Raw genomic sequence first — 53,336 nt, 5'->3', positions numbered from 1 at the left:
TTACCAGTCATAGCATATTGAACAATGTGTTGACAATAAGAAATTGTCAATAATCCATTCCTGAGAATCATGGCAAGAAAGACCAGTTGTTTACTGATAATATTTCTTTCCTGTCCACTCTGCTTCATTCAGAGTCAAGAGAGAGAGGGAGAGGATGAGGATGCTGATAGGTCAGGGAGAGCAGGTGACTTAGAGGTGAGTGAGATCAAGTAATGACAGTAAGGAGAAGGTAATAATAATAATAATAATAATAATAATAATAATAATAATAATAATTTGATGGAAATTACATATAAATAATCAAGAAAAGCCCTAATTTGAAAAAAATAAAATAAAAAATTTAGACTAATAAAGTAGTGCCCCAGCTTGAGGGGGTGGCAGTTAAAAACAACTAAATGCATAATTTAAAAAATGAGAGGAGAATAGATGGCTGGAGGGGAGAAGAGAAATTAGTACCAGAGGAGAGGAAGAAAGACATGGAGAGAAGAGAAGAGATGATTGAACAGAGAAGAGGAGGAGAGAAGAGCTAAGGAACAGAAAGAAGAGATGACTGGAAGGCAGGGGAGAGCAAAGACAAGATCTGATTGGAAAGGGGAATAGAATATAGGACCAGAGGAGAGGAGGAGAGGGGGAGAGGAGGAGAGGGGGAGAGGAGGAGAGGGAGAGAGGGGGAGAGGGAGAGAGGGGGAGAGGGAGAGAGGAGGAGAGGGGGAGAGGGGAAGAGGAGGAGAGGGGAAGAGGAGGAGAGGAGTAGAGGGAGAGAGGGGGAGAGGGAGAGAGGGGGAGAGGGGGAGAGGAGGAGAGGGGGAGAGGGGGAGAGGGGGAGAGGGGAAGAGGAGGAGAGGGGAAGAGGAGGAGAGGAGCAGAGGGAGAGAGGGGGAGAAGGGGAGAGGAGGAGAGGGCGAGAAGGGGAGAGGGGGAGAGGAGGAGAGGAGGAGAGGGGGAGAGGAGGAGAGGGGGAGAGGAGCAGAGGGGGAGAGGGGGAGAGGAGGAGAGGGGGAGAGGAGCAGAGGGAGAGAGGGGGAGAGGGAGAGAGGGGGAGAGGAGGAGAGGGGGAGAAGGGGAGAGGAGGAGAGGGAGAGAGGGGGAGAGGAGGAGAGTGGGAGAGGAGGAGAGGGAGAGAAGGGGAGAGGGGGAGAGGAGGAGAGGGGGAGAGGGGAAGAGGAGGAGAGGGGAAGAGGAGGAGAGGAGCAGAGGGAGAGAGGGGGAGAAGGGGAGAGGAGGAGAGGGCGAGAAGGGGAGAGGGGGAGAGGAGGAGAGGAGGAGAGGGGGAGAGGAGGAGAGGGGGAGAGGAGCAGAGGGAGAGAGGAGGAGAGGGGGAGAAGGGGAGAGGAGGAGAGGGAGAGGGGGGAGAGGAGGAGAGTGGGAGAGGAGGAGAGGGAGAGAAGGGGAGAGGAGGAGAGGAGGAGAGGGGGAGAAGGGGAGAGGAGGAGAGGAGGAGAGGGGAAGAGGAGGAGAGGAGCAGAGGGGGAGAGGAGGAGAGGAGGAGAGGGGGAGAGGAGGAGAGGGAGAGAAGGGGAGAGGGGGAGAGGGGGCTGGAAAGGAGATGATAATCTAGAGGTGAAAAAGAGAAGAGCAGAGCACATGTCTCCGATGCCCACCCAGGTGTACTTGTAAGTAAATAAAAACAAAGACATCTCTAATAAAATGGCCATTGAATGTACGCACGCGCACACAAACATACATGGATACACATGTTTAGTCAAAGTAAAACAAAGCACTGTGAAATATTTGCACTCAGAAAATGCTTTTAGGGGTAAACATTTGGTGACAGCTGCCACCAAGTGCCCACTGTCCTCAAGAAAACAGCATGGGTGACGTAACTGTTTTTTGCTTTGATGCGCACACTGGATAAGGGAAATCAGTTAAATGACTCTACCCAGCAGTGATCACTGCTGAACGTCTCTGACCCCATAAGTTAAGGCAGCTGTCAACATGTCCTTCCTAAAATAACTGCACTACATCCCTTTTCTCTGACTGTATGTTTCCTTTCGTTCAAGGCAAAATGGCAAAATTAGGGTATCAGAATGGTATCACAATTTGTCTTCACACACACACACACACACACACACACACACACACACACACACACACACACACACACACACACACACACAGTCACACAGCTGGGGTGCCATATTGTATGCTGAGGTATATAGGTTATAAACATTATATACCATTTGTTCTGTGAATAAATAGTAATGGCGCCACCAGGAGCATACTAAGACAGTGGTACAATAGTGTGTTAGTTTGCTTTTTTTAACCTTCTTTTCTTTATATTCAGCAGCTCCCCATCTATTCTCCAATAAGCACCTCTCAACACCCTTGTGTAACACACAACCAACTCTGAGCTCACCTTTAGCAGACTAACGCACCCTCTTGTTATACATGATTTAAAGTCACTACAAAAGTGTGTCAGTGATATTGAGCAAATAGAAGAAAAGAGTGTGTGGGGGAGAAGACACCTGATTAAACGTGGCATGAACATGTAAGTATGTAGATGTGGGTTAGGGTGTGTGTGTGTGTGTGTGTTTCGGGGAGGGCTGCCGTTCACATGTGCAGGCACACAGCTGTGTTTGTGTAGACAAAGAGAGTTTCCGCTGCCGATGTTTGTGTGCCGCACTCAGCTCTCTGAAGACATCATCGCCCCCACCCACCCCTCCATCACACACTGGAGCAGCAGGTACTGCAACACAAACAGTCTAAATTAAAGACATAGCACCTTGTACAGGGACGCATGCATACATGCACAAAGAGATCCAAAGACGGACACATGTGTAAGCATACACTCACACAAGTAAACAAGTATATACAAGGAAAAACACTCCCACACACACATACTTTGATGTGGAAGCTCTTACAGCATGTATGATGTGTAGAGCTTCATAGCTCAGCAGCAACACAAAGAAAGGGGCCCATCGTCTTCATAATCAGAAATGATGCACATCTCTGATAAATCCTATTATAGTGATCCAGCTGTGAGTCCTGTCATCTGAACACAGACACAGTCACATTCACAGGCATTCACACACACACACACATACTCATACCCCTCTCACATCCAGTTAGTTCTCATTAACACACCTAGATCGCTGAGTTATTTTTTCCTACACCAATGGCCCATTTTTTTAAAAAGTAGGATTACTGAATTAGAACAAGACAGTGTCACACACCACATTTCGAAATGTTAACAGCCGAGACGTCTGCAGCAGCATGGTATATTTCAGCAAATGCGTGCTATTTCACATCCCCCATGTCAATATTTATTTGTCAAAGCCTGCTGTCAACAGCTTGACCATTGACGTGACTGAGCTTTTAAAATCACTACTGCAGTCCAATCAGATCACTTTTTCCTCCCCATCAGCAGCAGTACAAGTTTGTTCTTATTACTGGTGACCTTTCACCTCTGAATACCCCACATACTGGACACTAAGCCAGGATAAAGAAGCAGCATGCAGAATGGCTCACCCAGATGCACTGATTCTACTCTGCGTGTGTGTGTGTGTGTGTGTGTGTGTGTGTGTGTGTGTGTGTGTGTGTGTCCTTGGTTCATAACCTCAAATCATATGAGAGCCAAGTGAATGAGGATCAGTCAACTGAGCCTTGGACAAGATTACCCAGCATCCTCTACAGCAATCAAATTTCCCAAATTTTGAATTACCCTCTGCCAAATCCTTCTCATTAATAATCCAACATCAGTCATCCCTGATGCTATAACAGCTCAACCCAAGTGACTCTTTCAAAGGCCCACTCAGTTCTCCTGCATGACTGACCTAGCCATGGTATCCCATGGCCAACGGCTTTGCTCTTCAGCCTTTTAAACAGAAACACTGTCTTCTTCCATGTCCATGTTCCAGAGTCAACAGCAAACCATTTAACCTGTAGTTGGTTGCTTCCAAGTAATATTTAATCAGTTAATAACTATGCCTACCTCAAACCTACTATATAGCTAATGTTATCTCATAAGCCAGTCTGCAAGAAGACTAGAGGCTTATATCAAGGCTACTGCCAAATATTTATGCCATATAAACCTGAGGGAACCGAATGCTTTGAGATAAATGTCACCACCCTCCTCTCTACGAGTCTCAAGAAGATTATAATGGTTTGGAAACTTCCCCTATTATAATGTCACAACTTTTTTTTCCACATGCCAAATCTGAGTCAAGAGGCCTTACTGATCATCTTCAAAAGATTGAACTGTTCCACCACAGCGAAAGGTGGTGGGGGGGCTACTGAAAAACTTTATTTGTTCTTTGAACTTTTTCCACCAATTCATCACCATGATGACAGGGGTTTAGATTGGATTGGTGTGGGCCTGTTGTTGATGAGTTTAATGGTGGTGTGAAGGTCCCTCACTGGGGACGTTCGGCGAAGCACACCCAGACAAAACTGCCGCAGAGACTCTGATAGAGACTGCCACTGCTCTGGCAGGCCTGAAGCTTAGATACCCAGGACAGGATTATCTTAAGTGCTTGGTCCTGTTCAGCTGTGTGCGTGTGTGTGTGTGTGTGTGTGTGTGTGTGTGTGTGTGTGTGTGTGTGTGTTATTTATGTCTTACTGTGCACACACTAACAACTCTGTGCAAATGTAATACATATGTAATAAAGACGTAATTAAAAACGTATGTGTCACCATGGTGGAAATATAATTTCTAATTATACCAAAGGATAGAGATGGCGTTGCTGGTGGCTCCCTTGCTCTTGGTGGCATCGCTCAGAGCACAGCATGGCTACATGTATCCCGGAGCTGCAGGAAAGGCCCAGGGAGGCAGGTCTCGAAGCACTACACTTAAAAAGGAACAACCTGACCCAGTACAGCTCTGTTTATAGACCTCCCCTGTGCACCCCACGTCAATGGGTGGGACGGTTTCACCACACACAAAAGTCATTCTCTCTCTCTCTCTCTCTCTCTCTCAACAATGAGCATGTGCTAGCTGAACCAGAGCCTGCCATGTTTAAGAGGGGATTTGACATTTATGACATCAGCATTTATGTCAAGGCAGGAAATAAAAAACTGGCACAAATGGAGAAAAGAGGAAAGAAAGTGTGCAAGGTGGAGAAAATGTGTTAAACAACGAGCTCAGGCAGGGAGTCGGGGAGGGTGGGTCTCTGAGCAATGTTGCTGACCTCTTGTCAGCAGGGAACCTGCCAGATTGACCCAACCCCCAAAGCGGAGCAATTTCAGCAGAACCATTCCGTCACGGCCGAGAAAGCTAGCGCCAGGTCTGTCTCAGCGCACTGAGAGATCCAGTCAGACACAGGAGTGATAGACAGAGCACTGCAGGGGTAGATGAGGCCGAAACAAACCCCATCCTGATTAATACCTTTGCAGAAACAGCAGAACAGTTGTCGAGAGCAAAAAAAAAAAAAAAAAGACTCAAGGACACAGGCACCAAACAGCAGTAATGCCAAAAATCCAAAGAGTCCGGACAGGAACCAATCTCAGGTAATTTCACCAAATGAGAATTGGGTGGGGTCAGCCTGTCAGACATGTGGAGCAGGAGAGATGCAGGATTTAAAAAAGGTAAATGAGGATCGTCTGCCCTTTCAGGTGGCAAATCACAACATTTTTTTTCTGCACTGAGAAAAACAGACAAATAGAGATGGATTCTGAGAAAGGCAAGAACGATAACAAGGGAGAAGAGCCAGCATGAGGCTCCATTAAAGCACAGGCTGGAAACTTTATTTATTTTCAAGCCTCAGCCAATCAGCATATAACCATTTGCTGAAATGTGCCCATGCAGGTATGAATATGTAGCAACTCAAAACAGGGAAATATATTTTTTGTAAGGTTATGTAAATTAAAAACATTTTTTTTAAAAACAGATTTGAATGTAAAAAAAATAATTCACCTAGCTAGATTAACCTACACTAGGTGAGCCCATTTTAATGATCATAATCAAGAATATAATTCAACAAGGATGTAATCGCTATAAGCATCCAAAATCTGTTTCAAAAACCAAAACAGGGAGGCATTCACAGCTTGTGAGGTTGCCATGCCATCATAAGGTGGCGTTAAGATGTTAAATAAGGTGCTTTCTGGCTGTGGCCGGCGATCTAATCCATGAACAGGAAATGAATGTCAGACACAAGACTGGTGAGATCACGCTAGCTAAGCATGAACATTTCAAATAAGACACTCTACATACACATAGTAAAAGAGTAAAGAGCTCTTTCAAGCCCATCACACTACACTTACACGTGCTGTCTTTCCAACTTAAACTTTATAACTACACCTCATATGCCTTGTATACACACACAAGCCAGCCAGCAAAGAAGAAGGAAGAACGAAAAGAGAAACCTGAAGAAGGGAAACAAAAATAAGCACTGAGTCGTCTCTCCATCATGTTGTTAAGCATGAGTAATCCATAGAGGACTTCCCTTGCAGTGGGCAATTATTTTCAGTGGCATCTGGGTGAAATCCCCCCAGCACGCAATCAGTCTTTCCTCAGCCAAGCTGCTCAGTGCCAACAAGGCCTGGCTCTCTGCTGTTTCAGCACCAAGCTAAACCGGATTCCTCCCCAATACCAGCCCACTGAACAGGACTACATGCGAGCTAAGACAAGAAGAGCCTAAAGGAAACATCTTGAAGCAGGTGAGTCTTCTCAGATTATCCCGTAGGACAGTCGGCATGGGACTCGCACTTAGGGACGGTTAATATCATTATTGATCTTTATAGTGCAGTTTCAGTGGGCAGCAGACTTGCTGACTACTAATACCCACTGAGTATCCCAACTCTCTCAGCTCTTTTCCTAGTCCCTCAGGGTCCCAACATCTGGAGGGGCAGGCGGCTCTTCTCTGGTAATGAGGAATTTGAGCTCTAATTAGGATCCTGGAGGAAGGTGACAGTGGCGACCGAAAGAGCTGAAATAATGGTTGTTTTGAACCCTACACATGTTCGGGTTCTTACTGGGGACACGGGCACAGATGATGATGCTCAGGTCCGTCCATCACAACAGAGTCCTTGAAAGACTTCGCAAGAGCCTTCGCACTCCGCTGCTTTCTCCTGCTACAGTTTGAATATTTCTGCCTCTCACCCTGCCTTCTTCTTTCACTGTCTGTGGCCTAAACAAGCTCTGCCCCATAATCCCTGGGGAGGGTCTCAAGAGGGGAATTCCCTGCGCTTGGCCAAAAATAGCTGACAGACAGGCTGTGCCAGGGTCAATAGTGCTGGTCGCAAGGCAACGGTGGAGGAACATGCCGAAAGTCCTCCTGGGTTCCTTCCAGATGCCGCAGAAGATGCTCATTTAGACGAACATTCGATTTTCAGACCTCATCAACACAGAGTCGTATATCCTTAGTCTTTGTCCTATATCTTGCCTAGGCGCATTCAAAGCCAAGAAGCAGTGATCAAAGACAGTTCAATGGCTCGGATAGAGCGTTGTACATGAGCTCGAGTTAAGCATTTTATCAGGAAATTGGTGGGACGGTTCACAATTCCTGTGTATTTACAGCCCATCGCAGCACTGTGCTTTACAGCCTCTGTAATACAGTCATACTGATTCATGAATGCACACCCCAAAAGAGGTGTATTGCCCAATTACAGCCACTGGCTTCTCATTTATCTTCTCTATCTTCCAGTGGGGGAGCAGAGAAAAGTATCTGGCCTTGTATTTCCAATGAAGGAAGTGAGTGACACCTCACACATTTATCTTAGGACCCAAAGAGGGCTCATGCCAGTTTACCGGTCAACTGGTTACTGTGGGCCTATGGCAGAGCAGGCGAATCTCTACTAACCCAGGGATTCACAATGGGATATGATCATATCAAGATGCCAGATTATGAAACCGATATTGATATTCAATTGATAATATCATAATATACAAGCAAGGAAAAATTAATGTTGGATGCAGGAACATATCCTTTGATTGCATTACAATAATCCAACCAAAAGGTAATCTTATTTGGTCTCCCTGCCAAATGGCTCAATAGGTTACGATATGTTGAAAACCCATCTGCTTTGATTCTTACCCAAATAAGAAATCAGACTATATGAATTCTATTCTGACACATTGGTTTCCTATTTCATATCAGCTTACCTCTTCATTTTTAATGCTCTGAACGGTTCTTATTCCATGATACAGTCCTGAGTTCATCAAATGGTCTGAGATCCTTCAATCATATCTTCAGGCATGCAAGCTAATGTCAGCAAGAGAAGGCTCATGAACTATGCGTTTCTAGATTGGCCTCTGTGGGTTGCACATCTTTCATATCACATCTCATAAACTTTGGAATTCACTCAGTTATTCAAAGCTTGTCTTGTCATTCAGATCATTACTCATAAGGTACCTTTTCATACATTGCATCACTTTTCCAGTAGTGCCAAAGTTTTGTTTTAATTTAGGCTGTTGACAGTCTGTATCTATATATCTGTGTCTGCATTCGTGTGTTTTTCTATACCTGTCCTAAGCTTAATATTGCTCTTGTCGTGGCCTCTACAGGAACCTTGACACAGAGCGCCACAGAAATTAAACTGTTGGTGATAATGAATATTACCTATATAAAATCAGTGCACCAATAATAAATTTGTACTTTTAAAAACTAATTTCAGTGTTCTTTGTGGTATATTTTGAGAACCTCTTAAGTACCCTTTTTAAAATCCAGTTTAAAGCTACATCGATATTTAAATTAATATAATATGTATAGTGTTGGGAATGATCACAAAAACTTTTTTAAATGATATCAGTTTATGATGCAGGGAGCGTCTAGAGAGAAGTAAAGGACACAGATGCGAGTCGAGGAACAGAGACGTTTAACGAAAACAAAACACAAATGAGGACAGCAAGCCCGAGGCGCTATAGCGGCACAGCACGAATAGCCTAGACCAAAGCCAGAACAATGACCGACACACTTGAGCACACATGGCGGTTTAAATACATACATTAATGAGGAGGGTAACGAGGGGCAGGTGAAACACTGGGGCATGGCAGCACCTGGATTGCACACAAACATGACACATAACACATCGCAGGCCATTCCACGTGTTCTAGGGGATAGGGACGTGTGCTCTTACAGTTTTACAGAGTTTAGGACAATTTCAGGAAGCTAAACAGACCTAAATCCAGCATAGGTTGCTTGTAGAAAACCTTTGTAATTACTGTATTAAATACAAAAAAGTTATTTATAGCAAAAACACAGGTTCTCTATACTTCTTTATAATTAAAATCATGAAATATGAAATATTATATATATATATATATATATATATATATATATATATATATATATATATATATATATATATATATATATATATATATATATATATATACTTGCATTGGTCTTTTTATGAGAATGGGCCTAGACAGTGCCATGGACAAATGTTATTCATCTGGGGTTAATAGTTCAGAGTTAAACGGTATATGTATTAGGAATCATTATATTATACCACACAACTACCATATTATGACCCTTGCACCACCATGGTCCTCTGTGCAAGTGCCACAGGTGGTTTAACATTTTGTGCAATGTATTTAATATAAGATCAATGTTTTCAAAAAATAAAACCAAAGAATGTTGTTCAGTCCAAAAAATAACTTTGTGGAGTGTGTAAATGGAATGTTCTTATATGTAGTCTGAAAGGAACAAGAGTACATGGATTGTCACACAAAATGTATTTAGAAAGTGAGAAAGGGGATACGTGTGCTTTTAACATCAGCTGCATCCACACAGATCTAATCTGAGTGATTTCTCCTGCCATTAGAGAAATCAACGCCCTGCTTAGAACTTTGTTACGAACAGAATAGGCTATGACAGTATCTGACCAACCTTGGGCAACTCTCTTATACTCGGACAAATCGAAGAGGAAGGCTAGTATATGCTCTGTAGAGTGGCCAAGCAGATTTTGTGTCACACAGCATGAAGCACGCCAGAACGCACACAGCAATTCTCTATGGTTCGGCCCCTACGAAAGGTAAGAAAGGTAGAATGGAATTTGAAGACAGTTGCAAAAGTGCTGACCTCAAGGGAAGATGCTGTTTACTGCATTGTGTCAAAGCGGCAGTATTGGAGTTTGGATATGAGGGAAACAGCACAACAGCCCCTGTCACCAAGGGCATCTTTATACTTCACAACGCATGGCAAACAAATCATTGACAATAACCCAGACATGAAAGTGAAGCAGCTGACAGGTTCATGCAGTTTGAGAGATGTATGAATAAGGGAGGATTCTAATATGACAGCTAAACAAATATACTTCACATGTAGGCCACTCCAGCGGTTCACATCCTGTCACTCTTCAACACGTCACTAGATGTGTGCGAAAAACCCCCATTAATATGTTGTTTCCTCGTATACCACATCATTCACAATTACTTTCTATCTTTCTCTCACTCTCTCTGAGATTGGGTCCGAGAAAACTGTCAGTGTTAATACCTTAATCTCCCTCATTGTGCAGAACATGGAGAATGAAATTGGCATATCTGAGTCTCAACACTTACAAGTCAGTTAAATAGACACTAATCCATTTACTTCCATCCTACTTGAGAAAGGTCAATCAGTGGCCATGGGGGGGGGTGCAATTTAGGAGTTCTGTCACACAGAGGGAGGCAGAACAGCATACCTTTCAGACTGTTTGATTAAGAGACGCTTACTTTGATAAATAATGCCCTCCCAGTTTCTCACTCCAGGGGGATCTTCAGGGCCCAATTCATATGAGCCCGTCACCTCCACCCCACCGCACCCCACCCCAGCCCTCCGTCCACCTGTCCCCTTTACGTGTCACATAATCCTTCGTATCTTTCCAACCTCATCAGTGCCATTGCATCTGATTCCACAGCCATGACTTATTACACACTTAAAATTAAACAGAGTTTTACGGTGTCTTGATTGAGGAAAGCCACAGTAGAAGAGCAAAAGCTAAAGGTGGTTGAAGGGATATAAAGAATAGGCAAGCACTGCCCTCTTACCAAAGTACATAAAAGCTGAGGCAAAAAAAAAAAGGTCCATAAAAGAGCCCAGCCACACTGGCTCTCATCTGCGGGAGTTAATTATCCAAAGAGTAATAACATTATCAGGAGTGTGTGAGAGCTACCTGTCACATTGATTTATACAGCTTACCTTTCTTACTTTTACTCTCACACCCAGTTTATCCAACTTCTCAAAATCTACACACACACACACACACACATATATGTACTTTCACTGAGTACCTCTATGCCCTCCTGGACACACAAATTCATCAAATGGCAGAAATAGGCCTTTTTCCTATAAATGTAAGTTGTTAATGTTCTGAACATTGCAAGTTACTCTGATGTACTGGGATGTGACACTGGACAATGCATCGCATGAGAACTTCATTCTCTACGCTAATGTATATTACATTCCAAGAGTGCCCGTGTGATTTAGACGTGAAACAGTATATGCACATGGTCAGACCAATATATGCTTAAATATATGTAAAATACCTTATACTTATTGTGATCTTGTGATATAAATACAATTTTTTATTATTGTTGTTATTATTATTGTTGTTGTTGTTTAGAAAATGGACACATGGTTGTTTTTTTAAACACATGCATGATTATCACTCAACTCTTCAGACCCTGTGCATTTCTTCATCTTTGTGACTGTCTCCTCTTGTAATGGTTATGTGATTTTCCCATGGCATAGCTGTGCTCTGTCTGACGGTAAATATGTCCAGCTGTGACTGAGGGACAGTGCCTGGGAGAGAAAATTGCTCATTCTGTGGGTCTGCTCAGAGTTTGGTAATGTATTACAAATAAAGAGCTATCTGAAATTTTAATAAATATTTACAGAAGACTAAAATGATAATGGAGTTATAATATTACAAGGAAAAGGTACATTCCTTCTAAATTCTACTGAAGGCATGTTCCCCTATTGTTTCTGTGAATTTACTTTTGCATAACTAAAATGCTGAATGGAGGATTTATTTAAGATGAAACAATTTTTTCCAAGCAAACAACAATCTTTCCAACATTAACTGATAAGCCCATATATGTGGTCCATGTCACAACTGAAAGAATCAATCTGATTCAGACTTTAAAGAAACTGAGGGATGAATTAGAGTGAGAGGAAAAAAAAGGGGAGAGGTGTTTAATCTGAACCTCTGGGAATATAAAACTAAAACTCAGCACAAATATGAATGCTTTGGGACCTAAACAGAGAAAATTGACTCTCCTTTATCAGAGTTAGCCAGAAAAGTCAAGCAATTAAAAAGGATGTCTGATAAAGGAGAATGTGTTGGTGAAGATGATGAAGATGAGATTTGAGGTTAGTATTCATTTGATGAGCAAGGCATATTGCAGATATTGCAACAAATATGGAGTATCAAGCTGTCACTTGAGAGAAAGTATGATAGAGTCCCTACATTTACACACCTAGCAACTCTGTTCCAACAATATTGATATCTTCTGTCATCATTGACACTCACTATCAGTGTCAAAAAATATAAAACAGTCATGACAGTATTGCCAAAGGTGGGTAATAACACGCTACATATACTCCATTACATTTACTTAAGTAACTTTTTGAGCAAATTGTACTTTAAGAATTTTAAAAGAGGGTACTTTATACTCTTACTCAAGTACATTTGCGAGGTGAAAAATATACTTTTACTCTGTTATATTTGTCAACATTCCTTCTGTTGTATTTTTAAATATTTACATATGTACTTGAGAAGTACAAGCTGTCCATATGGCCTCAGAAATAGCCAAGCAAAGATTAACATCTCTGGCTGCCCACCTGAAGAGGTACACAAGAGAAGTAGAAGCCAGGAGAAAAAACAGGATGTTCTCACATGAGCCATCCAAAGTATACTCTCAGTGGCAAAGTAATAGCATAAGAACTGACCCACCAAAGCTGGAAATTGAAAAATACTGGAAAGGCATATGGGAGGAAGAGGCAAAGCACAACAACAATGCTCAGTGGTTAGAGAACCTGAGAGCGGACCACAGCAACCTCCCTGTACAGGATCCAGTAACCATTCACATTAGCAGATGTCCAAGAAAGGGTCTCAATTATGAAGAGCCCTAACATCATCCATTGCACGAGCACCTGGCCGTATAAATGCACTAATGGACGGAACCCATCCTGAATGGTTAAATGAAGGTCAGACAGTCCTGATCCTGAAGGACCCCCCAGAAAGGGGGGTGCACCCAACTACCAGCTGATAACATGCCTCTGCACATCATGGAGTCTCCTGCCAGGCATCATTGCAGGTAAGAAGAGTAGGGACATGGCTCAATAGACGAGCAGAGCCAAGAACACTGGAGGAGCCAAACACCAGCTCCTGGTGGATAAAACAGTCACTCTAGACTATAAAACCAGACAGACAAACCTGTGTGATGCCTGGATTGACTACAAGAAAGCCTATGAATCGGTGCCCCACACATGGATCCTGGAATGCTTGAGGCTGTATAACATCAGCAGGACTCCAAGATACTTCATCAAGAACTCAATGGGGCTGTGAAAGACAACCCTAGAGGCCAATGCAAGCCAACAGCACTTGTCACCATCAAGTGAGGTATTTACCGTGGAGATGCCCTGTCCCCACTGCTGTTTTGCATAGGGCTGAACTCCCTCAGTGAGATTATCACAAAGAGTGTTTACTGATACTGGCTACAGAATGCAGAAACCATTAGCCACCTCCTCTACATGGATGACATCATGCTGTATGCCAAAAGTGAATGAGACATCGACTCTCTAACCCATCTCAACATCAGTTTGTTATTTGGACTGGCTAAGTGTGGTCAGATGGTTACAAGCAGAGGGAAGATAGCTAGAACAGAAGGGATCATACTACCATCAGATAAAATAACAGATGTTGAGGGTAGCTACAAGTACCTTGGAATCCCACAGGCAAATGGGAATCAAAAATGAGGCAAATCCTTAGAACTGAATGGGAAGAACATGATCCAAGCAAGCAACACCTATGCTCTACCAGTCATCAGATACGTCGCTGGCATAATGCATTGAGGATTTCATCTCAAATCCAGCACTCTGAGACCATACACTAAGCAGAGGGAGGCAGGCCAGCTACTACTGAGTGTAAGAGCCATAATCCAGGATGAAACAACCAAGATCCAGGAGTACACCAAGATGATGGCCCTAAGTGATGGAGTGCTTTGTGATACCTCAGACAGAAGAAACCCAAGGAGGATGGGAATGAGGAGGAACAGGAACTACCATGAGAGGATAAACCAGCTACATGGTATTACCACTAGCAAATAGTGGAAGAGGCTGATATGGAGAAATCATACTAATGGCTCGAAAAGGATTGAAAGACAGCACAGATGCACTAATCATAGCAGCACAGGAACAAGATCCTCCAAGTTATTAAATGAGTTCCAGTGAAGTAACTTGCAAATGGATTTGTATTTTTAACAGATGCTTTTTTACTTTCACTTAATAATAATTTGAATGACTACTTTTACTTCTACTTGAATAATTATTATTGTAAAGCAACAGTACTTTTACTTGAGTACAGTTTTTGGCTACTCTACCCACCTCTGTCCTTTGGATAGAACTGGATTAATTCACATTGAGATAAAGAGAAGAGCGAGTAGGAGAAACGGTGGCAGTAATAGAGAGTGAATTAGCCTTTATGCATTAGGTTCCTCATCTTTACTGCCCCTCCACCTCAGTAATTGATCATTATTCTTAAACTGAATTGCCCAGCAGAGCAAAGACATTATCAGCTAATTATTGAAAAAAAAAAGGCTAAATTAATTGCTGGTGTAGCTGATGGCTTCAATTACATGGTCACATCTCTATTAAAAAAATTCTTCATTACAAGAACCTTTGCCAGTGCCTGGCACAGTTCTGTTGTACCTGCCACAGTGACGTGATGCCGTATCAAATAATCGGGCAGGCCAAGTTTGGACTCGTCTGGGTCTAAATGAGAGTGAGAGAGCAATCTCTGTGTGTCAGCTCTTTAGCAGGAATGCTAGCACTGCTGCCCCCAGCCCATCTCCCCATACCTTGGCCCAGGTGTGTCGATACGCTCGCCTTCATTACACCGAGATTGGCCAGGTGTATGTGTGCGTGGCAGATTTCATTAGCGTGAGATTGCTTTCTCATTCGCACGTCACGGGCTCATGGCCACATGCACACACACACAAATACACGCATATGAGCCAGCAGGAGCGGCGAGAGAAGAGGGGAGCTCACAGCTGGCACTGTCGCTGCGATTCGGCATGGCTCTCCATCTCCATTTTCATCGTGAAAGAGGTTTAGGAAAAAACCATTGAGGTGGGTTATCTGCATAAAACATCAGTGCAAGAGAGAGGAGACAGGCACAGGCAGACAGCTGAGGAATTTCAGTGACACTCGCATCATTTAAAATGCCTGATGAAAGAACTGAGAATCAACGCTTGCAGTCCAGAACTGTGTATCTGCTTCTTTTTTCTATCTTATTTTCTTATCATACTTTATTTACAATGCTTGTGATCACAGCTATGGAAGAGACTTTGGTCTCTGGGGATTATCCATGTTTCAAAAAAAGCAAAGGTGCAGCTAAGCCCAGAATGACTCACACTGGAGCCAGATAGACCCTGTTGACCATATTTCTGTGTCTGTTCCAGCTTGGTTATGGTGGTCTGGCAAGCCAAGGAAGGTAATGACTTTTGGAATTAAAGGGGAAAAGTTGCAAGAGCTCTAAAGACTCTGGCAGTCAGCTATTGATTCTGGTTTGAGGACCACTTAAGTCCTATGTACATTTTAACATGATTTACAGTTTCTCAGTAGTTGTCTGACTGTGAAGAAAAAAAAAAAACTATCCATCTCAAGCAGATTTTTATCATCTGTAATCAGAGGCAAATATAAAAATTAAAAAGAAATTAAAATGCCACACAGTTAATATTTTATTAATCTGGTTAAATAAATAGCAATTAATGATTTATCACTGAGGCATAATCCATCAGTATTCCTGCTAATCAGAAGCCTCTCCAGTGAGTTGGGTGGTGTCTAATGGAGATTTCCTTGTGCAGCTGTGCTAGAGGTAATTTTTACTTCTAGAGGTTGGCAACTGCTGCTAATATGTAAACAGAAAGAAACTGTGCACTCTCGAGCTTCTCTAGAAGAAGCTTGAGGACATTTTCACACCACAACCACATCTTAAAACAAGTACATTTTAGACACTGATGTTTTATTCTGTTTAATTTAATGTCTGGCACATTTTAATCAATCCAGTGCATTTTGCATAATATACCTCTCCCCGTCTGCATACGTAAACACACAATGGAATTAAGTAAGTATGAAGGAACTAGCACAGATTGACCATTTCTTATATAACCTTTCAGCTGTTTGAATACATGTGCAGAACAACTATGGCTGTGCAGAACATATCAAGTGACTATCATCTAATCTACAGGAAAAGCAAACAAGATTGAACAAAAAGCAAGACTGTGATGAGGAATAAAAATGTCTTATAATATTGGTTTTCCTTGTTTAGAAGAATAGCTTCATTATATATTAAGACAATTAAGACAATTATTCAAAGTGTGTACCTTCCTCAATAGCAATCATCAGAATTTGACGGGCCCTGATAAGGAATGCTCAGGATTCAATATAGACAATGTAGTAAAAGCAGTGACAATAACACACTCCCAGTAGGATTAAAACCCTCCAAGTGAGTGACAGCAACAGAGTGCAGTCAGTCCTCAGCCCAGAGAGGGGAAAAGACACTGCAGTACAGTTCTCTCATCCTCTCTGACAGCAGCGTTGGCTCTGCAAGACTATTGAAATGAAGTGAAGAGACGAAATGAGACAGTAAGGCAAACAACGAAGGGCAGCGTGGGCAGCTGGGCCAGGGCAGACAGGTGAGCTGTGACTAAAACAAACTTACCTTCCATCGTAATGATCACACGTCTGATGGATGACCACAAATGCAAAGCTACTGGGACAGAGCTGCCATCAAACTGCTGGGTTAGATCATAAGCATCATCCTTCACTTTATAACTGCAGACTCCAGACTAGCTGCAACTCCAGGGGGAAAGCCCTGGCCTTAGAGCACAAAGTGTTTAAGTGCCAAAATGAGATTTCTGACCGCTCTAATCTTCTTCAGGGAGCGTGCTTAACCGATACTTACAATCCATCCTCAACGATCAGTTGCAACAATTTAAAAATATATTCCCTGGAACAACTGAGTCATTTTGAACAATGGAGGATATTTCAGAATATAATATTTTGCATTATATTCCAGTACATGACCTATACTGTTACAATGTTTCTTTGATGAGAGAAAAAAAACGAATAGCAGACCAGATAAGCAAATACAACACAATGTACTAATGAGAAGTTCCTAAAAGCAACTTGCCATTTATAAGAATAATAATGATTTTCTAAAATTGTGAAATCTTTTCAAATTAGAAAGAGGAAGTAAGCAATCATATGAGGTGATCTCTCTGTTCTGACTTATTTTACTGACTGTTCTTTATAACCATCTCTTGTACAATGACTGTACCTATTTTAATGATGAAATTCTTAAACTGGGCCTGCAGATATGCAATCACTGGGTGTCATCGGTGTGGCCAAGTAGGTTAGTCTACCACAGGCTGCAAATCAGGAGTCAACAAGAGGTCAGATTGAATTCATCAGATTTAAGGAAAAATCCCATTTGCGGGTCTTACTGTGGATTATGAAAATCAGTGCAGAAAAAGTTCCTTCTCATACACTCTGCAGTTACCTGCAGTGGTGTCTGTGTGTGGTACCAGCCTACACGTTCACTTTATAGACAAAAATAGACTAATGCGAAGGATGTGTGAAGTTCTATCTATCATACAGCACAACGTGCGGTGCGAGACTGCACAACGTAGCTGCAGACATCAAAATATGTGTTTTTAATTTATAATTCACAGGTGCAAAAAGTCTCGTCGTGCATTGGTCGGACATTAATAATGTCAGCTACTTTAAAATCCCTTTTGTCAAATTCTAAACAGCACAATCAAAAATAACAATGAAAAAATGCTGGAAGAAAAAAAAAAAAAATGTTCTGGAATTAACAGTTAGCTGGTGAAAGATCACGAGATCAGGGTCTGCTCACCTTGACGACGGAAGTTAGCCTATTAAAACATTTTTATTTACTAAACCACTGCTATCCCAGTCCATTCTTACTTTACTAACCCGCTGAAAACATCTTTATTCTTTGCCCGGAGGCGAAATGTTACGCTTGCTCTGTTACAAGCCGACATCAATAATGGACTTTATTTGCTTCCCTGCCGACGGCAATGAACCAAAAAGCATGGACTCGGATGTCGTACCTGTATGAGATTAGGTCACGGTACTCCAACTTCTAGCATTCATCCGTTTTTAGATAGGCTAAATAAATTTAGAAGCATAAATAAAACATAAGGGAGAAACTGGTTTACTGCTGCAAGGCACACATATCCAACTTATTTTTGTTAAGTGGCCCACCAGCAGGCTAAGTGCCAGTGGACGTAAAAACCGCAACCCCAACAACTCATTAAAACTGGAGAAATCGATTCTGGGACAAAATCTAGTTCCTCTAATCCCATTCGCAGTTGTCTCCCAACCTAGGTGTAAGGATAAAATCGACTTTATGAAATGGGCCATTTCTTAATAAGCAGTTTACAATTTGTGAAGTCTAAACACTTTGAAACGGAATATAACAACATTTTGTTTAGAAAATGTTTATCAAAGTACCTGGCTGTCTTGGGGGGACTGTTCCATTGTTTTAAAAGTCCAATTTTGAATCTATTCTCTTTCTGACGAAGCCAGTGAGTGCAATGTGCCTTTAAGTCACTACACGTGCGATAGGAAGTTGTTCAGATGTAACCGGAAGAATATTTTGCGGAAGTGTCATTCACGGTGTGTTGCGTGTTCGATGGAGTTTGTTGTGCCTTTACATTAACAGCTATTCTACTGAGACAATGTCAAGAGTCTATCTAGAGAGGCTTGCAAATCTTTATGAACGGTACCAGGAATATATCACCAGAAACCCGTCCGCTGCCTCGCAGCTGGAAGCTGCGGTGCGGACTCTGTCATATCTAATAGCAGGTCAGACGTTCCAAAGCTACCTGACAAGTACAAGTAAAAATGCTTTGCTAAACTTGTAAGCAAATCCAGCATGTTTTATTATTATTGTTATTAATAATAATAATAATAATAATAATAATAATAATAATAATAAAAACACCGCAGAGCCTAGGAATAATTTAGATAGCTCACTCCCCGTAGATTGGTCACATAAACAGCGATGTATTTAATCTAATGGTAGTAGCTAGCTAGTGTTGCCTATCTTAGCGGTGCACTGCCGCATATAACTCGATTACGAAGTGGTTGATTTCTGTCATAGGTAAGTGAGATGGTGGTTTCATTAATTGTAGGGGGGCAAAACCGATTGTGACTACTATGATTTTGCTATTGCAGGTCGCTTCGCAGACTCTCATGAACTTTCAGAGCTGGGTAAGAGTGGCTTACTTGAACCATGAAAATAGCTAGAAAAGAAGGAGAAACAGATCTTTTACCGTAACTTACCAACACCCCAGCTCACCTGATGGCTGCTTCCTTGTACATTTTGTAATATTCGCAGTATAATGGTTAAAAAGTGCAGACTTTTCACGTGTAAATATATTTGTTTTTGTGCAAGAATTGAAGTCTGGTACGAACTCTATTTGGATTTATGAATTATAAAAATTTTACTTCACATACTGCCCATATTTTTGCACATAAATCCTACTGGAGACTGTGGGCACTGCAAATAAAATAAACGTTTATTGGGGGTTATTTTTGCAAGCATCAGAATCCAGTATAGCACCAGTTTAACACTGGTAGTAAAAAGGCTACGATTAGTAATTCTGAAGTAATTCTTGCTGCATATTCAGAATCTATCAATGTCCAGTGGTTCTTAAACCATGTTCCAGTTTTCCCTGCTCCTACACATCCAACTCTACTTGTACTGATTAATGATTAGCTGATCAGTTGAATTAAGTATTACTGCAATAAAGAGCATGCAGTCCCCTGGACAGGAATTGAGAACCACTGAATAACTGCAATCATATTTTGCCCTGAACTTACTGTACATTTTGTTTCACAGTGTATTCAGCATCCAACTTATTAGTACTACTGAACGATGGCATTCTAAGGAAGGGTCTCTCCAGGACTCTGCCAGTGGTAATTTCCATGTTTACTACAGGACTGAATCAGTCCCATGGTCTTGAAACAACTCTACTGTTTAGTTGGCTAACCACTTCTTTTTAGTTCTGACTTTTTCCCATATCAGTGGCAGACAGTCCACTTATTGCACTTATATAAGCCACTGATGGAAAGCACTGGGTCCGTGTGGTGTTGGCATGGTAACGTACATAAAGTTGTTGAGAGCTGAGTGTATTTAAAGGAACAGTGTGTTCTTGGCTCTTGAGGACACTATGTCTATTCTATAGACTATGTCTATTGTCTATTCTATACAACAGCCTTCAATTGTGAAGCCATTGTATTTTAAAACGTGGCTTGGATTTGTATCAAACCTTTCAGAATAGAACTCTTTGATATGTGGCAACTCTGATATGTGGCTAGCTATACTGGATGTCCGGTGTCCCACCCACATCTGACACATTTGAGACCCCCTTATGCCTTTCTTAAAATGAGCAGCCAGGGCATGGCAAAAACAAGATGGGATTCATGATTCCTTTCACATGGGCCTTAATTGAGCTCTACTGAGAACACTTGAGACTGTATTGAGTTTATGGCACTATTTGACCCACTAAAAACTGTCTCACAGTGGTATGTGGGTGTGTTTTTGTGTGTGTGTGTGTGTGTGTGTGTGTGTGTGTGTGTGTGTGTGTGTGTGTGTGTGTGTGTGTGTGTGTGTCCTGCAATAGTCTCTCTCTCAGCAGAGGCTGCTGACCTGGTTGTCTGTGCTGGAGTATGTGGAGGTCTTCACTGAGATGGGGGCCAATAAGCTTTGGGGGGAGGCAGGCCGCTGGCTGGTCATTGGCCTCATTCAGATAGCAAAGTAAGAACCTTGAATACTGGCCAGTCAGAGGCATCTCATTAATAGTCAGATTTTGGCATGTTCTAGGGTGATGATATCTAAACGTACTTTTTGGAGCATATTTTGTGTATTGTCAGTACTCAGAGAACACTGATCATCTGCAGTTTTCATAACAAAAAATGGTTTAAGACAATTATAGCAAGTCTATAAACCACTAGTGTCACACTATCAAATTAAGACTGCATATTGACAAGCAGCCTGGTATTTAACTGTTAGGTCATTATATTATTTATTTTTGTAACAACTGTTTGGCTTTTGGCTTTTTCTGCAGTAAATAATAATAAAGTTTACCTATAGAAAACCCCAAATCTTGTGATTTGAATCTACCATGAAAATGTGTTTAAGTACTGCTGTATTATATTATTGCCATATCATCCACACTCAGCCAAGTCCTTAGTACCTACATCTATTCACACAGAGCCATCTTGCGCATCTTTCTGCTATTCTGGTACAAGTCAGGCATCCAGACTTCACCTCCCATAACTCCCTTGGACAGAGACTCTCAATTGTACAAGAGAGGTAAGGGTGCTTCTATGTATAGACATTACATATTCCAAACAATCCCGGAGATTATTAAAAGTTTATTTTGTTTGTATTAGTGGTTTTTTTTGGGGGGGGGGGGGCAGGGCCAGGGCCAGGGCCAGGCAGCATTAATATTCTTCTCTCCAATCAGACCAAGATGGACAAGTGGTGGAGGAAGACCTTACTTTCATTGGACAGCGCTCAGGGAGAGTGATGCGACCCTTGGGAAGTAGTAAGGAGTAACTTGTACTATCTCCCATGAATACTACTGTCTTCTTGTATGTCTTCATAATTGACCCCCAGTTTGTGAAACTGACAAAGGAATCTCCACTTTCTCCCTTTAGCGTCTTTGCTGCATACTCGCCTATGGGGCATTCCTCAAAGAGAGAGGCAAAGGAAGCCCCAGGAGGAGGAGCTACACTCAAGTCCCACCCCTCTTGGACTGCAGGAGACTATTGCGGAATCTCTGTATATTTGTCGACCACTAGTGCACTGTATCCTGCCTCTACCTCATACGGTCACTGATGGCCATGTCAGTATTCTCCATGCTTCAACACACGCAACTGTTGTTTTTACGTTGTCTGTTATAGTGTGACAATTTATGCCAAGGGAATGCAGTATATTTAATTATAGCTTAACAGTCACAAATGTGATTTGAGAAGAGTTTAAGCTTCAGTGTCTCATTATCTTGCTAAGAGGGAAATCTATAGGTTCATGAGGGTTCCTTTTAAAATTCTGTCTGTCTGTGTGAGAGTCAGTATTCTGCTTAATGACGCACGCTGACAGTAGCCAGTCTGGGCCAGTTCGGCAGACGCTCCTGGAAGCCATGGCTCATCTCTGGCCTCCTGGAGGTAACCAGGTAGAAAAAGATCTCCCCTCTGTGTTCTCCATCTCCTTCTCTCTCTCCAAGAGCACCTGTACATGTTTTTAAATACTGGAACTGTGTGTTCAGTTACAGCCTGCTGAATGACTCCATGAAGGGGCTAAACCGGCGAGAGAGAGCAGAGATGAGGAGACGAGCCTTTCTACTGCTGTACTACCTGCTCCGTTCACCCTTCTATGACACGTATTCCGAGTAAGCTACCGTGTTTCCTTCATCTTAGTAGTCTATTTATATAGCATGGACAAAATGGTCACTGTTTTGTTGTTGATTTTCTTTTGGATTGGGGGGGTGGTGGCAGTTGTCACAGATTACATTTTTAGTGCTCACACACTGACTGTTTTATCCTGAGTACCAATGCAATTTTTCATTTGACTTTTTCACAACCACAGAGCAAAGATTCTCTTCCTTCTCCGGTTCCTGGCAGATTATATTCCTGGACTGGGCTTGATTGCACGTAAGCATAATATATTACATTCTCTCCTTAGCACACCCACCGCTCCGAAATGACACTCCCTGGTGGCTTAGTTATGTCCACTCGCTCCCTTCTCAGGTCCACTGATGGAATACCTACCCATCTGGCAAAAGATATACTTTTACAACTGGGGCTGATGTTGAAGCTGAGGGTCATGAAGACCAGCCTGCATACAGGATGGGTGTGGGAGCCCTTAGCTCAGTGCTGGGGGGGCCCCTTGAGGACTCAGACCCACCTGCAACACAAGGACCACTGCAATAATGTCACTGCAAGTGGGAGGCGAGTCGGAGGGAGGGATTGTGCTCCACTCTTACTGGACAAGCAGTGATTTTGCTTTGTTTAGCTAGCATGATTGAGTGGTGACTTGCTATAACTCTGATACTGATAGTGATCAGTTTATAAATGTTTCCCTTGTGTTTTTTTTGTTTTAATGTTCATGCATCTGAGCCTTTTTTTTTATTATTATTTCTTTGTTGTAACAGGAGTTAATTTAAATGCTGTCCTTCAAGAGACAATACACTGACACTAAACAAATACAAACTAATTAACTGAGCTTAAAATCAATATTTTTGTTCATATTTGTTCTTTGGACTGATTTACCACCGTCAGGGAGAGGCAAAAAATGTGGCAGTAGGAAATAAAAAGGAACTGTGTCTTAAAAGTAGCATGCCCTTTTCAAATGGTATCCTATCTGTCTAAAGAACCTCAATAGGACTCCTACAAACAAACCAGCCTTATAGGAATTTCTGAATATTGGCTATTTTTTCACTGTGTGAAATGAAAGGTCATCTTGGTAATTCAATAAATCTGATAGACTGGATAATACAGCATGGGAAAGTAAGTATGTGGACTGTTAGTGATTTTAATCAGCATGCCTCGAGTGGAAAAAATAAAGATTGTACTGAAATCCATTGTGAGAAATGAATGATAGATTTTGTACACAACATGCATTTAATAAATGAGCTAGTAATAAAGTGATTTACTCCTTGAACTTTTTCTGTTAAACCTTCTGATCTCCATCTCAAAGTGCACACTTAATGATCCATATTTTGAAATATACTTTAAGATTGGTGTATTTGCACTAAAAATAAATGATAATGTTGCTCTCGCTGTTCTTTTAACCACATTTTAAACAGTATTTATTTGAATCGTATAATGGGGACTTGAAATAGACCGCAGGACTTCAAAAGAGTTCCTCCGTGAAGATAGGAAGCAGCGCCGATCCTTTGTTGCTTTGATCAGAGAGCGAGCCAGGATTGGTTCATGTTTATGAGACGCAACGTCATTAATTGCGCGGGCTTTTTTTTTTTTTTTACATTCACAAAATAAGTTATTTAAAATAAAGTGCATGCCTGTATAAGAATACTTTATATGGTCTCCTTGTCAAACCAACAACTGAAATAATGGCAGATATTACTGAGACTTGTTTTATCAAAAGTTTATCGAGTTTTGTTTGCTGAGAGTTTTATTTATTTGTTAGCTCATTTATCACCTATTGGCACTATGCCTGAAATTTGAAAAATTGCATATTTTCAGACTAATGATTCTGTGCTAGGCTAATGATCTTGCTGTGATGAATAATTCCATGGTGAAATATTTCTGTACAAGCCTCCATCTCTACACGGCGGGGAAACAAGCCAAGATTAAATTAAACTGTCCTCCTGCCTGAGCTATTAACTAATGTTTTTAGGATTGTTTTTGACTTGGCTAAATTTCTATTGTGCAGGGCAAAGCACAAGCATGATATTGTTTTTTGTTGTTGTTTGGTTTTGGGTTTTTGTGTGTGTGTGTGTGTGTGTGTGTGTGTGTGTGTCCAAAAACATTGTCTTGCACTCCAGTAACCTTCCATGAACACGCTGCTGTTTGCAATTTGGCTAGATTTGCTAAACACCAGCCATCTTTCCGAAGAGGGGCGCGGACATTCGATTAAGAAACTTAACGAAAATAGTTCGCTAATGAGTATACATTGATAGGGTAAGTTTTGGATATATGTTTTTGCAAGACTGTGCTAAGACGCACTAAAATGTAGAGCTATTTCATACTTAATAGTGTGACGTCCATAAATGGGCATTCAGCTAAAGTGATTTGGGAGGAAGCTCTTTTAGAAGTGTTCTTTCTAATGCGTATATAGCTAGCTAGGTTAACTTTCACCATTTACTGGTCCATGTCGCACTTTAGTATTAGAAGTGTGTCTACATAGGTTAAGTTGGAAATGGAAGAACTACTTTGTGTTCAGATTGTATCCAGTGTGTATCCAGTCTGTCATTTCCGCTTATTCGGCTCATTTTGCCCTTGGAATCTTCTTCATTTGCTTTATTATTGACCTCTATGTAGCAGTCATGTTTTAAATTACACAAATGAAAACCATACGTGTAATGTTGCATTTCTTTATTATTTGTCGTAGGTGCTTTTAAGATCAGAATACGTCTCAAACGCAAGAATGCACACGTTGCGCTTGAAAAACAAAACAAAACAAAAAAACCTTGCACGACATGTATGTGCGCGTATGCAGCAGTTTGCTTCTGGCCTACTTGATCCTGAACTAATATCCGCTATTAAGATGAAGGATGAGAAGTTAGGATGTTTTTTTGTTCCTTTAATAGATTTTTGTAGCGTGCTTCCTCCTCACTCAAGGTTAATATATGTGCTTCCACACTCCTGTTTTGTTTCCAATAGTTTTGTTGTTGTATTTTTTTTTCTCCGAATTTACGGTGGCTTACGGTAGACTTGGTGGCAATGGTTCGATTAAAACAAGCGCTGCGGTTCGTTAGCGCAGGGACGCTTCGTACGCCGGTGCAAACTGAATAAGCGGACCGAGACCCCTTGAGCTGGTAGGTCTCGGTTCGCTTCTAAATGCTGGCGTGGTTCTGTTCAACTAGAACACTACAGACCAACGGCACCACGTGCACCAAACATATCACAAGACGAGACCCTAAACTCCGCCTAAGAAAACAGAGTGGCAGTAGTTAAAATAAGCAGAAGGAAAACATGGAACAACGAGGAAGTGAATGCCTAATTAGCATTTGCTCCAGTGAGCTTATCTGTGATATACGGGGGAAAACGAACAAAAAAGTATTCAGCCAAGTATGCGAAATATGCTTCTTGCAACGGAGAAAGATCTCGCGCTGTTTTTGCCGGTTCATGCACTTTGCCCGCTGTTCCTAAAAAAAAAAATACACCCCACATCCCCACAAGTGCATTTAGCACAGGGTAGAGCATTGACTGACATCATTGTAGTTTTGTCGCTAAATAAACGTAATAACGGCTGTTCAGTCAGAATGTGACCGTATGCATATGGCTTTTGTTTACATCGTTTGATTCCATGGTAAATATGTCAGTGGGAATGTTCAGCGAGCCAAGACTTTCTGGTTTTTGACCTAAGGTAGCGAACTACAAATATAAACGCGACCTCCGATGACTTTATGTCCCGGCCCATAACATAGAAACCTGTTAGGTACGAGTCAGACAGATGCGTATATGCCATTTCTCTCTTTCTCTCCCTATTTGACTCAGATTGGAGATGAATGAGGACGCGTTTGAGGTACCTGAAAGGAATGAATACCGGTACCTGGTGCAGGAGGAAGAGGAGGATGAGGTCCAGTATGTTCGGCGTCACTATGTCAGCCCCTTCCTGGTGCTGTCTCGCAGGTGTATATTCTTCATAACCTGCGGCGTGCTTGCTCTGATCGCGCTTGCTGGATATCTGGCTTATGTGGCCCAGACTCCGCCCCCAGGGTTTGTTGAGGTGTTCGTGGACTGTGGTTGGCTGCGAGGGCGCTGGGAAAGCGGAGCGTACTCCTTCAAGGGTATCCCATATGCCATTCCACCTGTTGGCCAGCACCGTTGGCAACCTCCAGTGGACCTGCGGGATGCTGGGGAGTGCTGGCACAGTGTTTACGATGCCACACGTTTCCGTAGCATCTGCGCACAGGTGCAGCCTCTAGGGAAAGATGGCCGTGTGCTTGGACAGGAGGACTGCCTGCACCTGAGTGTGTGGACGCCAAGCCTGCAACCAGCTGAACCGCTGCCCGTTATGGTGTGGATCCATGGAGGGTACTTGCACATGTTGAGTGGGCAGGAGAAAGGCTACTCCCCTACCGAGGAGCTAGCAAGTCAAGCACAGACTGTATTCGTCAGCCTCAACTATAGGCTCAATGCATTTGGCTTCATGGCCTTGGAGATCCTGAGAGAAGGTTCTCCCACCAATACCTCAGGTCAGTTCCTTACTACCCCACTGTATGAGTAGTTCTATATCTGTCCTAACATTTCAGGAAAGCTGTCCATCTTGGATGATGAAATTGACTGCCTACTTAGCACGCTCTACTGTACTTACAGAGTCACTTCCTTTCCATCTAGGATTAGTCAGTCAGTCAGTCAGTCTGATCTGTGATCTGTCTATCTTATTTATCGACTACAGCAGTAGTCGGTGGCAGATTTTCAGCCAAAACTCCAATCTTTTTCTCATGATTAGATTATGGGAACAAGGGTGAAATTGCTGAAATGGTTCATTTTGAACACAGGGAACTATGGCTTCATGGACCAGATTCAAGTTCTTAAGTGGATTCAAAGAAACATCCATGTGTTTGGTGGAGACCCAGGAAAAGTCACCTTATTTGGTCAAAGCTCAGGTGAAGTTCTTGTATTTTGATGCTCTATGCTGCTTTTTTCTGTAATTGGACTAGTAATTTGTTGTTGATGTTTTTTGACTCTGAACAGCAGTTGATTGGATTTGAAATGAAAATCGTTGTTTAAAGTGCACACTTTCAATTTAATGTATGTCCATGTCAGGTGAATCATTTGGAAACTACAACACATTTTGCATGTAAAAAAGACTACCATAAATAAAAGAACACAGTTCTTTTAATAAATAAAAGAACACAGTTCTTTATCGGTTTTATCTAACCCTCTTATGCAAGATGCAAACCTCTGGTAAGATCAAGAAAAGAAAATCAGTTTGCTGAGTGTATAACATGTTTTATGAACAGATGAGAGGACCTAAGAATCGTAACATAAGATTGTAATGTAAGAAACCTCTAGATAACTCAGAAGAAAAAAATCCTTTTTTACTGAGGGCTTAATTGTAAAGTTTAGTGATCCTAGTGCACAATCAGGTGAAACCTATGAAGTGAACTTATGAACACATTATCTCAAAAAGTACTTCCATTTGTGAATAGAACAAATTATACAGATTTACAGCTTCATTTTTAAATACCTATTGATTACATTTAGAAATACCATTAAGAAAATATGTCTTCCTTAATTGTTTGTTGGCTGTCCAAACAATTGCCCGGACTTCCATTATAAACGTGAGTCAATGAGTGTTCCATTCTCTTCTAATCCAAAGAAACATGTCTGTGTCAATCAACCACACAGACATTAGGATGAAAAACATGAGTATTCCTTTGTGATGGAGTGAGGAACATGTGGAGGGTAAAAGGGGAATCTTCTCCTGATCCAAAGCATTGTGCCACAACTGTAAAAATAAATAAATAATGGCAGCAGGATCAGTTCAGAAGCGCAGAGAAGCGCCTTACCTGCTCAGATCTAATCAAATGCCTCAAAATGTATTGGATGGCCTATCACCTTGCAGCAGGGCAATGAGATAAAATACAGAAGTAACTATTTTTTAAGGGCCAAAAATGGACTGCTCTCAGCTGCACAAATGAATCATCTGATCTGAACTCTAGTGAACAAGAATTTCATTAACTGAAGTGTAAAAAAAAACAAACAAAAAAAAACAACTGAATCAGGCCTGGCATAAACATCGCCAGGGAAGATGGCCAAGGTTTGTTTCTACAAAGTTTGTAGATTGCAGACTTCTGGCAGTTGTCAAACATTACAGGTTTTTTTTTTTACCATTATACTAAGAACTTGTGGTCCCTTGAAATGTGGTTATATATATATATATATATATATATATATATATATATATATATATATATATATATATATATATATAATATATAAGGGATGTGATTTATATCTGGTTTATCTTGTATAGATGCCATTACTCTTCAGTTAAAGCTGACTTTTCACTTTAACCTCAAAGTAAGGAAATTGTTTCATTTCAAATCCAGTTTGCAAGTTTGGAGACAAAAAATGCCATTGTCTGTTTGCAGACTGCACAGTATACACATACAGTTTAGTATTGTGCCATGTGTACTATTCATAATATGCCTTATGACATTACAGCATATTGCAATAACTGGTAAGTTGATCCTTATAATAACTTCTATATTACATTTTAAAATACTTACAAGGAGGAACATCAGTGTGGACTTTGATGATGTCACCACTAGCGAAGGGCCTGTTCCATCGTGCCATTGACATGAGTGGCTCGTATGTATATAATGCCTCTTTGGAATCTGCTGAGAGAGCCAACCTTGTGTTTCTGAGGAAAACGGGCTGCAAGGATGCCGCTTGCCTTCGAAAGCTAAACATAGAACAGATCCTACAGGTGAGATGTGTGCAGCTGATCTATGCACTTGCCCACTTAGTCTCCAGAAACAAGGCTGAAGTACTATTGAAGCCAGTTTCCAGTGTACACACTACCAGCTGAGCCAATCAGTATATTGTATTTTGGAAACAGCCATCACAATCAGCATTGTTTGTGTTCTACTTGTAATAGTAGTTGGGGTTTCTGGAGCTTATTGAACTGAGTTTAGTTACTGGTGACATAGATCCTCATTGAGTCCACATTGCTTTTCTGTTCAGTTTGCAAAATATTCTAGACAGTTAGCCAAGGTCACGAGACAGTCAGAACTAAAACACTTGGGGGTCCTGAAGAAGTGATTTCAAGACATCTATATAAGGAGTTGACTGACATTTTAACCTTGACCTTTTCCCTCACTTCCCAGGCTATTCCATGGGATGAATATCCATCATGGGCAGGATCTGGTATGATGGACATCCCAGTTAAAGAACATTTTTGTGGCCCTGTAGCAGTTGTGGATGGTCATGTTCTCTCTGCTCCTCCATTTGACACCTGGGAGAAACATGGATTTTATAATGATGTTCCATTCATAGTTGGGACAACAGAGCAAGAAAGTGACTACAGGTAAATGCTACTCAGTACACAGCTTACACCTTTCATTTTCCTAACCCTTACATCCATATGGTACTAAATGAATGCTTTTGTCTCATCGCAAGTCCCCCACTGCAGAACATCTCCACATGGACTTGGGGAGACTACCAATGGTTTGTAACAGGTATGCTGGTATTATGACTCCTTTAAGACATATTCTAAGAAGCCTCAGTTTTATTTATTTTAAGCACCCCCTTCATTACCACAAATAGAGAAACTGAGGCCTTTTGGAGATGTCGTGCTGTCCCAGGCCCTGAGGTTGTACAACAGCACGGCTCCCTGCCCAACCAATGACCGCTGTCCTGAATGGCTCTACACTACTTTGGTGTCTGATATGAGGGTCGGGTGCCCTAACAATGACCTGGCAAGGCGAGCCGCAGGTGACAATACAAATATATGCCTTAAGATCCTAAAAAGACTATCCATATAGTGTTTCTCTTTATAGTCTGTGTGTTTAAGACATTATGAAGACATTAAAAATATGACAGACAAAGACTACTAAAGACAATAGTGCATTTGAGACCTATTGTAAACTCAGCAGGTGAAGTCTGCTGTTATCTGTGGAACAGATGGTCGGCCATGCTCTCTCAGCTATTTAAAGGTGTCCTTTTTGTTTTCCAGAGGCTTTGAAGAGTCCCGTGTACCGTTACGTGGTGGCCTACACCCCATCCCGAGCAGTGAACTCCTCCAGCCTGTTCCCCTACCCCAGTCGCTTCTCTGTACACGTGCTGGACAGCCTGGCCTTCTTCAGAGGCTTTGAAGAGGCGCTAGGGGCACCGTCCAAAGAAGACAGAGCTTTCCAGGAGGTGCTCACCACTTACTTCATTCACTTTGCAAAAGAAGGTAAGCTTATTTTGTCGGCCAAGCCACATTTCTGGAATAAAATCACAAATAAGATTCTGATAGCTGCTAGAACACTAAACGTTCTGTCTTTTTCATGTCATAGGAAAGATGCCTGTGGATTGGCCGGAGTTTCCCTCCTACACAGCCGTGTTGGACCAGAAGCTTTCTGTGGCACAAAACCTTACAGCAGAGAGGTGTGCCCTGTGGGAACAGAATGGATTTTATCCATATGCCTGGATCAACTGAGTGTTTCCCTAAATGTCTGCAATTAGTACAAAAAAAAAAGAAAACAAATCACCTTGTATTATAACTTACTGAATCTCTTCAGTAAGTTTGCCGTTTTAAAAGAAAAAACAGAATGGCAGGAAACATGGAGTGTGAGGAGTCGTTTGCACTGAGCCAAATAAATTTAGTTGTATATTATAATAGTAGTTAAATGGTGTTCGGTATGGATAAATAGCTTATTGCATCATTTAGAGCCTTACTAGTGGTGACTTTCACATGGGGAAAATGCAAGCATATAGTCCTTCATAAATCTTTTCAGTTCACATACTGGTAAGTGCAATGCAAATGTTTCCAAAGGCATTCTCAAAGTCATAGACCTACTGTTTGTATTCACATGAACATTTCTCCACCGTCATGAATGGTAACTTGTGTTCATTCTATCTGTGATCAAAGGGTCTCTGGTACCTCCAGAGGAAGCACCATGATTAAGGGAAGAGGTTTAATCACAGGCTATAGGCCTGGACTGATTATTCACCACTCCTTATTCCATCTTTGAGGTTAAATTAACAGTGGATCAGTTGAGCTGCGTAACGTGGATGAAAGGCCTCCATTGAAAAACAGCACATGAAAGCACTGACTTGTACAGAGCCCTATCAAAGCACAGGTTGTGTTGTGTTGTTGACCAATACCATGGGGTCTGTGTGTGAGATTGAGATTGCCTATTGCACTAGTTTTCTGTAACCTTTGTTTGCACCTTTTATTGAAAGCATACATTTTATGCAATGAATTTATTTTGAATGAGGGAGAAAAATAGGGGGGGGGGGGTCACTTCAGTCTTTATTTGCATAAAGCTTTGTTCTCTTTTTTTACTACAATAAATAACTTTTCCAAATGAGGTTGGATTATCCTTTATTTTTCAGATTTTGCACTAGGGAACAAAGTGACAGGCAGATCATTCTGAGGGAACATGATTTTGCTGAAAAGCCTAAATGTATCCCTGTAACTGTTGCAAAAAGTTGGAAAAAAAACCAAAACACACCAAACAAACCACCACATACCTTGTTGAACTGGGGGGGGGGGTGGTTTAGAATGGCAGAAACTGGGACGTGAGACTCAGATTTGCTGGAGCATCACAAGCTCAGGCCCATATCGTCACGCTTGGATAAAGAGTGCCCATTACTAAAGTGGTTTCTGTAAGCCGTGAGGAACGACCCGCTGCTGGGAACGCCCAGTGTCCACCCACATACCGTCATGCTCATTCAAACATGCGGGGGCCGTATTGCACATACGCTTGTTAATTATCACTTGAAACAAAATCTTGAATTGTTGGATGCCACAGATCTACTTCGCCCATTCAGAAAAGGGCAACGTCCCTGTCCCCTGTCAATCAAACTCGGCCCGTGTCAACACCGAGTGAAATGCTTCATTATGTCATTTGAAACTTAAATATTACAGGCTTCGATTCCCTCTGTGAGGTGGATGCACTACTCTTTACGCCAGTCCATATAGAGAATGATTTTAAATACAAAAAAAGAAAGCCATGACAACATGGTAGAGCTAAGCGTAAGGTTGGTTATGCATTTTAGAACGAACTTTTTTTTTTTCCCCTTTTTTTTCTTTTTTTTTTTTTTTTTTTTTAAATCAACCATTTGAAATCTTAGACCAGTAAATGGCATAGAAAACAGGACTGTTAGTTTCAACAGAAAGCACCATGGTTCTGAAAAACAAATTCTACACCTTTCAGTGCTTTTGTCTTTTATCTGAAAATAAAACACATTTTGGGAGGGGAGGAAAAAAAAAATTAAAATGAAAATACTGTCATCCAGGGTGGTCAGTGAAAATCTACAAAGATCTGGGGGACAGACTGAAGAGAAGACAGGCAGATCTCTTGCCCTTTCTTTGGCTCTCTCCATTTTCTCTTTCCTTCATGTAAAGACATGAGAGGAAAAACAAGCCCCCATACAGTAAGCAGTGTGTCAAGTCCTGTGTGATGTCATTTCCTTTCCGAATCATGCAGTCTTTTCAGTAGGAACCGTAGCGATCCTATAGTGGGGGGGAGGAAAAAAAATTAAATGAGCAAGCTCAACATGTCTGCCAAAAGAAGAGCGGAACAGGAGCTTTTCACACGGGGGATGAAATAAACCAGCTGCTTTAATTAGCAAGAAGTGAATGTCTGCATACATATGAAACCTTTACCGCAGCCAGAAAAGCATTTTGTTAGGATTTCCTAACTTCTGTTCTGTTGGAGTATCCACAATTCGCTCACAATGGGTTTGATACGTAGTGGACAGTACTGTGCACTGTTAGCTCAGTAATTCCACAGACTGTCTGTGTGAGATGACGCTAGGTCACAGCGTTAGTTTTTGGTGGTGGGGCAATGTGTGGACCACTTACCTGAATGGTGTTCATAACTCCGTTAGCCAATACGGCCATCTTCCCAGCCACTGTTTTCACACCCTGCTTAAACTGGGCAATGTCCGGCCCAGAGGGAAGCACGCTCTCGAACCCTGATGCTCCTACAGCATGCACACAGATCCACATTTAATCAACTGGCCTTCAATTATACACAAATTTTTCATACATCAGTAAGAAGTATAAAGGTGTAAACATGTTCACCTGAGCGACTGCTACCATCTCCAAACAGGTCAGCAGAACTAATGGAGGTATTACCAGACATACTCTCCAGACGAACTTTTGCTTCATACTGGGAGGACATACATACACACGTTCAGGAAAAGCACAAAGCAGGAGTTTATTTTTATTTAGCCTGCTTGTTTCTCACCCGTCATCAGCGGCATTAAACATAGTTAAGGCAAGTGAGCCCACTGTTCTCCGTACCTCAGCGTTGCTTTCCCGGCCAAAAAACATGTCAGAAGAGATGGCTTTAGCATTAGCGAACTTCTGCCGTGCCTCGCTAGACTCTGCGACGGGGGCAGAAATGTCCGGCTTCCGCCTGTTAGGCAACCTGACACGTCCCACAATTCAGTTGGTCATCTGTCAACCTCATATTCCAGTCCATTCCATATTCCAGTACAATTTAGTTTTACCAGGAAGACTTTCATGATGTGGGAAAGAATAGCATAATTATATAAATCAAGCAACCATGGAGAGAATGACTAACCTTTCTCCGATTGGCTGGATGCTCGAGATGGTCACTTCGGTTTCTTTAGGCTCCTCCTTCTCCAAAACCCAGGAGGAAGAGAAAGAGGCGGAGCCTGAATCCGTATCCCACCGTGAGCCAAAGCTGTCTCCGGTTGTGAAAGGGTTGTCCTTGTACCTGGCAGAACACAGTAGGCACAGATTACACACATGCACACGTCTCCAGTATATTTCACATATTCGGTCCATACACATCTATACATTAAATCCTTACAAAAGTAGAAAAATGGCTGAAAAAGCTATGCTGAATTTCCAAAATGACAGTCAAGATGACAATAACACGAACTACACACTTTAAAATCAAGCCACACCGGTCATAGCTGTTTGTAGGAGGGATCATTTGTAACCGACAATTAAAGCCTGTAGGTTGTTAAACCTTTGGGTTCATCCAAGCAGGCACAGACTTGGATGAACCCAAGAAACATCCCATCTCATGATCTGTTATGATAATGAATCTTACCAGGCTTCTAAGACAAGAGGATAAACCATAGACATGGAAATTACTCTCTCACACACACACACACACCTGCAGACACTTGCTACGGACTGGTAGAGACTTACTTTGGTGGTCCAGAGGTAAACCCCGGCTCATCAAACATGTCCAGTTTGGAGCGAGAGGAAGACTTTGACCCCACTGGGGTCTCCTGCTCAATTACTTGCATCTCTGACATCACAGAGTGAGAGACGACACTGCAGAAACGGCCAAAAAAAGACGATCATCTGCCGTGCTACTGACTGGCCACTCACTAACGTCTATATCTTGTGTCTATATCAGCATTTCCCAAACCTTGCACACCACACATTTCACTGCTCCCCCGCCACAAAGCAGCTAACTCTGAACTAATTAACAACAGGTGCTTCGAAGCAGGGGACAGACCGACGGGCCCAGTGCAGGGACACACCAGGAGTGGGTTGGAGGCAGGTGGTGGCATGACGGAGGAGGGTGGAGCGCACTCACCTCCTGGTGCCCAGGCCCATGCCCAGCCGCTCAGCCTGCTCCCGTTTCTTCCCTTGCAGGTTCTGCAGCCGCTTCTCCTCCATCTTCCTGTCAATCTCCAGCTCTTTGTAGGCCAGACGCATGGATGCCACACTGCCCGAAACGGAACCGGAAAGAAGGGCGGAGGAGTAAACAGACAAAACAAAAAACGGGCCATCTACGGTTACGATGCAGATGCCGAAACCGTACACTTCACGTAAAACACAAAATAACGACACTATTAAAGTTTCAAGCAGACAGCCCAAACGCAGAACTACGTTTGGAGAACGTCTTACTAGAGCATAGATTGTCTAGATGTCCCACCTGGACCAAGGCCATGTTAGACCTCCCGCACATATTGAAGTGTAAGGAGTGTCAGCGACTCACATGGACTCCTCAGCCTGTTTCTTGGCCTCGGCCACCTGCTCCTCCCTCATCTTCTCTGCCACGTGCGCTTGCTTCTCCACCTCACTGAAGCTCTGACTGCTCACCTTCTGGGCCCCCAAGCCCTTCTTGGCACCAAGCTGAAAACATACCAGTACATCCGTCAGGGCAAGACCCGACACCAAGCGACAAGCAATTCAAGGCAATCGCTTTTCTTAATCCCCACATGGACTTTGAAGAAAAAGAAAAACCTGCGTAACTAGGATTCAGATCAGACTTCTTTTTTTTTAAACCCATAAACAGAAAGCTGCTGTTGTAGACGAAGCAGGCAAGCTATTCTGCAATAATACTGATAACCCTTGTTTCTTTAGGGGCTTTAGGGACTGTCAAAAGTTGGATAATGCATGATGTTTGCACGACACCTGCTGGTTAATTCAGGAACTGCTGCGTCACAAGCTTAGAGACATTCAAAAGAATCTTGGGTGGACAAAGACTTCCAGAATTGCAGAATGGATAAACCTACCCCTTTTTTTGCAGTGGTTGGTTTCTTCTTCCCAATAATGCATGGTCTCACTTCTAAAAACAAGGAGAGAAATATCTTTCAGGAAGCCTGACTATCAGATGAGAGGTCTAAGCCTCTCCAACACTGAAGTTCTATTTTGGAAGACAGCACCATCTCCAGAGGCCAGACTGCAGATCATTAGTACAAGGTACCAATAAATAAATGAATGAATGAATGAATAAAGCAAAATCATGTCAGCAAAATGAGCTGCATTTTTCCTCAGGATAAAAACTCCAATTTCTCCACGCTATACCAGAACACAGACTGAGATATCCCAACTAAACTGAAATGAAACATGTCAGGTACTTTGACGATACTGCACCAAATTAATAATGAAGGCACTAATGATGCCCATATCTCAGTCTGGCCAACTGCATGTGAACCCTGTAAAATGGACTGAACTAAGTGGGGAAAGAAAAATGAGAAGTTAGGCCTGATTAACCACACAGGCACTCTGTATACAGACAGAGAAAGGAAGCACCACTAATCTCATTATTCCAGTGCATTAATCGCCACTGGTCCTCTGCGCGTCAGACCTGTTCTGAAGCACTTGGAACTAACGCCCTTAGAGAACACTGGCCTTGCTGCTCAAGTGATTTCCACAAGGGCAGTCACCAATCGTTTCACTGGTAGGACTAATGCGTGGGAAGTAGTGCACTTTTAAGCTTTTCTGCACTGTTTGGATCCAAGTGGGGGGGGGGGAAATATCCAGCTAGAGCAAAGATGACAGGCGGTTACAGTGGAGAAAAGAAGTTACTGTTGAAGGCCACAAGGTGGCCGTGACATTAGAATAAAAGTTTGTACCTTTTTCCACTTCATCAAATTTTGGCACAAAACGTCTGCAAGTTGAAAAGCGATAGCGTGTTGGTTTCTTAGTGCAGCTTCCGAGTTTTCCTCCTTGCAAAATGATTATGTAGAACATTACAAGTCACCTGATTAACTTCAAGCTTTTGGGCTCCAGCAACTAGAAAGATGCAGGGTGTTGAGTGGGTGGTGATTTAGTACTAAAGGAGGGGGTGGGCCAAAGCAGGCGTGCCACACTGCACCCAAACATGAATCAAGCAAGAGACCATGCTGCTGATAGGCAACCAGCCAATTTGAAATTACTCAAGTCACCTGAAAGAGGCTCCGGCTCACCAGACGTCAACCTCATCGAGTCGTCTAGATTAACAAAGCACAGGATTAACAGAGGGGTCTTTTTTCTGAGGTGAATTACACAAGCCTGCTATGGGCCTCAACTGTCTCCTCAGTGGACAACTGATTGCAGTTCCTATCCTGCGTGCCATATCAAAGCTCTGGCATATTCTTACTCAACCATGCTGTGCACACAGCTCCACAGGTCACTAAGCGGGTTAAGAGTTCTCATGAGACTTGTACAATGCAGCAGTCGTATGGACACAAGGACTCTTTAGGAGGTTTTTATTTCCCCTCCATATTTCCTCCTGATGAATTTGATCGAAACATTTATGGCACAAGGTGTGATTGCAGAGATGTTACTAATAGTCATCCAATACCCATAAAAGGGTTTACAGGCAGTGCCACTCCATCATCCAATATAACTAACTGATCGTATGCACACCAATAAACACACCGCCCCCCCCAAACACACACACACACACACACACACACACACACACACACCCTCCCCCCCGCAAACTCACCTATAGTGGTCTTTGCATCTGAGCTTAACCCTTCAGTGCTGGGGCCATCCTCTAGCTCTGGGAGACAAAGAGCAGATATTTAAGTCACGTCTGCATTAAAGGAGAAACTCTTAGGTATAGAATATCAAGACAAGCGCAGCACGTCTACATTTTTCAAAACTCAAGATTGTTTTTGCTTGTGTGCACGTGTGGATAACTAAAAGTACACTCACGGGCAGCAATCATTTCGGGCACACCACTGTCCTGCTCGGGCTGAAGCGCACCAGTAACCGCGCCGTTCTGCTCTGACAGAGGAGGGGAGGACATGTTCCACCTGTTGGCAGGCTTCAGAACAGAAGCTGGTATGAACACAAGGGATTTTTTTTCCTTGTTCTGAAGACAAAGGCAAATGGTCTTAAGCACTGTGCCCTGATGTTTCTGCACATATGAAACTCAGAACACGAGTCTGTGAAGCCTACCTGAGTGTGCTCGTCAAAGAAATCCGTCTCTTTTTTCTCTGGTGCTGGAGTATGAGCACTTCCTGAAGTATCGATCCAAAGCTGCAGGGTAAAAATGAGACATTACCAGCAGCGCATACATAACACGTCAGAACGTTGTGACTGAGCAAAACATGCTGAGCAAATATCTGGGCTGTGTGTGAATACACAAGATGTAACAGGTTAAACTTATTAACAGTGATATAAAGTGAAGTTTGGACCACTGACACACAGGGTCAAAGGTGAGCTGAGAGCTTGTGTTGTGACTGCAAGTGAACAGCAGTGAGACTTGGGGTTCATTTAAAAATATGTGCATTTTCAAAAGGTCAGGAGAATGGATGCACACTATCGTTCCTATTTATGTTAAAAATCTGATAATGCAACATAACTAGGGTGAAATATACAAATTACATAGTACCTTCTACATGATGAAATGAACATATAATACGGAACAGAGTGATTTAACCATCTATTTGCTCTTAGAGTACTATTTACAACTGTTTGTTATCTGTGCTACTTGTTTGTCGTCAGGTGAAAAAGAATCATGTGACCTTTAGCCCGTCATTCCTGAAAACCCCTGATCAATCTTTATCGCATTTGCTTCCATCAGTATTCAAATCGTTCCACATCATCCAATTCAGATTTTAAATGCACTTTCAAATATTTAATATTATATTAGTATTATATATTGATATAATGCTATCATTAGTATTATATATTGATGTAATGCTAATATAGTATTAAACATAATATAAATTTGCACATTAAACGTGGATTAAAATTAAGACAGTGGTGCCATGGTAGTGGGTGTTGTGTAGGTAGCACATATCCACATTCCTGCTGGATCGATAATGCCCTTGCCACCCAAAAATAACCAACCAACAGCAGTTTTCTGTAGTCAAAAACTAATCTCTGATAAAGAGCTGGAAGATGCCTAACAAACAGATGACAGTTTCTTACAACTCAAAGTATTTATAATAAATGAATGACTTATCAAATGGCATATGAATAACCTTTTCACACAGGTAAGAACGCATGTACTAGATGCAGTTCCCATCAGCAGTGTAGGCCTGTACTTAGCTGCTACACCAGTCTTTCCTGCTGCTTACATTAGTGCCATATTTGGAGAGGGCGGCCTGGCCTAGCTGCCGGATCTTCTCCCGGTACATCTGCGCTGCGCGGCTGTTGTACTTCGCATTGGTGTCGTTGGTGGTGCAGCCATGCTGGCGGAAGAAGGCGGTCTTCAGCCGGAGGGCCAGAGGAACAGAGGTCAGCGTTTCGCTCACTGCCATCCTTATGATATGTAATTTTGGACATGTGGGTGTGAGAGAATCAGTCTGTATGGGGACTTACCGCATTGGCATTCCCGCCGACCTGCATACATCTCAGCTGAAACCAATTCCAGTTAGAGTCGAGCTCTGTGGATCTGAAACATGGGATATAAAGAGTTCATTTGACGAGTAACAAAACTACAACTTCCCATTTATTGAGTGTTCTGAGTGTCAAAATTTGTTGGATCGTTGGCCGAACTATACAAAAACTCTGAACGGTGAACAGAGGGATGCCCATACCAACCTGATAAAGCTTAGGTGCACACCAAGTGAACGGTGGATCCCTGAGCAGTCAATGCAAAGGAAAACTCCATAAGGAATACTAGCCCAGCTTGGATTCTTAGCAGCACAGTCAAAGCAGGCCTGATGGGAAAGTCCAGTTTAACATTTGAGTTCACTCCCAAATAATATATGCATTTTCATTCAGGCACAATTGAACGCGAGCTTCTCAAACTGAAAGCATCTGAGCTGTGTTCTGATCAAGATGAAACCTGATTCTCATCACCACGGTATGCTCACACCCATTCCACTCAAACACCCATTTCTTTTAGCGCACTCTTCCTTGTTCAGTTAAGTCTTCTATTACAGCTGTTCCTTCATGTCCAAGAGCCACAAAAGCTCAATATTAAGTAAAATGTGACACAATAGCTTAACTTCTAATGACATTAGCTAGCTATCCTTACACGGGGTAAAGCAGATAGTTTACATAATCAACTAGATAAAGGTGTACGCATATTACCAGCTTTGACGATTTGACAATCACACGTTTTCCGTGTTACAACCAATCGTCAACGTGAACAAAGCGGAAAGTCCAACCATCAAACAAAATGTGGAATAACTAGCTAGCCAGCCAAAAACACCTGTATAAAACGTGTAGCTATATGCTTTCACAACGACTTGGTTCTAGAGTAATAATTACGTTACAACATGACGTAAAGCCCACGGCTCTTGTTGCGAATTAGCTAGAGATAGCCTGGCTATAGCGTTATCTAGCTATTAGCGTTAGCTACCTGCTCGACATCTGGCTACTCATTCAGGGGTAAATAGTCTCCTTAACAACTGTCTCAGTAGCACACAACGTCAATAACATCATGGGATTTCAAATAGTCGTGGATGAGTTGTCTGGTTATGCGTATTAACAATAAGAATTTCATTTAGTTATTGTCAGCCATGAGCATCTGGCCGTATAGACAACAGAGGAAACAGCTATCCCGCTAGCTACGCTAACTACATCTTGTAGACATCAGCCGGCTAAATGAAGAGGGAAACGTAAGAATCTTAACGTTAGCAATCAAGCTGACTTGCCAAGTAAATCCAATGGTATAACATTTCTAATGTTGAATGGAAGATGAGGCGGATCACCTCAGCTGTGTTTGGGCTATCCTCTATTACCAAACTGTGTCTAATCAATTTCAATAACGTTAATTCCTTGTGTTTTATGTATACGTGGCTCACATACCTGGAATACTGGCTAGCTATTGACTTAGCAAATTCATGCTATCTATATAGCAATCTGTGACTAAACCCTAACTGCCCAGCTGATAGCAAGGCTAGCTTGCTCATTTCTAGGCCCCAGTCAACACCGGTTTAGCGAGCAACCGAGAAATGACACGTAGTCTAGTATAAGTTAAAAGATAACGAACATTGTAGAATTAAACACGACAACGGTTAAACTACGAAGTCACCTACAACTTATCAGCTATGTTACCTTATTTGTGGGGACCGACCGCAGTCTTTTAAAAATCGTAAGAATTTCAGTCTTGTTCGGTTCTGACGCCATCTTGCCACCTTACCAGTGTGAAACAGCGGCAGAGCAACACAAAAAAATTCCAAGTGGTCCGACGGAAATTTATTTTCTAAAATAAAAGCTATTATTATTGTGTTAGTTTGATAAAGCCATTATTCTACTTATTGTTCTTCTTAATATTCTGTTCACAAATTTGAAACTTTACGGCCCACAGATTTTGTCGTAAAACTACGAAATAGAAATATAGAAAGTTTGCTTGAGCTTTTGGGACATGTCGAACTTCCGGGTTTCGTGTAACAGCAAAGTCGATTTTTCCCTGGGGAATGAATGTTGGGACGTTCGTAAAGGTAAGATTCACAGTAGGCCAGTTTCACAGAACACCCACACGGAGCATCTCCTCTTCCTCATTCCCTCAACCTACATGGACGGCTAAACAACACCTCAGCTACCCCACAGCCAATTATCCCTCAACACAAATGACCACAACCCAAATTATACACCCCCAATCATTACCCCCACAGCTAAATAACCCATCTACTGCAACTATCCCACTCAGCCTCAACCACCCCACATCCAATTACTCCTAATTCAAAATGACCCCCTCAGCCCAATACCCCTCAACAACTACCACTTTCAATCAAAACCACCTCAACAGCTGTCACCTACCCCAAAGTAAATTACATCTCAACCTAAATTATCCACAGAGCCAAACAGTCCTCAGTCCCAACAGCTCAATAACCCCTCAGCCTTTAGTATCTCTTAATACAAATTAAACCTCAATCTCAAGACAAATACTTCTCAACAACTACCCCATCAGCCAAATTGTCCTCATCTATTACCCCCACAACTAAATAACACTTCTACTGCAACTCACCTCAGCCTCACCTACCCGACAGACAAATTACTCCTCATTCAAAATTACCCATCAGCCCAATATCCCCAACAACTATCACCTCCAACCATACCTATCCCAACAGCTTCAGCCTCAACAACTCCATAGCAAATACACCTCAATCAAATTGACTCCCCACAGCCAAATAACCTTCAACCCAAACTATCTCAAATACTCCTCAAACACAACTCCCTTGCAGGCAATTAGCCCTGAACCAAAATTACCCCCACAGCAAAATACTCCTCAACAACTATCTTATCAGCCTTCAGCTTTCAACCCACAACTAACACAACAGCTAAATAATGCATCAGCCTCAACTGTAAATTACATTTCATTTTAAATGTAAACAGCATTTAACATCATATAACCGTATTTATTATCAACATTAAAACAGCCAAACATCCTTTTATTTATTGCCTTTCTAATTATTATTATTATTATTATTATTATTATTATTATTATTACAAAACATGCTAAGATCATGTCACTTTCTTCTTCTTTTACACTAACATGCATTCTGGAATATGCATTACCATACACCATAGAAGCTCGTATCTTTAGGGTAGAATTAAAATATTCTTGAACATTGTATACAGCAAAGAAAAGGGATCACATTAACTAATAACCTGTTTTATTTTCCAAGCCCAAGTAGGCTTAGTACCTGACTAGTATTTCTCTTACATCAACATTACATCTATATACATGCTATAACCAAACTTACTTTTGATAACGTTTTATTTATTGTGTTAATACAGTATGCATGTGTAGTATTTCTTATCATATATCAAACAAATATTTTTCACAGTTTCAGTGACTTTCTTCGAGTCGGAATGTCTCTGTGCCAAGGTTGATTTATCACTCCCGCGCCCCAAGTAGCTTCGGCGCTGCAGCGCCCCCATTCGACTTTGTTTTTTGTTTCCGTTGTCAAGGAAGCGCGTCTGTGGTTGCCAATATGACAAACTGTTGAAGGTCTACATTTTTTGCTAAGGTTTTAGCTAAGTAATTAACAGTTATTAATAGTGTTGGCAGAGTCCTGAAACGAAGACTTGTGCAACGCCAACTAAAAAAGCAACCGCTTACTGCTGGAGATATTTATGAAGTATAAAGTATAGCCTGCGAACGTAAGGGCTCGGATGCAGGTGAGCTAGCCAGCTCGACCTCCTGTCCGCCGGATAGCTAGCTAGCTACCATGACATAACAGCTAGCTAGCTGTTATTGGCAACCCGACCCAGATGATGTACCTTAGTGCCAGTCCTGCCTCTTTAACAGTAGTAAAACGAAATGATTTTTCAGCTATCCCGTCCGGGTCTGGACCTCCAACATCACCATGACGCGACTTGTCTTGTTTGGATGAGGACAAGGATGTTGAAACCCGAAAGCTAAGGAAGCTCACCGGCTTGCCATCCTACCATTCGGGATGCAAGTCCTGAAAGAACCTCTCTTCTATTCGTATCCTTTTTGACGCTTTATCGTTGTTTTATGTATGGCATTCCCTGAAACAGTGTCATTCTAGATATATGGGAGTTTTTTAACTTCTGTGTGTAGCAGGCTACATAAAAAGGAATGAGAATCCAGCTATTTTAATTAGCTAGGTAGCTACTTTGTTAACTTGACAATTTTACTAATCATGAGGTAAGGTAGATTACGTCTTAGCTGTGATATAGCTGTAGGTTAAGAGTTATATAAAACTATAATGGTAGACCTGGCCTATGTTTTATCAATATGAGGGATGAATCCTGTAACAACCATTAAATGTTTTGTGGTCATTCTTTTCATGCTTTATTCTTGTTCTTTTAAAATTAGGCTACCTGTAAATGATGGCCTATTTTAAAATTGCTCTTTTCAAATTCTCCAGAGCACACTTTCTTAACCTGGCATCACATTAGAAGCATTAGGTCCGGTGTGGATGGGGAGGTTGAGGATGACAACGAATTACTGTTTCAGGAACAGAAGTCTTGTCGTGCTCGTGCCCGCAAATTCTCCTTGGAAACAAATCGACGCAGAAAGTGAGATCATGCATCACATACATGGTTTACTGTGTTGCCCATGCATAGGGGAATTAGAGATACAATTAGAATTAGAGAACTGCTATCTGATTGTTATCAGACCTTTATATTAAAATCTAGACCAACTATAAGTGCATGACTCAGAAACAAATCTAGCATAAGTGAACAAAATAAGTGAATGGAAATAAATAAATCTATACACACATACATGCATAAAGAATAAGCATTAATAATGGTAAATGCACAGTTAGCATGTGACTACCAGCCAGGCAGGGTAAAAGTAGTGCCTTGATGCTGTTGTTGGAAGTGACCTACAGCTTACTCTCCACCAGCATCTTAGGTTTCTGACCCAGTGACTACCCCCAAAGTCAATGAAAGACAACCTAGCGCTCCAGCCACAGATACTGTTACTCAACACTTTAGTTGTCATCTAGGATTTGCTCTCTTGAAATAGATCTCCTAATCATCTAATGACTAAGACTAAAGTAACTTATAATAGGCATCAGTGAGTGGGTTAGGCATGCACACGAGCCCTGCTCTTAAAAGAACAAACCACTTTGAAGCATAAATCCTGTTAATTTTATAAGACACTAATTCTGGTATGAGACAGCAGTTCCTTAAGGATGAGGCTGCAGGTGTGCAAAAGCCAATTAATGTCTTTGTGTGTGTACACTACAGCAGTAGCTGAGCTGTACTCCTCTGGTCTTTGGAATGAACATTACAGTAAATCCTACTAGATATATTCCTATTACTTTTGGTTTCATACTACTGTATGGTCTTTACACATAAGACCAAGTTTGCATGTATTGCTTTGTGTCTGTTATAGGCTTGGCATTTGTAAACTGGTGTTTCCATTACCAAATTATTTCTATTGAAATGGCATCTTTGAGAGTGCTTCAGTTTCTCTCAGCTCCACTAACACAATGACAGCTCACACAATGAGATGATATTGCCAGTGGAATCAAGCTTTCATTTGCCTTATCCCCTCATTTCATATTTAGATGCTTTTACTTTAATATTCCTTTTGTCTGGTAATCTCTCTTCCTGTCTTTTTCTCACTCTCCATCTTTGTCAGTCACTCTTTCTCTGTCTCTCTCTCTCTCGCTCTCTCTCTCTCTCTCTCTCTCTCTCTCTCTCTCTCTCTCTCTCTCTCTCACTCAGGGCTCTGGAAGAGAGGAGAAGGCAGTGGGATGTCCAGGAGCAGTTACTGCGGGAGAATATTTTGCAGCAGCGCAAGCAGAGATTACTGGAGGACACAGAGCGGTTTCAAAGAGCACACCTCCCACCTTCACAGAAGAGGAGACCAGGTCAGCTCATCATACCATCAAGGCTGGCCCACCCCAGCCCACCCTGACCCTATCCTAGCCCATCCTAGCCTACCCTGACCCCTTTGTCAGAATGAACTATACTCTTTGTTGACTTTTATAGCTTGGATTGTTGGAACTGTAACTAGAGTAACTGAGCCATTGTATATACTTATAAATAGAATTATTATCATTATAAATCATGGGTGTTTAACATTAATGAATTTCTTTGTGCCATAGCCTCTAGTAAAGCAGCAGTCAACTTGGATGAAGCACTCAGTCATATTCACGGGGCCTTGGGCTCATATGCTTATCAGTCTTCATTCTTATCTAGTGCCTCCAACCTTAGCAGGTGGGCAACTTTACCATTCATATCAATGCAGCTACTACAAATAATGAACTTTTCATTCAATCTATGTCAGATTTTCTGTTTATTCTGCTAATTTTGTCTTTCAAACATATCAAACTGCTTGTTGTTGTGCTACTTTTTATATATATATTTTTGTAAACAAATATCTTTTGTTTGCCTGACAGTGAATCTGCCCAATGCAAAGTTCTTTCCCTGTTATGTTTCTCACACTACAAGGTGAGAAACAATTCTCACTTCCTAGTCATGCTGTCGTTTTGCATAGGAGTGGCACTTCCTCAGCGAAGCCACCAGGGGGCTCTAGTGGCTCTCGCAACCTTCGAGCGCATTCTGCGGCTGAAACCTATGTCAAGCTCGTGCAGGAGAGAAACTCAGGTGACTTTAGGACCAGCCAGCTGCAGGAGGCCGAGCTTCCAGTGGAGGACTCTGAACAGGCCCGTCTACAGGTCAGCTTTTAACTACTGTTGCACAGCACAGAACAATTTCAGTGTGCCTGTTTGATTTTCTGGTGATTTTAAATATTTTTACATTATCTGACCTAATCTTGAACTTTCAGAAGTGAAAATTTGAATTTCTTGAAAATATAATTTTTCACTATTCCACATTTGTACAGATTTGTGCATTAAGATTAGCTGAGAGGTATTCTAATAGTTTAGTATCTCCTGATACTGGCACACTGACCACATTTTTGTAAGATGCACCCCTCCCTTTTAATCTCTTATTGTTTTATCTTATCCACCTGTAACCCAGAAATGGCCAGATGTAACAACCATGGTAAAAATAACTGAAAAAAAGAAACAAGTTTGACACTAACACTGATGCATAATCTAATAATAAATATTAGTAATGAATCTGTTGTCTCATGGCCTTCGGCCTTGTGACATTGATCGCAGCGCTCCAGTTCCAGTATCTCACAGTATAGCACTTCCACTCATGAATTGTGTGGGTGTTTGATGGGAAGTATATGGGTGTGTGTTCAGGGTGTGTGGTTTAGTGTTAAGAGGACACTGGAGTGAGTTTGTATTGGTTTGTATTAGGAACATTCTGAAATTAGTTGACTCACTAGGTCACACACACAACCACACACTCACACACCTACCCACACCCTCTCTCACACACTCACACACACACCCACACCCTCTCATTCACACTCACACATGTACAAAAAAAAATTCTCACTCACACATACTCTCTCAAACTCGAATGCTACCTATGCTGAATGGAGGCTAGTACATAATCCTGTAAATCCAAACAGACCAGGACAGGGCTTCTACAACCCTACTTGGAACTGAGGAGGCAAAACAACTATGAAATTGTGTATCTTCTATTCTCAACCTAGTTATCCTTATGGAATTTATTGGTGGACAATTATAAATATTATTCCCTTGAAAACCAACCGGTGGGAATCCTGGAAAATCCCATATTAAGATCCACCTACCTGCTGTTTTCCCATCCCAAGTCTAATAACTACTTACACCATAGACCTGTTTTATTTATGGTAATATGGCTATAATTCATAGTATTGTGCCCAGTGTTTTTAAAAAATCAGCTTTCAGCTTTCCTTCCCACATTACTTTTGTGAAAATCTAATAGATATGACTGCTTTTCCTCATGTTTTTTTGGTCATGCATGTAGCACAACTGTGATATTTAATGGCATTCTGCAATTTTAAATGTAATATGTGCTCAGTCACATATATTACTATCATCAATTAAACTAAGTAGTTTATTGTCCTGTTGCCTTGATTTCAGGAGCATAATGATGCTGTCTTTAGCTGTACAGAAAGCCTTTCTAGCCTGGATAGCCTGGAGCCTGCCCCAGAGCTTCTCCATAAGGTCCATGGTGACAACCCCACCTGCTGCCCTAGCTCCTCTCTGGGACTGCTGGAGGTCCAGGATGCCAAGAGACCCTCATCACCCCAGGGGCGGCTCAACTGTCCATCATCCAACAATCCACCAAGGAGGTTCCTGGAGGAGGTGTTAAGTCAGCAGGGCATCCCCTGTTCTAGGCCACTATCGCCTGTGCTTAGAGATGATGAGTCATCGGGTGAAGAGCAGAGCGTCCAGGATCTCACACATGCAGTGGAGCAGTGCAGCCTGGCGGGGCAGTCCCAGGGCCCCTACACGCAGGCTACTCCCAGCCGTCAGCAGGACTCGGGTGCTAACGCAGGACATATGACTTCCTCTTATGGCTGGGCTGTTCAAGGGAATACTGAAAGAGACAAAGGCTCTGTAGTTACCCCCTGCAAAACACAGACCGCACCAGATACAACACCTCTGGAATTCTCCAGGCTGATTCAGGAGTCAAACTCTTCCATCCCGATGAAAGCACCGGAGGGGAAACATGCGAAACATCCACCGGTGACGGATGCTGCCTGCAGATATGGAAAGGGAGAGGATTTATTCTGTGTCTCTTCTGGCACTGCTGCCAGTCTAAATGCTCCAAGTGTTGGGAACCCAGCCTTACTGAAAGCAGCAATGGATGGTTCTTTCCAGTCCCATAGGAGTGAAACAGATGGAGATGGCATCATTTCCAAGAGAGAAGCCAGACTCGAGAGCTATGTGGAGAGGTGTAAAAGAGGAGATCCTTTGGTTCCAATTGATGAATGCACTGATGTGCGAGTGAGAGAGGCTGCTATTCCCAAGTCTTCCAGTACCACAGAAGAGCCAGAGTGGATGTCAGCAAAGTCTGTGGCCAGCCCCCCAACCCGCCGAAGTGGTGACGTGCGCTTCCTCAAAGGGATTCTTAAGAAGCAGTCCAAGTATGTGACAAGAAATGTCAAACTCTCTCATAGGCCAGAGCATTTCGTTTTCACCAGACAAGTAGCCATGTCTATCAGAGACAGCATGGAGCTTGCCAGGGCGAAGGTCCGAGAGCCAGACAGCAACGAGGGAATGAAGAAGAAACTGCGCTGGTTTGACGAGGTGAACGGCAATGAGGAAGAGGATGAGGGAGGAGTCGGAAGCAAGCCTCCAGCAACTAAAAATCAACTAAATCGTCCACCTCAACAGCCTTTACCAGATCACCTGCAGGGACCATACCGCTCAGCCTATCTAAACGTACCCACAGCCATACCAAAGACCAGTATGACTTCCACTGGACCAGACAGCACCAGGCAGGCCTGGGCAGATGGTGGATACCAGGAGGGAAGGCAGCAGGTGCGAGAGGAGTCCAGGCCCAAGAGAGCAGCTCCTCATGTGGCTGCACCCCGAGTTATCCGGAGGGTGCGCTCAGGCCACGTTTCTTCTCGGGCCAGGAGGGGCACCATAATCAGGCCACAGTCCACTAGCGAGGCACAACACGTGATCGCAACCCAGGGGGTGACCATGGTGCCTCGACCCCCTCCTCGATCTGAGGTGGTGGAGGATGGCTCAAACAAGGCCCTCTTAAACATCACCAGGACAGCTTACAATGAAGACTGCCCCACTGGCAAACCGGGGCTGGTGTCAGAGGAGGCTGCTTGTAAGAACAGTCTAGACAGTCAGCCTCTACCTCTGCGACATGTCCTCCAAACAGAGGAGGCCAGTCCATTTTCCCCAGCACAACCCTCCTATGCCTACACATACGAGACAGTGGCCAAAGGCGTCTATGCCCTCTTCCAGTCGAACACCGAGGTAGGAGGCGCCAAGAGTGGGCCCCCATGTGAGAAGAACGGCATCTGCTTGGATCGCACACCAACAGATGAGGAGATCTCACTGCTGTGGCATGGAGTTCGTAGTGCTTTAGCCAGCAAAGATGGTAATACAGCCCCAACCTGCCTCACAACACAGGCATGTTTATTTAGGTCAGTCTTAGAACTACCATTGTCAAATGTGACAGATTGTGGTGTGTTACTATTCCAGCTCATCCACTTACTGCGTGACTGTTTCTTTAAGTTGCGATTCTTCAGAAACCCTGAAAAGTGATTGGCTAAAAATGAAAGCATGCACTGAGCTAGATGTACAGGCTTTTTACATACTTGAAGGTTTCAGTCTACCGATACTGAACACACTCAGACAGCAGTGTTCCGCATGTTCACCTGCTGTTGGAACAAAATCCATCTTCTTTCCATTGCAGATATTGTACATTCCAGGAATATAATAAGACTAACAGCTTTCATATAGTCAGACATGAGACCCTTGAAAGAACTGAGCTCTCTTTGTGCATTAGCAGGTTCAGAAACTTTGCTCAAGATTCTTCGGGGGTATTTTTGTAGTCTTTGGAAAAGGTTATTTTTGGTTGAATCAGTAGGGCCTGTTTGCTTTGGCCTCATGTACAACATTGCACTACTTATGGGATTACTGCTCTGCTAAATGGATCCATATAATAGTGGGAGCATTATTCATGTAGGGTCTCTTTATATTGTTATATTAGGCTTCAAGAACTTCTGAATTATAACAGAGCATTCAAAAGATATAGCAAATGAGAAGGGTTTTTTGAGGCCTTTCCTTTAAACTATCATTTCTTTTCCCTCTCTGTCTCTCTTTATCTCTCCTTCTCTCTCTTTATCTATCTCTCCCTCTCTGCCTCTTTCTGTCCTTCTTTTGAAATCAACCTAGGTGAGCCTCGAAGCTTCCTGACTAATGGCCCGTTGTCTGCTTCTGCTCAAGCCCGTGCCAATTTGTCCCATGTTGCTGTCAGTGGCATCAAAGCAGTCACAAGAATGGGGGGCATTTTTCTCACCCCTTCCAACAGTAAGTAGCCAAAGGTTCAAACCAGTAACTTAATCAAAAACATCCCAAAAACCTGTTTATTAATTGTAAAATGATCATTTAGAATTTACATTGCTAACTTTGCACTGCACAGTAGGTTTAAATAGGTAGGTTTATATAAGTAGGTATCTTATCCTAGGAATTGGAGGAAGATTGGCCTCGAGCAGTGAAAGGGTCTTTTCATGTTCTGATGAATGCCTAATTATAGTGTTGTTTCCATTCTTGCATCCTGCCAACCAGCGAGGACTCCAGTGAGGAGACCTACTGTGGAGAATACTATGGTAAAGAGCAGAACACATATTGATCATGGCAGGAGCCAAGCTGCAGCACCAGGGGACAGGTGCAAGTCTCGTTTTTTTTATCAGGTACGCACACACACACACACACACACACACACACACACACACACACACACACACACACACACATATATGCATATATATATATATATATATATATATATATATATATATACACTACCCTAACAGGGAGAGCTGAGTTCTTCCAGCTCCAACATTGCCCCTCACCAAGACAGCCTCATTTACAATGGCAGGGATTCCCAATCCAGTGCACATTTTAATATGCTCTAGCTGTTCAGGTAATCAGGGTGTGTAGGTTGAGTCTAAAGCTATTCATTTAGTATTAAGGTGATTCTGGTGTGCTGTCATAGAAAAAATATGGGCTGGCTCAGGGGCCCTTCAAGACAAGGAACCTCTGGTCAAGTGGATTATAATCCATGATATTTGTACGGGGTTGTACATTTGGATTAAAAACTTCATGTAATGTTTGTGACTGTTGCTTTTAAGTTCTCATGAATACTTTTGGTCCTACAGGCTATAGTGCCAATAAGTGGATACAAGACTGACCAGATAGTGCATGATGAAGGTATTGTTTGTTACTATGAATTCTTAATATACAGTACACAGTGCAGATAGATAACAATGAGCAATATAAAATATATCTTTAGTTAGTTCAAGCCCCATAATCTGGTGATTGAAAAGCATTCTGACCATGCTGTTGTATCTAATAACAGCATATTAATAATCCCCAGTATTAAAACCATATATTTAAAACAATGATCAGCTTCGCTTTTTTTTGTTTCTTTGCAGAACTCTTATAAATAGGGTCTTTACACTCTACATCATGCACTATCATGGGGTTTACCTCCTGGTTTCCTTCTTCTCTGCCTCCCCACCTCTCTGATAGGCCCAGTAGTAATGGAGAGCGATGGGCAGGCGGCCCTGGACGTGGCTCAATCCCAGAGGGCCGGCTTGGTTCAGCAGAAGCGAGGCCAGGCGTTCGGCCTCAGTGCCCTCTCACTGGAGGAGCAGAAGCTCCTGCAGTCCCTCGACAGGCTGAACGAGCGCCTGCACAGTAAGTGTCACCCTCTCTCACCATCACATTAGTAGGGCTGGGCAGGACAGCTTTCGAGTTAAAAATACACTGGATGTGCATTTGTCTGTACATCATGTGTAGCTTAGATGATTTTTTAAAAAGGCTATTCATCAAGTTAATTACAATAGCAATAAAAGTTCAGAGGTGCAGCCATTAATGTGACCAGTTTAGAAATGATGGAGGTTTTCTTTGTAATGAACAGATGTGCAGGATGTGGCTATGTGTAACGCTGCACTCAAGGGTGTCTTTGCCCTGGACCCTGCATATGTGAGTACCCTTACCATGCTCGCCTTCCCACTGGCCTGACAGGAGATGCCATCCTTACTCTCAACCCTCTCGCATTGTCTCTGTGACTCCTGGCAGAACCAGTCGCCCCAGCCAAGTGAGGCTTTGGGTGTTACCCTGCACCGATACCATGTGGGCTCAGCCGACAGCCGCTCCCGCACTCACAGACGCTACTGACTTCAGCTCCCAGAATGCACCTCTCTCTCTGCCTGCTGCTGGTGGCCTGCCCCTTCCTCACAAGCACTTTATCATTTTAACTTACACCAAATCAAACAGGCAGGCAGTATTGCTGGGCAGGATAGTTTTTGAATCGATTGTCTTTGTAGACTTTTGTTTAGATTGAAATTTATAACTAGGCTGCTGTAAAATAACAGCCATATAGACCATATTAAAAACAATATTTACATTTGCTTGAGATTAATGAAGATAATTTCATGTGTGGTTTGCTCCCTAGTTAGTACAAATCTTATTTTTGTATTTTGAGGTCATTTATTTTCAGTATTTGTTATATATATATATATATATATATATATATATATATATATATATATATATATATATATATATATATATAGTGCACTGTAACACAACATCAGAGTTGTATATTGATGTACTTTTGCTTATGCTGTATAATGTAATAATGGAAAGAAAAAACATTTGTAAAAAGTAATTATTTTTTTCATTTCATCATCATGACATTCTGGAAAATTGGGCTCTTTACACATGTTGATTATATGCTGATCTAATCACAACAGGTTTTCTGGGAGTGTATAACTGTCTGTCTTCATTTATGTCACACGACAGTGAAGTGGTTGTGTAAACTAAAGAGGGAGGGACCCTGACCCTGTAGAGCCAGTGGAGTCAGTCTGCAACGTACTGCTGGAATTATTACTCACTTGGCAGTCATTTACTCTCACACACTCATATTATCTTTACAGGGATTTCAGTCAACCACATATTACCACAGTGAAACAATATACTGTACTTACCCTTGATCCTAACCTAATCTTTAACCTCAGTACCTGGTAAAAATATTTTGGCTCTGAACATTTTCACATGTAATTTTTCATATGACTTCACAGCATCTGAACTGATATGCTT

The 53,336-nt window shown here is 42.2% G+C and overlaps 4 protein-coding genes and 1 long non-coding RNA gene across 10 annotated transcripts; 3 read left to right on the top strand and 2 right to left on the bottom strand.

The window, feature by feature from the left end:
- Positions 1–15,996: 15,996 nt before the first annotated feature.
- LOC145658606 (uncharacterized) lies at positions 15,997–18,763 on the bottom strand. Its single transcript, XR_014124245.1, has 3 exons — positions 18,621–18,763; positions 16,804–16,879; positions 15,997–16,693 (listed from the first exon to the last, which is right to left on the bottom strand). It is a non-coding gene; the product is annotated as an uncharacterized LOC145658606 (long non-coding RNA).
- A 28-nt stretch (positions 18,764–18,791) lies between these two features.
- pex16 (peroxisomal biogenesis factor 16) lies at positions 18,792–23,838 on the top strand. The gene is made up of 11 exons (XM_027012720.3): positions 18,792–18,974; positions 19,347–19,382; positions 20,014–20,090; positions 20,798–20,931; positions 21,389–21,489; positions 21,644–21,724; positions 21,837–21,986; positions 22,279–22,351; positions 22,445–22,567; positions 22,765–22,829; positions 22,926–23,838. Exons 1-11 carry the CDS (start codon positions 18,848–18,850, stop codon positions 22,982–22,984), a joined length of 1,026 nt encoding a protein of 341 aa, XP_026868521.2. The 5' UTR covers positions 18,792–18,847; the 3' UTR covers positions 22,985–23,838.
- An 825-nt stretch (positions 23,839–24,663) lies between these two features.
- On the top strand, positions 24,664–31,894 carry si:ch211-71n6.4 (para-nitrobenzyl esterase). Its single transcript, XM_027012739.3, has 9 exons — positions 24,664–24,821; positions 26,361–27,061; positions 27,368–27,475; positions 29,108–29,304; positions 29,705–29,904; positions 29,997–30,055; positions 30,144–30,311; positions 30,553–30,774; positions 30,878–31,894. Exons 2-9 carry the CDS (start codon positions 26,368–26,370, stop codon positions 31,018–31,020), a joined length of 1,791 nt encoding a protein of 596 aa, XP_026868540.1. The 5' UTR covers positions 24,664–24,821; positions 26,361–26,367; the 3' UTR covers positions 31,021–31,894.
- arfgap2 (ADP-ribosylation factor GTPase activating protein 2) lies at positions 31,892–41,413 on the bottom strand. Of its 3 annotated transcripts, XM_081715684.1 has the most exons (18): positions 41,257–41,413; positions 39,793–39,911; positions 39,571–39,643; positions 39,327–39,458; positions 38,200–38,280; positions 37,954–38,065; positions 37,742–37,798; positions 37,197–37,241; positions 36,885–36,977; positions 36,042–36,094; positions 35,522–35,658; positions 35,117–35,248; positions 34,720–34,848; positions 34,121–34,276; positions 33,838–33,964; positions 33,616–33,703; positions 33,394–33,515; positions 31,892–33,042 (listed from the first exon to the last, which is right to left on the bottom strand). In XM_081715684.1, the coding sequence occupies exons 1-18, from the start codon at positions 41,326–41,328 to the stop codon at positions 33,022–33,024; spliced, it is 1,749 nt and encodes a 582-aa protein (XP_081571810.1). In that variant the 5' UTR covers positions 41,329–41,413; the 3' UTR covers positions 31,892–33,021. The 3 variants fall into 3 exon arrangements, with proteins under 3 accessions (XP_081571810.1, XP_026868541.2, XP_026868542.2); XM_027012740.3 differs by lacking the exon at positions 36,885–36,977; XM_027012741.3 differs by lacking the exons at positions 36,885–36,977; positions 37,197–37,241.
- A 1,538-nt stretch (positions 41,414–42,951) lies between these two features.
- On the top strand, positions 42,952–52,734 carry cep126 (centrosomal protein 126). Of its 4 annotated transcripts, XM_027012752.3 has the most exons (13): positions 42,959–43,326; positions 43,481–43,636; positions 44,074–44,193; positions 45,355–45,500; positions 45,738–45,849; positions 46,130–46,310; positions 47,616–49,602; positions 50,403–50,537; positions 50,796–50,920; positions 51,389–51,440; positions 51,762–51,929; positions 52,153–52,217; positions 52,314–52,734. In XM_027012752.3, the coding sequence occupies exons 2-13, from the start codon at positions 43,605–43,607 to the stop codon at positions 52,410–52,412; spliced, it is 3,222 nt and encodes a 1,073-aa protein (XP_026868553.2). In that variant the 5' UTR covers positions 42,959–43,326; positions 43,481–43,604; the 3' UTR covers positions 52,413–52,734. The 4 variants fall into 4 exon arrangements, with proteins under 4 accessions (XP_081572934.1, XP_026868553.2, XP_081572931.1 ...); XM_081716805.1 differs by having other exon boundaries at positions 42,959–43,636; XM_081716806.1 differs by lacking the exons at positions 42,959–43,326; positions 43,481–43,636; positions 45,738–45,849 and having other exon boundaries at positions 44,080–44,193; positions 45,269–45,500.
- Positions 52,735–53,336: the final 602 nt, after the last annotated feature.

Source organism: Electrophorus electricus, chromosome 6, assembly GCF_041902795.1.
Source record: "Electrophorus electricus isolate QZ-2024a chromosome 6, ASM4190279v1, whole genome shotgun sequence".
In the NCBI taxonomy this organism is placed as follows: domain Eukaryota; kingdom Metazoa; phylum Chordata; class Actinopteri; order Gymnotiformes; family Gymnotidae; genus Electrophorus; species Electrophorus electricus.
The sequence above is the reverse complement of the archived record's forward strand: the minus strand, read 5'-3'. Positions and strand labels throughout refer to the sequence as shown.

Coding starts and splice junctions, on each gene's coding strand:
- pex16 (XM_027012720.3), top strand. CDS start 18,848: ATGTCAAGAGTCTATCTAGAGAGGCTTGCAAATCTTTATGAACGGTAC. Junction 20,932..21,388: donor GGCCTCATTCAGATAGCAAA/GTAAGAACCTTG, acceptor CTATTCACACAG/AGCCATCTTGCGCATCTTTC. Junction 21,725..21,836: donor GATGCGACCCTTGGGAAGTA/GTAAGGAGTAAC, acceptor TTCTCCCTTTAG/CGTCTTTGCTGCATACTCGC.
- si:ch211-71n6.4 (XM_027012739.3), top strand. CDS start 26,368: ATGAATGAGGACGCGTTTGAGGTACCTGAAAGGAATGAATACCGGTAC. Junction 29,305..29,704: donor ACATAGAACAGATCCTACAG/GTGAGATGTGTG, acceptor CTCACTTCCCAG/GCTATTCCATGGGATGAATA. Junction 30,312..30,552: donor CCTGGCAAGGCGAGCCGCAG/GTGACAATACAA, acceptor TTTGTTTTCCAG/AGGCTTTGAAGAGTCCCGTG.
- arfgap2 (XM_081715684.1), bottom strand. CDS start 41,328: ATGGCGTCAGAACCGAACAAGACTGAAATTCTTACGATTTTTAAAAGA. Junction 39,644..39,792: donor GTGCACCTAAGCTTTATCAG/GTTGGTATGGGC, acceptor CCCATGTTTCAG/ATCCACAGAGCTCGACTCTA. Junction 35,249..35,521: donor AAACAGGCTGAGGAGTCCAT/GTGAGTCGCTGA, acceptor CGTTTCGGGCAG/TGTGGCATCCATGCGTCTGG.
- cep126 (XM_027012752.3), top strand. CDS start 43,605: ATGCAAGTCCTGAAAGAACCTCTCTTCTATTC. Junction 50,538..50,795: donor TTTTCTCACCCCTTCCAACA/GTAAGTAGCCAA, acceptor CCTGCCAACCAG/CGAGGACTCCAGTGAGGAGA. Junction 50,921..51,388: donor AGTCTCGTTTTTTTTATCAG/GTACGCACACAC, acceptor TTGGTCCTACAG/GCTATAGTGCCAATAAGTGG.